General features: G+C 42.4%; 6 protein-coding genes across 8 annotated transcripts in view; 4 read left to right on the forward strand and 2 right to left on the reverse strand.

Annotated features, from left to right (window-relative positions):
* Positions 1-11,880: 11,880 nt before the first annotated feature.
* Positions 11,881-15,753, forward strand: LOC135515519 (uncharacterized protein C4orf54-like). Its single transcript, XM_064939139.1, is given in 3 exon segments — positions 11,881-12,606; positions 12,608-14,069; positions 14,072-15,753. Coding segments are annotated over 3 exon segments (3,870 nt in total).
* Positions 15,754-24,723: 8,970 nt separating this feature from the next.
* On the forward strand, positions 24,724-35,081 carry LOC135516349 (zinc finger protein 92 homolog). Its single transcript, XM_064940601.1, has 3 exons — positions 24,724-24,976; positions 27,227-27,670; positions 33,309-35,081. The coding sequence occupies exons 1-3, from the start codon at positions 24,814-24,816 to the stop codon at positions 34,598-34,600; spliced, it is 1,899 nt and encodes a 632-aa protein (XP_064796673.1). The 5' UTR covers positions 24,724-24,813; the 3' UTR covers positions 34,601-35,081.
* A 3,292-nt stretch (positions 35,082-38,373) lies between these two features.
* Positions 38,374-45,741, reverse strand: LOC135516350 (tapasin-related protein-like). Its single transcript, XM_064940602.1, has 7 exons — positions 45,596-45,741; positions 44,412-44,588; positions 42,685-42,960; positions 41,038-41,370; positions 40,533-40,841; positions 40,230-40,298; positions 38,374-40,072 (listed from the first exon to the last, which is right to left on the reverse strand). Exons 1-7 carry the CDS (start codon positions 45,636-45,638, stop codon positions 40,047-40,049), a joined length of 1,233 nt encoding a protein of 410 aa, XP_064796674.1. The 5' UTR covers positions 45,639-45,741; the 3' UTR covers positions 38,374-40,046.
* A 9-nt stretch (positions 45,742-45,750) lies between these two features.
* Positions 45,751-52,505, forward strand: LOC135516352 (tRNA methyltransferase 10 homolog A-like). Its single transcript, XM_064940606.1, has 7 exons — positions 45,751-46,228; positions 48,775-48,940; positions 49,137-49,208; positions 49,323-49,397; positions 49,901-50,050; positions 50,466-50,571; positions 51,982-52,505. The coding sequence occupies exons 1-7, from the start codon at positions 46,056-46,058 to the stop codon at positions 52,170-52,172; spliced, it is 933 nt and encodes a 310-aa protein (XP_064796678.1). The 5' UTR covers positions 45,751-46,055; the 3' UTR covers positions 52,173-52,505.
* Positions 52,506-52,650: 145 nt separating this feature from the next.
* Positions 52,651-60,418, forward strand: spata6l (spermatogenesis associated 6-like). Of its 2 annotated transcripts, XM_064940604.1 has the most exons (11): positions 52,651-52,977; positions 53,448-53,585; positions 53,906-53,954; positions 54,239-54,280; positions 54,761-54,885; positions 55,127-55,222; positions 55,475-55,693; positions 58,588-58,841; positions 58,982-59,075; positions 59,684-59,782; positions 60,060-60,418. In XM_064940604.1, the coding sequence occupies exons 1-10, from the start codon at positions 52,930-52,932 to the stop codon at positions 59,753-59,755; spliced, it is 1,137 nt and encodes a 378-aa protein (XP_064796676.1). In that variant the 5' UTR covers positions 52,651-52,929; the 3' UTR covers positions 59,756-59,782; positions 60,060-60,418. The 2 variants fall into 2 exon arrangements, with proteins under 2 accessions (XP_064796676.1, XP_064796677.1); XM_064940605.1 differs by lacking the exon at positions 52,651-52,977 and having other exon boundaries at positions 53,518-53,585; positions 53,889-53,954.
* Positions 60,419-61,906: 1,488 nt separating this feature from the next.
* The window catches only part of LOC135516353 (excitatory amino acid transporter 3-like), an 18,796-nt gene continuing 17,590 nt past the window's right edge, over positions 61,907-63,112 (reverse strand). For both annotated transcript variants that reach the window (XM_064940607.1, XM_064940608.1), the window contains exon 12: positions 61,907-63,112. This exon is cut by the window's right edge and continues 456 nt beyond it. The gene's annotated coding sequence lies outside the window, so the exon portion shown is untranslated.

Here is a 63,112-nt window from a genome sequence, read left to right on the forward strand (position 1 = left end):
GGCTGGAACGGATCGAATGGAATGGTATCAAACACATGGAACCATGTTGGAACTATAGAACCATGATACCATTCCACTGAATCCATTCCTGACATTACCATGAGCCCGTTAATCAGGAAGTATATTGTGTGTCACATATACTTGGGCTAAGTAACCTGGACTCCGTTTCCCCATCATCCTGTGCAGGCAACAGACTTCCTGCTCCAGGTATTGGCTGCAGCGGTTTTCTCCTGGGGGCAACCACACCATGCCCCTCCACCTGGGCATCAGGGCCCAGTGGTGTCCATGGCAACTGGGGGTCGAAGCCGCCTCGGTCTACTTCACGTCATGTGCGTTAACGCCGCGTTGGTCGAGCAGTCGGTCTCACTATACCTGTTGGGATTACCCCACAAACTGAGTTAGCTATTGGCTAAGGAGCCCTGAAGGTTACAGTCACAGAAGGTAGGTAAGTGGCCCAGACTTCACATACTCTCGCAGCCCCAACTACAGACACCTTTGACAGGACTTAAGTGGAATATTAATGAGTAATGAAAATGTTTGGTTTATCATGTGTAATTACAAACGTTATATTTGCACATTATTGTCATTAATGCAAAACTAATTTCTAGGCAAGCAGACAAAGTATTTTCTCATCTCATTGACAAAGTAAAAATGGTGTGTTTCTGTGTTAGTTCATTGACTGGCTCTTCAACACCACAGAGGGTCCTGAAACTGGACTATCAGAGACCTCCATCAACACAGCCAAAGGTGAGACAAAGCACCACACAAAATAAAAAGTATTGTGACAAAAGGTATCCCACCCACTTTTGCCCCAAAAATGAACATTTTATTTTTGTTTACATTGTCCGCATATATGCAAATGTTTTGAACATTGACCATTCTTCTACTTGCTTCGTAACATTTAGTTCCAACCCATCCCTACAGCTGCCTTGCTGGCTCTGAATATGTGTATTGCGGGTGGTATACCAGGGCAGCAGCTGCATATGGGTGGAGCCTCAGAGGTGACCTGTGGGTTAGGGATGGAATTAGAGAGGGAGGAGAAGATGAACTCCCCCTCTCTGAGCTGTCCTGCTTAAGACAATCATATCTACAAATAATACAATTACTCCTAAAGTGATATATCCTACAAGAAGAAATCCATGTCATGTCCTTCTCATCTTCTTATTCCAGTTATCAAGCTGCAGTTCTCTCCCTCAGTGAATGCCACACTGTTCCATAAGCACCTAGAAATACAAAATGTTGACTCACAGTTGTTCCAGTGCTTGAAAGATTATTTTCAAACTCTTTTCAATACACAAACTAGACAAAGTGAAAGGTAAAATACAAGTCATGTACAGTATGTACCTTCTGTGATGCCTGAGACCATGCAGAGGGGGATAGACAGGGGGTATCGAGCCCACAGCATGGCAAAGGAATCAACAAGGGTAGGTAGACCTTACCGTGAAATGCTTACTTACGAGCCCTAAACCAACAATGCAGTTCAAAAATAGTTTACCAAATATTTACCAAATAAATACCAAATAAACTAAAGTCAAAAATAATAAAAAGTAACACAATAAAATAACAATAACGAGACTATATACATGGGGTACCGGTACCGAGTCAGTGTGCAGGGGTACAGGATAGTTGGGGTAATCTGTACATGTAAGTGGGGGTCAGGTGACTATGCATAGATAATAAACAGCGAGTAGCAGCAGTGTACAAAACAAATGGAGGGGGGCGTGTCAATGTAAATAGTCCGGTGGCCATTTGAAAGGATGCCCATCTTGTCAGGACCCGGTTACGAACCCGGGTCTCCGGAGTGAGAAACAGTCACTTAACCAACTGAGCCACGAATAGTCAGCAGAACCCAGAAGATGAGGCAGACACAGCAGTACTTGAGACGGTGTATTTAATAAAGTAAAAAGTGAAGTCCTTCAGGAAAACATGTAACTCCACAACCTCAAAAGGAATTCCACAAGAACAAGGTAATCCACAAGGTAATCCTCCAAGACAAAAAGGTAAATCCACAAGGTGGTAGGTAAAGCATAAAAAGCCTCAAAAAGATACTCAAAAATAAATAAACAAGAACAAAAAACAGAATTCCACAAGAGCGTCCACCGGGAACAACAAGAGTACACAGAATACTAGGGCTGGGTGCTAACATACAAACACAGAGCAAAGAACTGAGGGAAACTAAGGGTTTAAATACAATCAGGGGAAACGAGGCACAGGTGCAAATAATAATGGGGATCAAGGGAAAGCAAAAGGTCAAAAAGCACAATGGGGGCATCTAGTGACCAAAAACCGGAACAACCCTGGCCAAATCCTGACACATCTAACACAGGAGTGCATGGGGGGTATCTGCAAATGTCAGACACAACCAAACTTAACCCTTTAAGCACCCCCTAGGGTGGGAGACATTTTTGTTTCAGCCCAGCACTTACACACCTTATTTTGCTAATCTAGAGCTAGGTGAATAGTTTAATCAGGTGTTAATGCTGGGCTAGGACATAAATGTGCAACCCTTACTTTTATACAATATGTCTTAGTTCCGATTACATAACTTATCTAGAACGTTCCACAGGTAAAACTGGTTTCCTCTGGAACTCCTCTTGACTGATTATCACCACGAACAGTAGGATGTTTCTCTCCATAACATGGACAAGGAAACTACTGAGTCTACTTTTGAGTTCTTTGATTTTGGCATGAACTATTACCACAGGAGTCAGTGGGGACATACTGAGCTTTCCGATCTGACAAAGAGCATCACTTATCTCCATTTGTTGCTCGCACAATCACATACAGTCACATACAGACCAATCAGACATGAATTGCTCTATCCTAACCTGTCCAATTTTACCAGATTGGTGAACTGAACATCTTCAATTATTGGATGAAGGTTACACTTTGTAGTATTTGAACAGGGCCCAAAATGCAAAGAGACAGAACACAATATTAGGCTTGGGAGAGGCACACACTTGAACAAACCGTGGCAGAAGGCGTCCCTTCTCGATCTCATCAGCGATATGGAAGAGCGCCAGCATGGACAGCATCTGGCATAGACTCATCACAACCTCTACAGCATTGAACGTGTCAGCTCAACCTGGTCTCAGAGCATTTTATTTTATTCTGTATGTAAAACCGAGAAACTCCATTTAGTATGATATGTTATGTTTCATATGGTATGTATTAATCTGTGGATGTCCATCACCCATTTTGTTTGATATGTTACCAATTACAATTCACGCACCGTACTTAAAAAAAGTCTCCATCAAAATCCATCAGTTTAAGTTTCAGATATCTGTTTTTTTGCATTGGATGCGTCTCAATCCACCTCATCCGCTGTGTCGCACTTCTGTTTGGGCTACAAATGAATGGAAAAGGGGAGACTCTCACAAATATGATGGTGTTCTCTGTTTTGCTCTACGACCTCCACAAGTGTCACAGGACTTGCCTGAAGGTAACTGGTTTAAGATGAATGGAGGTAGTTTAGTGCCTACCCCAAAAAAGGGGTTAAAAATGTGTAAAAAAAAATATATATATATTGTACCAGTCAAAAGCTTGGACACACCTGCTGATTCAATGATTTTTTGTTGTTGTACTATTTTCTACATTGTCGAGCTATGAAATCAAACTACAAAATAACACATATGCAATCATGTGGTAACCAAAAAGGTTATATTTTAGATTCTTCAAAGTAGCCACCCTTTGCCTTGATGACAGCTTTGCACACTCTTGGCATTCTCTCAACCAGCTTCATGAGGTAGTCACCTGGAATGCATTTTAGTTAACAGGTGTTCCTTGTTAAAGGTTAATTTGTGGAATTTCTTTCCTTCTTAATGCGTTTGATCCAATCAGTTGTCTTGTGACAAGGTAGGGGTGGTATACAGAACATAGCCCTATTTGGTAAAAGACCAAGTCCATATTATGGGAAGAATAGCTCAAATATGCAAAGTGAAACAACAATCCATCATTACTTTACTCTAAAGAATGAATACAAACTATACAAAATGTAACATACTGTACTTAATGGAGCGTCTCCGATTTACATACAGAATAATACGAAATTCTCTGAGACCAGGTTGCAACTCTGTATGGATAAACATAGGTCAATGTGTCAATTCAGTGTGTTCAGTCAGTGGTGTTATTGCATGCAATGGAAGAGTGAGCAGACCCATGAATGGGCTAGATAGAAATGGGTGTGTCGATGTATGGGGGTGCAATAGCTTATGGAACTCGGCACTCCAGTTATGCATATTTTTGCTGGTGTGGGCCAGGGGTTTCAGTAGCAGATTTCTGACTGTCTGTCAGATGTGGAGTTAATGCCCTCTAGTGGTTGATTTTGTCCATGAGGTATTCAAATGCAGGTCTTGGGGGTTTTAAACCTTACTCTACAATCTGGTTTTCAACCTTATCCTGTAAACCAGTGGTTCCCAACCAGGGGTTCTAAGACCCCTGGGGGTACTTGGCCTATCCACAGGGGGTACTTGAGAAGACTCATGAGACAGTAGGCCTACTGGTAAAATGCACACGAGAGGGTACTTCATGGGTAAAATTCAGTTGATGCTACAGTAACCGAAAAACACTGGCACTGCCGTACACCACCCTGTCTGACTTGATTTGAAGTACTTGAGGTAAAACCATAAACAGTTTTGGTATTTGTTTGGTATTATAAGGATAGCTCATGAAAACATCTCCACAAAGTCAACTTTGGGCTCATAGTGTAGTATGGAATGAATCCATGTGAATAACATGTTGTGCCTCTCCCGCCGTGGGTGTAACAGAAGCTATGCAGCGTGACATAGGGTCTGGCCTATAGCTGCAGCCTGCCACTCTGGTACCTCAGGATCGGGGTGAGAACAGCACCCACAGGGTCCAATCAGGGTGGGGTAGGGGTGGTAATGGTGGGGTTAAGCGTGTGTTAAAACAGAAACACTGGAGCGACCCTGGATGCCTTGCATGGCGTAGACTATTGATGACAGCTCACTATATCTTGCGTTGCATTTTTGAAAGATACATGCACTTTATTACTGCATAAAAGGGGCATCGGGCAATTTGTATTCTTCGGATCACACTCTCATTGACGAGGCTTTAGATTCCCATCATACAAGAAGGTCAAAGTGACACCGGAGAAGTACTCAAGTCCATTCCAAGTTTGCAGTTTTTAGATGCCGGTGTCTCTGTCTGTCCTTGCTCTACCACAGTGTGGTATGAAGAAACGGCTTGTTGAAGGGGACGTTAGGACGCCCTCCACACAATTCCAAACAAAACGACTTCATGTCAATATCACTGCCTAACATGTGATTGATTACTGGTTAGGCTATACTTTATCTTACACTTGACTATTTATTTACCTGATGTTCAATTTGAAAAAGTAGTAAGATAGATATTACATTATAAGTATGTAGTCATTACTATTTGATTTGTTTGTGATTCATTAAAATAAGAACTATTTAGCACCATTTGATAGCAGGTATATGTTAAAAACTGTCTTGAAGTCCTCAGACTAAATCAAATCAAATCTAATGTTATTTGTCACACGAATCCAGCAGGTGTAGACATTACAGTGAAATGCTTACTTACGAGCCCTTAACCAACAATGCAGTTTTAAGAAAATACCCCCCAAAAAGTAAGAGACGATAATAACAAATAATTAAAGAGCAGCAGTAAATAACAATAGAGGGGCTATATACAGGGGTACCGGTACAGAGTTAATGTCAATGTACGTGGGCACCAGTGTCGAGGTAATTGAGGTAATATGTACATGTAAATACAGTTATTAAAGTGACTATGCATAGATAATAACAGAGAGTAGCAGCAGCATTCTGGGGGGGAGGGGGGGGGGGGTGTTCAGGAGTCTTATGGCTTGACAGTAGAAGCTATTTAGGAGCCTCTTGGACCTAGACATGGAGCTCCGGTACCGCTTGCCATGCAGTAGTAGGGAGAACAGTCTATGACTAGGGTGGCTGGAGTCATTGACATTTTTTAGGGCCTTCCTCTGACACCGCCTGGTATAGATGTCCTGGATGGCATGAAGCTTGGCCCTGGTGATGTACTGGGCCGCACGCACTACCCTCTGTAGTGCCCTCTGTCGTGCCCTCTGTAGTGGACGTATAATGGTATTTTAGTAACTGTCAGTTTAGTTAATGATCTTAGAGACAGTATAAGGTCACCCAATCATCATATTCTTAGTAGAAAACAACCCTCCTCAAAACGGATTGATAGATAGACCAGGGTCTCATTACGACCACAGACTCCAGCCCTTAATATTGTTCTCTGTAGACAACCACAGGAGCTTGGTTGCTAACGGACAGCTCTTCAGAGAGCATCAGACCCCAAGGAGGCCTGGAAAAATACAAGCCAATGAGGTCAGTGTTGTCAGGGCAGGCGACTAAAGAGAGGCCCAGTGTCCGCTCAGATCTCCCAGCCAACCAAACCGCTACCAATGTTTTCCATTGCCTCCCAACTTAATCCTAGACTTAGAGGTATGTGGACTTTGTGAGATTGGATCAATCCATGGTAATTCAGGAAATTCATTGAAATTCCAATTCAAGAATGGAGAAATCCCATGTCGAAAATGCTGATTGAAGTAACTGTCAATCACCATTCTAGTCCAAAGGTTATTCTTATCACCCACACAACATAGGGTCCAGTAGCAGGTTCCATACCCCCATGCCAGGGGCCATATCAGATAACCTTTACACCTAGTATCTACCCTTTCTTTGGGAATCCCCTGTCCAGCTCCAGCCCTAACCCCATTGGCTGACTGGCTGATAAATACAAAGTAACAGATGGTGAAGCGGTCAGACTCCCACTGCCCCATTCACCAGGCCTCCTCTGGAGCCTTGCAGGCTGCCTTTATTAGCTATTAAGAAGATCTCTTGCCTTGACTCCAGATAGCTGCTAGATTTTACTGGGCATTTCACAAGACATCTTAGCTCTTGTACTGACCAATAGCAGAGCATAACCAGAGTATAGGTCCTAGAAATTGTCAAAGACTCCAGCCACCCTAGTCATAGACTGTTCTCTCTGCTACTGCACGGCAAGCGGTACCAGAGCACCAAGTCTAGGTCCAAGAGGCTTCTAAACAGCTTCTAACCCCAAGCCATAAGACTCCTGAATATCTAGTCAAATGGCTACCCAGACTATTTGCATTGCCCCCCCCCCCTCTTTTACATCGCTGCTCCTCTCTGTTGTTATCATCTATGCATAGTCACTTTAATAACTCTACCCACATGTACATATTACCTCAACTAACCGGTGCACCCGTACCGGTACCCCCCTGTATATAGTCTCGCTACTGTTATTTTACTGCTGCTCTTTAATTACTTTACTTTAGTTTCTTATTCTTATCCGTATATTTTTTTACAACATTTTTCATTTTTTATGTTTATTTCTATTTAAAAAAAATAAATTTAAATTAAATGTTTTTTATGTAACTACATTGCTGGTTAGAGGCTCGTAAGTAAGCATTTCACTGTAAGGTTGTATTCGGGGCATGTGGCTAAGAAAATTTGAATTGATGTGCTTTAACTAAATCCATTGGGGTGAATACAGTACTGTGCTGAATACCTTGAGGAAGTAAGTAATTGCTATAATAATCACCTTGGAAATGAAGTGAATACGCATTGTACAGTGAATATACAGTGTTTGCATGTGGTGGACATACATGTTATGGGTTTTGTGTAAAAAAAAGTTGCAAAGTAATAGATCATACCGAATCACTGATCCAGTGGAAGTCTGCAGTGTGTGTATTGGTGAGGGATTGGGCATGTGCAGCCAGGTCACCCGTGATACAAGTCAATATTAGACGTCCATCTATGTCTGAGTATGTTGGGAGATGACGTGGAAACCGGCCACTAGCTCTGTTACCTTCAAGTAGGTTTTGGTAAGCATCTGACTCTGATTCCAAAGGTTGCAAGTTCAAATATAGCGATTAAAAGTTGTTTTTTAGATTTTTGTTTTAAGCCTATCCCAAACCTTAACCCTTACCTTAGTCATTCGGAGTAAATGCCAAACCTTAAGATTTCTGAGTTAATGCCTAAATTTAACCCTAACCTTAAAAATTCTGAGTTCATGCCTTAACTTAACCTTAAACACTTTGAAATTTGACATTTGCAACAGCTTTGAAATTTGACATTTGAGAAACATGGACAAATGTCTAATTCTGACGTGAGACTGTGAGAGCGAGTTGGTGTGTGAGTGTGTGTATTCTTGTCATCCACCCGCAGAGGACTTGGAACCATTTACGATTCATGGCCGACATGATTTAACACCTGCTGTTTTGATACGGGCTCCAAAAGTAACTGTATCTACTCCTCAAGACTTGCACTGACCAGACCAACTGTCTAAAATAGCCCTCTAAATTGACCCTGTTTCAGTGGGAGAAGGAAGGTTTAGCCTTGGTCACAGCATGGAATGGTGTTTTTAAATGCAAGGGGTCCTCTTAGATAGACAGTGAGGTCTTGGTACTAGACAAAGAGACAAACAAGTGACAGATATACAGAAAGACAGGTAGGCAGACAGACAGAAATATACAGATGGATGAAACCATTTTGTTTATGCAACGGGGGCCCGGAGTTATTTGGATGCAAGTGGCCCTGACATAACTGAGTCTCAGCCCACTTTTTTTCTCGTTCCTGGGGGTCGGGTACCTCTCTGGTTACCTAGGCTGTGCTTAGACAGGCAGCCCAATTCTGATGATTTTCCATTAATTGGTCTTTTGACCAATCACAACAGATTTTTTTCACAACTGATCTGATTGGTCAAAAGACCAATTAGTGAAAAAAATATCAGAATTGGGCTGCCTGTGTCCACACAACCATAGATACCCTTTCTACATGACACTGTTGGCAGGCATTGCCCTGCGGAGCCATGGGGATTTTACAACATGGGCCTCCTTGTTGGATGCCTATCCTGACTCCTCAATGGCAACTTTGCTCTGATTGCTCATGGGCCTTTTCAATTGATAGTTATTTTCCTTTCCTTCTTCCCTTAAGGTTACCACTGATCAAACAGAATTGGAAAAAGAAGTGCATGTTTGCATTAAATCTATTATCCGGTTATGGGATGTAACAAAAGATGGCTTGTAACAGAACGTGAGTCATGGTGAGTCAGATCAGTAAGATTTGTGTCGTGCTGAGTACAGGATCTTAATTTGAGCCAGTTTGCTACAGCAGAAATGTAATCCTGCAGCAACAATAAATGAATTATTATGTGGATTATAGTGGACATTTTTTGTAGGGATTGATACATTTTATGTAAGGACAAATCAAGTCTGAAATTTGAAAGTGGGAAATTACAAATTTAGAAGCCTTTTTAAACCTTTGACACACTGCAAATTTGCATTTCCTGCTGTGGAAGGAAATTCTCATCAACAAAATAGTGATCAAATTAAGATCCTACATCTGCAGGGCGGCGGGCTGGTCGTGATATGACCAGTGCTGTAAGTCTTGGCAGGGGTGTGTCTCTCCAGTATGAGTCTGCAGATGTTGAATCTCAGAATGGAGTGTTGATCATTTCTGGTCGTCAACACTGTCTGTCACAGGGTGAACACGCACAGACGCACACACAGATGCATACACACACACAAACACACGGATGCATACACACACAGATGGATACACACACACACACACACACAGGGCACTATTAAATCTAAACCAGTCTCCGGGTCCAAAAAGTGAAAAATGGGCTCTTCCACATCAGGATACAGTACACAATACAGTACATCACTATCTACCATGTGGTAACATGTGATCAAACTATTTATGGAGCAGACCTACACACTCCACACAGTGTTCCAGGGTGAAGTTTCCCCTAGGTACAGATCTAGGATCACCTTCCCCTCCTCCAATCCTAACCTTAACCACATGGGGGAAATGCAAAACTGATCCAAGATCAGCTTCTAGTGGCGACATCACCCTACTCCCCATCATGCACTTTTATGAGACACTGATAACAGATTATCAGATTGATATGAACAAGAAAAACACATCAGTGTTTAGCGAGGCCAGTTGATACCATGGCCTGTGTGTACAATCAGGGGCACTGTGCCTATTTGCCCTGTGAGTAGCTGCTCACTAACAGCCCATAGCTCATACCTCGAGCCCTACAGAGCCATTACCAAACACATTAATAATCTAGAGAAATTGCATATAGCAATATTGGTGTATAATCGATAACTCTTGACTTTATTCTAAAGGACACTGTCATAATACTGTCAAGTCATAAACTCAGGGAGACTTACATATATGACTGTCATACATAAATAACTGCTTGTATCATGACTTACGTATATTTCCGTGTATGTGCAGCAGCTCTCATGACTGTTGATGTCCACATGTAATTATTATGAGTATTAAGATAAAGTCTTTATCATCAATACATTTGCTACTATCTTTAATTTCACTAGCTGAAAGAAAAGTTATTCTTGGCACTTTTTAAACGTTTTATTTATGACTTGGTCAACAAGACATAAAGTTTCGAGCAGGAAATGTATTTGCACCAAACAAGTGCCAATCAAATGTAGTCTAATTCTGAAATAGAAAGTAACCCTATAATAAAAAAATTCAGCATGTGATGCAAAGCGAATTATCTTCGATTCCGAGTGAGATACGGTATGCATAACAGTTAATATTGCGAGCTTATTTGCATGTGATTTGACGGAGGCGGTCCTAAGGAGTTGTCTACTACCATGGTTGTGCTAAAACAATTCTGAAAAGGTGGCTTTGAAGCAGAACACAGCAAAAATAGTTATGTTATTATGACAATCAGTACTTTAAAATTATATCTAACCCTAATTTGATACATTATGAGTCATATTACATATCAAGAGACATGTGTGTCTATGTATAACTTTACAAAATACGTTTATAAATGTGCTTTATGGAAAATAAGATTTTAAGTGTTACATTTCATGATTGAATACATTGCCTGTAATGACTGTCATTAGCCTCACGCAGTGCGATTATTTATCAACACAAATCACTAGGCCTATTCATTGACTCTGAAAGTAGAGAATAAAAAAATAGAGTAGGTTATTGGATAAGAGCGTCTGCCAAATGACTTAAATGTTAAATGATTGAGATGCAACCGTGTGTAAACACCATCGCCTGTGTGTATTGCAAAACATTAGTGTATTATTGTGGCATGTGCCTACAAGCAACACTCACAACATGACTATCCTATTCCCAGTGACACGCATCTCAATTATCATGTGGCTTAAACCACTGTGCGTGAAAGTGTGATAATACCCAGACACTTTTACAAGCATTTATATTAAGCTCAAAATAACTCCCATCACTTGTGGACGAGGCAGCTGATGATTTGTTTGCTGGGTGGAATGTATGTGGAGACAGTCTCCCTTGTCTGCCGTGTGAAACAAAACACGCCGCACATAACAACCGACGTTTAAAATAGCCGTTTTATAATTTCGTCACCATTTCTATGTTTGTGTTCTAGCATGTATTTTAAGAAGGGCAGAAATGGGTCCGTCTCCACACAGAATGCCACCTCTGTTCAACTCCCGTTCAGGCTTGGAGTTGGAGCAAACACATCCATTATAGTAGGCCTAGTTTAATGCGTTAATTTTGTCCACACTTGTAAAAGCGCACACCGGTTCGTAAATAGCTCGTCATTTTTAGATGCTTTGCTTACAATGGCTATGAGTTAGAATATTTGGAGTACCGGCGTGTCCAATGGCCTCCGAAGTGACAGTCCCGAGCGCAGCTGTCGGCCAGAGGCTAGCGCACAGCAATACCTCCACTAGGAGCCCGTGGTTGGTTCTCTGGACATCAGGGGGTGAAATATGAAATCCTGGGGACTTCTATCTCTATTGTTTATTTTCTATCCCATGCCAAATGTAAAATTGCCAGCATACAAGGTGTGCGTAATGCAATGGAAACAATGGACGCGTCCGAGAAGAATCTAACTCACCCAAAGGACACCGATGTGTTAAAAAAGCGCATACCCGATAGCAAGGATACCACTGGGACGCAAGATGAATCGAAGTACGTTGAATTGAACGATTTACTTGATTTGGATACAGACGGCACGAAAACTGTCAACGTTTCTGTCACCAGTGAAGGAAGCCAAATGGCGATTGACGCGGGCAACTGGGAGTCGAGCGCAGAAGAAGAAACTGCTAGATACGGAGACATGGCGAGTAAGATGACTGATCATATCAACAGTGACACATTTAATGAGGATATTGTCGCAAAGAAGTGTGCCAAGGGCTATCTATCCGGGTTTCTTAGAACTGCCTGCTGCTCCAAGGTTACTATTCTGAATGAAAACATTATGGCCAGCACCGAATCACAACGAGACGTTGGTAATGGAGCGCACACCCGAGATTTTACCCCAAAAGAGGAGGCAGAAAATACACCTGTTGATGAACAAAATGACAATGAAGATTTACAATCCACTGACATGTTAAGCGAGCAAAGTGAATCGGGTGATGACGTGAGCTTGGTGCTGTCCGGTGATTGTGATGATTGCGCGCCTTGCAGCAAGAAGGATGAGTCTCATTACATAACCTCGCACGAGATCCAGCTATCCGAGCTTTCAGATCACGATGTCGACTGTGATATCGAGCAGGGTTGGGATGATAACCAGGTCTACTCTTTTTGTCGATTATGCTGCTTTTGACGGTGATGGAACGACGGCAGGGAGAGAGGAGAGGGTGAAAAGCAATCAGGGTCTGGCTAATAGAGGACCAGCAGTCAGCACTAAGATGGAAAGTGATCTCGGTGACGGTGACAAGTGCGCCATCTTAGAGAATGGTCTGTCGAAGAACCAAAAGAATGTTGCAGGGCAGATCCACCTGTCAATCAAAACGACTTCCCAAATTATAAATAAGCCTAGCAACGTCCAAGAAAATCAAAATAATCTTTATTGTGAATTTACGGGGGAATTTGGACAGGGGCACAGTGGGATTATTACGATCACAGAAACATTAAATGTTTGTTGTAATGTCACATCCGGGATGTCTGGGAGTGAAAGGCGCTCAAAATGTGCAAAAAACGCAACAGGATCACGTTCCACAGATGAAGTTACCAACACATTGCCAAGCGGCCAGGGGAGTGAGAACAGGAAGCAACCATGTAATGCAGGGGAAACCATGGAAGACACACACAAGAAAGCAACATTAGCCTCGAGCCTTCTTAAAAATGTAATTTCTAAGAAAATGCAGTTTGAGCAGGAGCGTAAAATGGAGAGGGGGGAGATAAGCGAGCCCTATCACGCGCCATCTCCCTTTCTCAAACAAGAGCCCGAAATTACGCACAGGGAGAGGGATAGGACGACACAAAAGGAGTCTAAGGATTTTCAAAGGCAGAACTCGAAATCCTCAGAGGCGAGTTCTGACCTAACTATTGTTTGTGTGGATGAATTATGGGATTTAGTGGACACCAGCTCATGCGATGCCAAAGACGACTGTCGGAGACAAGACAGTTTCATTATTGCATCAGAAACTAATTTAGAGTCGACAAATGAAGTAGGAGTCGATACTAAAATAGGAGCATTCGAAGCGTCCAAAAGCACGCTGCTTCGAAGTCAAAATAGCGCATCCTGGAGGGACGGTGAGCTAGAGTTTCAAAAGGAACATAAAAACGATAAAACTCCAGAGGAGAAAGCGTCTTCGTCCACCGACAACCAGGGGGAAACGTACTTGTACACCGATCCAGGCAACAGTAAACTTACCAAAATGACACATTTGCTTGTGCCAAATATCCAACTACTACTATCCAATGAGATAGAAGTTTCAAAACCCCTGCCGACTATGAATTATTTAACACGCGCGCCCGTGGATCAAGGAGAGGAAGGTGTGAAGTTGCGCACCAACAACGTCGCGGATCATAGAAGTATTGTAACATCTACATCGCCGGAAATGAAAATCAGTTTACGGAGTGTAAAAGAAAACAAAGGCGACCCTTTCAACGTTGCAAAGCTGGTGCCTCCCAATATAGGCTGTAACTCAGTCAAACTGGTAAAGCCAGGAGACGAGTCCAGGTGCCAAGCTCTCGCTACGGCATTGAAGGGTGAGTCTTCCGAAAAAGTACCACACTTCATAGTCAGAGACATACGAGACCACAGGGTAAGCTGCAAACACCTATACACAAAGTTAGAGATGTGCGTAAATTGTTTAAAAGTTCTTATCACTTTGTGTCTTTGGATAATAACGTTACCGCCGGCGACTTTCACTCAGATCAGAAACTTTCCAAAAAGGGATCTTATAGAGACCCTTCGTCGCTTCCCCCCATCAAAATAAAGTATCAGTCTGTGAATACCAATAGCAATGTGAATGGGAAGCAATCTGTAAATCAAACAGAGAATTCTACATTTAAGCTCAACGAGGATTCATTTGAAGTTTTCAGGTCATCACCCCAGCAAGAGGCGGCCAAAAGCGGCACCCGACGATCGTCAGGGAGAGTGCCATTAGGCAATACAAAACAACTGAAAGGTGATTCGTCCGAATGCCCCATTGGACTTCTAATTGAAACCAGCCCAGCTTCTATAAGACATGAGAAAACACTGGACATCGGTGACAAGACAAAACCTGAGTCTAAATTGTCCAACCTGGCTGCATTCGAGAAATTACAGGATGCAGTCAAAACCATGGAGCAGTTGTATGTTTTTGATAGAAATGAGTGGAAGAGAAAATCCAAGCCACCCTCTATATTATCAGACAGTCATGCTCTCTCTCTCATATCCAGCAAGGAGGATGGGTCAGAGAAGGAGGGAGTGAATGTGGCCAATGAGGGGGCAAGGGAGAGGTTGAGAGAGAGGGAAAGGGCCAACAGTATGGAGGCAGACAGGCCCGTCCAGTTCGGCAGAGACTCTGCCGAGCCCGAAAACTGCCTCACTATCCCCGTCAAGTCTCACGACACCAGCGCCAAGCAAGCTGCCGTGTCTGCCGGCGGTGGCTATGAGAATACAGCCATTTATACCTTCGCCACCACGGGCGTCAAGACCCAGACCCAGACGGCCAGCCCACCTGGTCATGGTGGCGCCCGGAAGCAGGAAGAGACCCGACAGTCTCCACAGAAACGCTCCACCATCGTCATGGATACGAGAGCCCAGGACACGTTAACCGCCATGATCTACCACATGCCCATGGCTCAAAGCATGGCGTCTGCCCAACTTCAGATGCACTGCTTCTCCCCGGCCATGGCCCCACATGCCGTGCCCCACACTCAGAGAAAGATGCTCTTTGACCCCGGCACAGGGAACTACTACTTGGTGGACACCCCTGTCCAGCCGGCCTACTGCCGCCTCTTCGACCCTGAGACGGGACAGTACGTGGAAGTGTCCATCTCCCAGCAGCCCATGTCCCCCATGCCCCAAATGCCGCCCGTGCCCATTTCCATGCCCATCTCGCCCTTAGCCCTGAGCCCCAGATCCTACGGCCCCACCTACACGATCTACTCAGGGTTCATGCCCGCCATTCCCGGCATTCCCCCCCTGATCCCCACAAGGATGCAGTCGCAGCTCTCCATGCCGTCAGAGCAGGATGACTCCGGGGACAAAGGCGGTTCCTCCCAGCAAGACTACATGGGGAGTCCCTACTACATGGCCATGGGGTCTGGAAAGTCTCCCCAGGCTGGAGGCTCCAGTATGGGTCAGGTCCAGCAGCAGGGACAGCCAGGGGTCCAGGGGTTCTCCAATGGGAAGCAGCCGGTGATCAGCATCACCTCCCAGCAGGGGCCCTGCATCATCGCCCCGCCTTCCTTCGATGGGACCACCATGAGCTTTGTGGTGGAGCGTAGGTAAACGGCAGGACATGTCACATGATACAGAAGTGATTTTGTTTTTGTAGGCTATCGTAAACTGTACCCTGTTGTGCATGTGATTTTTAGGTTTTATTTGCTTCCCAGCAAAACTATTGATAGACCATAAAGGGAATATATATCATCGAACTGTTAAGCCAATAGTGTAGGCATGCCCCAGATAAATATGGAAGTGAACGTCAGTAGCATAATTGATAGCATAATTGACATATACAGTATGACAGTATAATTGACCATCTATATAACTTTCACACCACTGTATGTGTCCCTACACTATTGTGTAATGAATCCATATTGTTATTGGATATTGTCCCAGGTTACTTTTTGTGTCAGGTCTCAGGCTATTTTAAGAGAGGGTTGACGGGTGTTCGGAGTTGAGGAACACTGTTTTCCCACATCTCTTAGTATACAGTACTAGCTATTTACAGCAATAAAATAAAGGATTATATAAATTAATGAAGACCCGAGTTGGGCCAGGGTGGCATTGGTTGATGTTTGTTTGGGAAGGGGAAGAGGTATGGCAAAGCCAGTATAGCAAGGGGGGGGGGGTGAAAGGTTGGGGCAATGCAAGGCATTTATTGTGCTGATACAGGGGAGGCCAGCTGCTGCTGGAAATCAAGGCCCTTGGCTGTGGCGGTGCCAGGCTGCAACGGGGCCACCTTTTTATATGACACAGTCACATAGAAGGGAGGGAGTGGGAAGGGGACCAGCACCTCCGGCACTAAGCCATTACTGTGACGGTTTTCTTGTGGTGAAGGAGAGGCGGACCAAAACGCAGCGTGGTGGTTATTCATGTTTAATATATAAAGACACTATACATGAATAAACTAACAAAAAAAGAAACATGAAAACTCAAAACAGCCCTATCTGGTGCAAACACAGAGACAGGAACAATCACCCACAAACACACAGTGAAACCCAGGCTACCGAAGTATGATTCTCAATCAGAGACAACTAATGACACCTGCCTCTGATTGAGAACCATACTAGGCCGAAACATAGAAATACCCAAATCATAGAAAAACAAACATAGACTGCCCACCTCAACTCATGCCCTGACCATACTAAATAACGTGTCAGAACGTGACAATTACATAAACAAATCATGGGGAAATACCAGCGGGGAAGCAAGCACAGAAGACAGTTTGATTGGGACTTCCTCTACCCAACTAAAAATGTATATACCAAGTATATTCACCGTGGTTACGGTTATTGACCCACACATTGACTCAGTACCGGGACCCCCGAATAAAAGCCTTGTTATTGTTATTTTATTGTGTTACTTTTTAACTTTAGTTTATTTAGTAAATATTTTCTTAACTTAATTTTCTTAACTGCATTGTTGGTTGAGGGCTTGTAAGTATGCATTTCACGGTAAGGTCTCATATGCAGATAACATCTATGCTGGCTGGGTAGCATACAGGTTTTTAGCAAATGTTCGAAAAAGGCCACTTCACAAAATATATTGTGTCAAATCCAATGCTCTTCAGATCCGCTTCCATGCAAATACCTGTTGTATTTGGTGCATGTGACAAATGCAATTTGATTTGATTGATAAAACAAGGACTATCAATGTTATTTGCAGAACATGTTTGTGTTGTAATTTCTGTGGTTCATTTTTTGGGGGGGAAGGATATTTCCATACATACCACATTCATTTGTAGCAGTGAATAAGCATGAATGTGGCCTGTATGGCTTATTGACTGTTTTATGAATTCCTGTAGGTACCCTTAAAAGTGTTACTGTTTTTTATGTAGGAAACATGACACATTTCCAGTTTGCTAATCCTAATCTCCCATTACATTGTGTTCTGTGTCCCACACAGGAGTGACTTTTGATGTTTCCTGGTGTGTTCTGGATCGTCCAGGGCCTCTAATCCTATCGCCTGGACTTTATAGTTCATACATCCATCACGGTCATCACAGTCATCATGGTTATTAGTCATCTCAACAGACATAGAATTGTTATTGCCTCGCCCTTCTCTGAAGTAGGTTACCATCCCCTTCTTCTTATTTTAACACCTCTGTGCTAAACTTGGGAGCTTGGTTGACATTTTTAATTGTTAAACAATATCCACTGGTTAAAGGGATAATTTCGGAGTTTGGCAATGAGGCCCTTTATCTACTTTACCAGAATCAGATGAAGTCATAGATACCATTGTTATGTCTCTGTGTCCAGTAAGAAGGAAGTTGGAGGTAGTTTCGCGAACGAATGCTAACTAGCGTTAGCACAATGACTGGATGTCTATGGGTATCATCCTCTAACTTCCTTCATACTGGATACAAATCCCAAGGTATCCCTTTAATAAAAGCATATTTTTTTACCTAGTGCTGTGTATTTTGATTTTGATTTATATGATTTTGTGTCCTTTGTGATTTCATAGTGCAATACTCATGCAATGCAATATAACTACAATTGTATTTACAGGCATTTATGATAATCAATTTAATCTGGACATTGAATTAATAATAGTAATCATAAAAAAAACATGTATCTTCACGAGAGAAGCATAATTATAAAAACCATGCACCATTGGTCATTAAGAAGATTTGCCTTTCAAATCCATTTGTGTGGGATCGTCAGCATTTCTGTGGGATCCCCACCATCTTTATTCTAGCACAGCATTAACACTTCTGAGTAAACTAATCAAGGGTTGAGTTATTTTAGATTTTCTGTGGAAAAATTAGCACTCCCTGAAGGGTCCCTAGGAATGGATTGGGCAACATGTTGTAGACATTTTAACATTTTAGTAATTTAGCAGACACTCTTATCCAGAGCGATTTACATTAGTGAGTGCATACATTTTCTTCGTACTGGTCCCCTGTGGCAATCGAACCAACAGCCCTGGAGTTGCAAGTGCCATGCTCAACCAACTGAGTCACGCAGGACCATTAGCTCTTTCTCATTCTCCACAGTTGAGGTCTATGTTCTCTAAATGTATGACTTCCGGGAGGGTTTATGTTGTCCCATTTAGTTATTTAGCAAGTGCATGAGAGCACACTTGGACAGCACACTTGAACTCGGTCTTCAGAGTGCAATGTAGGAGAATAGGACAGGGCTTATGTATCTTTTTGTGTCTTTCTTGACCTTGATCTGAACCTGCACTTGGCTCCCTCCCTTCTCTCTGTCACGGTGCCACCTGCTGTTTGCTATCTCGCTGTTGGTGATTTTAGTACAGGATGATCTTTTGATATATATATTTTTTAACCTTTAGCCTACAATTTGTGCTGCCCCACGGAAATGTAATTAACAATACAATAATCCCTGTCAAATTTAAGCTAGAGATATGTTTTTTACATGGGCTGCGTCTCAATCCACCACATCCGCCGATATGGCTCTTCCGCATCTGCGGTGAAAGGTGGCAGAGCTAGAGCTGTGTTTGTCAGACCATGCGACATCCCGCAAATAGTTATTCTCACGGAAACGTCTGTAGCGTCCAAACAGTTTGGCCTACAAACTAAGATGAGACTCTCACGAACACAATGGTGTTCTCCGTTTTGCTGTGCGGCCCCCACAAGCATCACAGGACTCGCCTGAAGTCGGGACCGCCTCTTCTGACACCTTCTGGGTTTAACATCCAAACAGCTGGGTCTACACACTCTAGGACCCTCAGAAGACTCTTCTGAAGGTCCCCAGTACCAGTTAAAAAAATGAATGGAAGTGTCTATGGAGATAGTTTAGTGCCTAAAATAAGGGGATATTTTACCCCCCTTTTCGATCTTGTCACATCTCTGCAACTCCCCAACCGGCTCGGGAGGCGAAGGTTGAGTCATGATTTCTCTGAAACATGCCCCGCCAAACCGCACTTCTTAACACCTGCCCGCTTAACCCGGAAACCGCCGCACCGATGTGTCAGAGGAAACACAGTTCAACTAATGACCAGGGTCAGCCTGCAGGCGCCCGGCCTGCCACAAGGAGTTGCTAGAGCGCGATGAGCCAAGTAAAGCCTCCCCCCCCCGGCCAAATCCTCCCCTAACTCGGATGACGCTGGGCCAATTGTGCACCGCCCTATGGGACTCCCGATCACAGCCGGTTGTAATACAGGCCAGGATCGAACCCGGGTCTGTAGTTATGCCTCTAGCACTGCAATGCAGTGCCTTAGACCGCTGCACCACTCAGGAGGCCCGCTATAATTTTTCTATTGAAAATGAATGAGCCATTATCTTGAATACAAATTGTGCAATATCTGGTTTGGTTTGCTATACAGTACTTATACTGAAATGAGTATGTTGTTGCCTGTTTATTCTGAGTATGTTTATTACTGAAATGTCATTAAGTGTTGAGAATTTTGCCCTGTCACAATTAAGTGCTCTTAATATACAGTAGGTAAGAGGTGAATGTTTAGACATTTCATAAGAACACAAGGTATGCAGTGAGGAAAGTATTATCCATTTTTATGGTTTTTATAGTAACAGGGACAGAGCAATCTCACATTTATGAACTGAAGTGCTTTTTGGAAATATTTTCTTTCCAGACCCCTATACAGTATATGCAAGCATATTACTGTTCTATATTGATGTGTATAGCAAACCACATGCTTTCGGAACTGCTGGCCAGTCCATCTGTCTCCCTTTATGAGTATGTTTTGGGATTGCTATTTGATATTTCTTATGCAGGATAACCCACTGACACAATTTAGGGCTCTATTCAATCCGTATTGCGGAAGTTCAGCGTTACAGCGTGATTTAAATTGAAAGACAATGTTCCCACGTTAGAGAGAGACTGCATTCAATGTCGGCTCAATCAGAAATTACCTTTACGTTTCTATCGCGCAATCTGTAACGCTTCAGCAATCCAGATTGAATAGACCCCTTACTTTTATAATTTTACTTGTCTTCATATATTAAACATTGCTCTGTGAAAAAAAATACAATTGATTTGCAGCAGTGGAATGTTTCAGGGTTGTCTAGGGCTGGATGTTCAAATCAAATCAAATTGTATTTGTCACATACACATGGTTAGCAGATGTTAATGCGAGTGTAGCGAAATGCTTGTGCTTCCAGTTCCGACAATGCAGTAATAACCAACAAGTAATCTAACTAACAATTCCAAAACTACTGTCTTATACACAGTGTAAGGGGATAAAGAATATGTACATAAGGATATATGAATGAGTGATGGTACAGAGCAGCATAGGCAAGATACAGTAGATGGTATCGAGTACAGTATATACATATGAGATGAGTATGTAAACAAAGTGGCATAGTTAAAGTGGCTAGTGATACATGTATTACATAAGGATGCAGTAGATGATAGAGTACAGTATATACGTATACATATGAGATGAATAATGTAGGGTATGTAAACATTATATTAGGTAGCATTGTTTAAAGTGGCTAGTGATATATTTTACATCATTTCCCATCAATTCCCATAATTGAAGTGGACCTATTTGGGCGGTAAGCAAATTGGAGTGGGTCTAGGGTGTCAGGTAGGGTGGAGGTGATATGGTCCTTGACTAGTCTCTCAAAGCACTTCATGATGATGGAAGTGAGTGATACGGGGCGGTAGTCGTTTAGCTCAGTTACCTTAGCTTTCTTGGGAACAGGAACAATGGTGGCCCTCTTGAAGCATGTGGGAACAGCAGACTGGTATAGGGATTGATTGAATATGTCCGTAAACACACCAGCCAGCTGGTCTGCGCATGCTCTGAGGGAGCGGCTGGGGATGCCGTCTGGGCCTGCAGCCTTGCGAGGGTTAACACGTTTAAATGTTTTACTCACCTCGGCTGCAGTGAAGGAGAGACCGCATGTTTCCGTTGCAGGCCATGTCAGTGGCACTGTATTGTCCCCAAAGCGGGCAAAAAAGTTATTTAGTCTGCCTGGGAGCAAGACATCCTGGTCCGTGACTGAGCTGGATTTCTTCTTGTAGTCCGTGATTGACTGTAGACCCTGCCACATACCTCTTGTGTCTGAGCCGTTGAATTGAGATTCTACTTTGTCTCTATACTGACGCTTAGCTTGTTTGATAGCCTTACAGAGGGAATAGCTGCACTGTTTGTATTCGGTCATATTACCAGTCACCTTGCTCTGATTAATAGCAGTGGTTCGCGCTTTCAGTTTCACGCGAATGCTGCCATCAATCCACGGTTTCTGGTTAGGGAATGTTTTAATCGTTGCTATGGGAACGACATCTTCAACGCACGTTCTAATGAACTCGCACACCAAATCAGCGTATTCGTCAATGTTGTTGCCTGATGCAATACGAAACATGTCCCAGTCCACGTGATGGAAGCAGTCTTGGAGTGTGGTATCAGCTTGGTCGGACCAGCGTTGGACAGACCTCAGCGTGGGAGCTTCTTGTTTTAGTTTCTGTCTGTAGGCAGGGATCAGCAAAATGGAGTCATGGTCAGCTTTTTCAAAAGGGGGGCGGGGCAGGGCCTTATATGCGTCGCGGAAGTTAGAATAACAGTGATCCAAGGTTTTGCCAGCCCTGGTGGCGCAATCGATATGCTGATACATTTTAGGGAGTCTTGTTTTCAGATTAGCCTTGTTAAAATCCCCAGCTACAATGAATGCAGCCTCAGGATGTATGGATTCCAGTTTGCAAAGAGTCAAATAAAGTTTGTTCAGAGCCATCAATGTGTCTGCTTGGGGGGGAATATATACGGCTGTGATTATAATCGAAGAGAATTCTCTTGGTAGATAATGCGGTCTACATTTGATTGTGAGGAATTCTCAATCAGGTGAACAGAAGGATTTGAGTTCCTGTATGTTTCTGTGATCACACCACGTCTCGTTAGCCATAAGGCATACGCCCCCGCCCCTCTTCTTACCAGAAAGGTGTTTGTTTCTGTCGGCGTAACCCAGTACACTTTATAGGTTTTGTTGGATAAAGAAAAGGTGTCAAAATCTTTTGGAGGTGCCATTGTGAAGGGAAGTGTGTGTGCTAACAATTGGACAGAAGGACTAGAGAATGTTGAGGGTATGCACAAAGTCTAAAAATAATGGTTGAAAGAAAGAAGAAAAAAATAACATTTGTGTCTTTTAAATATGGAGATCTCCTTTCACCTGACCTTATGGACGTAGAACATGAGGGAAAAAGAAAAGATTCAGATGATTTGTTTTGTGAAGTAGCAAAGGAATATAATTGGCCTCTACTGGCCACAGGGAATGTAGATAACCAGTGTCAGTTAAAGAAAACAAACACAGCACAGAATACTTTATGGTGTAAAATATGTTGCTACTGCGAATGAATGTGTTTTTGCAAGCAAATATACATTTGGAAAGTTGTTCAATAAATTTGAAATAGTTTTCCAGAACTTGTTCTATTTTTCTTATTTCTTTATTTTATATACAGAACAGAACACATATGGTGTAGTGAGTTTGACTTTAAAGGGGGGGGTGGACATTTTTGTCTTTTGAGCAGGCATGACTGAAGCCAAAAGAGAGTTGTCTTGGGTGTGGTTTGATGTGGATGTTTATTGGTCGTGTAGTTGCCATTCAATCACGTCAAACAAGGGCAGTAGTGAGTAGTGACAGCGAGGTAAGCTAAGCTAGTTTTGCTATGGAGAGAAGTTTTGAAGTTGAGGACTTTTCCCCTCCTCCCTTACGAAAAAAGATTACAGTTAGAGTGCAGTATAACTGCAGTATGCTGCAAACACTGCGTCAAAATCAGCACAATTTTGCAGTGTTACTGCAGTTAGAGTATGTGCTGAAAACGCAAAAATCATCCATTTTTTTTTAGATTATCAAGATCCGGATATGGACCTCAGTCAAGAAATATCTGGAATCAATATAGCTTCCTATCTTGAATGTGCTGAAAAAACAGATATGCTATGTACAGTATACAGTTAGTATTTGTCAACATGAAGAGAGAAAATAGGATGTCACATACTGTATCTCAGGATATTGGACGAGGCCATAGGAAATGTCCATGTGTGAAATTGTATATGCAGTATGTCTAAAATACACATCTGGACTCTAAATATGTCAGGATGGTGTATTTCCACAAAACTCCAAATATGCCTTGGAAATGGTCTGTATTCTATAGAACAGGTATTCCCGAACCGGGCTACGTACATGCAATGCTGTCGGGGCTACGTCAAATAAATATGTGATTCACATTTAAAAAAAATATAAAAATTAAATCTTCGCATTTTCAAACAGTTCATTTATATTTTCCAACGGGGCTATACATTTGGGTGAGGTTTTTCTCTCGCCCGAGTAGCCTCGTTTCACCGCCAAAAATAAAATTAAACCATCTAAGTTGGTGTTCAGCGAAATAACAAGACAATGTCAAATACAGGTAGCCCTATCAAATAATTAACATCCAATCACATTAACCATTACTCGCGGGAATTCCACTAACAGTCCATATGTAGCCAAACGTAGCTGCTGCTCATTCCGTTTGCTCGAAAATCGATAAATGTTTGTTTTTTTAAGTAAGGCCCGCGTCCATAGAGACACATACCAGCAGTACTACACCTGCACCTGTCGATGACACAAGTTGTTCTGCTTCCACGAGCACATCCAATGCTAGCACCGGTAAGTATACATGTTGTTGTTAGCCCAGCTAGCACGGACACTTAACAGTTGTGAATCTGATGCAGCCGAAGAGCTACTGCCCGCTTACCCGGCCTGGCACAGCTCCAGGTATATGTCTGTTACGTTTATGGAGGGTCAATTAAGGAAGACATCCTCTTCTGGAAACCAGGACAACAGGACGAGATATTTCTTAAGTACTGGACAGCTTTGTGACATCAAATGGACTTTTGTGGTCAAGATGTGTCGGTATCTGTACTGATAGGGAGACATAGTGGAGTGGTAACGTGCGTGCAAGTAGTTGACAAGTACAATATGCTAAAAAAAACAGAAAGAGAGATTTCTTCTAATATTGTGATTGCATTATCTGGTTTAGTTTTAACTTGCCTGTCCCGTGCAGTAAAACTCCATCCACATGAAGCGCTGTGTTGTGTTAATAGGCTCGCCACACGCTGATACGAAGAGAAGAAGAAAATGCGGAAGTAAAAGCCATAGTTACGTTTCAACTCTCTTTGACGAAGGCATACTGGCTGAATTTCAAACTCGCAGTCAACTAAAACATGTCTAAACTACAGTCGTTTAGTGTGTTTTTAGATGATCGTTTATCGGCGGCCGCTCTTGAGATTTTCGGGGCAGTTGAGAAAACCGTAGTGGAGTACAAGGAAGAGAATGATCGTTTAAGAAGAATTCTGCTGATCACGCCGGAGATAAAACTATGTATAGGTTCGTATGTAGGTCTACTAGCTAGTTATAGTTCTAATAAATTAATACACTGTTTAGGCTAACGGTGACCATTATTCCATACATTTTTTAAAACAGTTATCTACTGTTACTTTTACCGTGAATGGAGAGAAAAAAAATGTCACGAAAATCTGATTGAAATAGCATAACGTTACATATATCTGCACTCAGTTATGACTAAAGGCTGAATTAGATCTAGCTGAGTACCTCACCTCCCCCCATAACATTTAACTATATAAATATAAAAAATGTATACAAAAACAAGACTCAGAAATATCAAAAAGAAGTAACAAAGACAGATAGAAACACATTGTAGTATATAAATACAAATATAAAAGAGAATCGAATTATTACCATATTACTAACAAAAACACACAAAGAAAACTAAATTGCACAAATCCTATCACACAAATGCACAAATAGAATAACACACTTATAAAGAAGAGAACCTGATTATTACACTATTGCACTTCAAACAAGAAACACACAAACTAAATTGCACAACTGCCATCTAAACCCGGACCTTTCTTGCCTTCCTTGATGCAGTGTAATCAATTACATCATCATAAGAAATCTGCCCAGCAATTGCATGGTTAATACTGATGACAGCAGGGCCACTAAGTTGTTCCTGTGACATGGTGGACCTCAGGTAGGATTTGTTGAGCTTTGAAACGCTCCTCCCAGTTTCAGGTATGGTCACTGGAAGAGTAAGACAAATTCTGAGACTGGTTTTATATTATTCTTAACGATTTCGCACAAACCAGAAAAAAATGCGTGTGACTGATTGTACTAATTGCATTAGTACTGTACAAAGTTAGAGTTGCGCTATTTGATAGATTCCCCCGTACCCCCTACCTCTGGCTTCCAGTGGGAAGACCTGAGCTCAACCTACCATGGCCCCCTTCCCAATCTCATACTTCTGAGTGGGAGACCTTCCCATACAGTAGACTGCCCAGCTCACAAACTAGAATCAGGTCGCCCACTAAGAGAAGGTTAATTGACCCACAGTCCCACACGGTGACATGATATCATTGACGTGACGTGCAAATGTCACCATTACAATTTTTTGTGTGCTGGAGCCCGGTGCCGTCCCGGGCGGCTGCCCATGTCGCCTACACCTAAATCCGCTACTGCTTAAACCCTTACCATGTAGCAATGTTTGTACTCTGTTGCATGCTTTTGTTTGATTTCTGAAATCCATACATTTTAATAAAAAGATAATCAAATAGACCCGACTGTTTCCTTGTTGAGATTGTATTGGCACATGTGCATTCGCACTGAGTTGGCATCTTAGAGCAACTGTCGGGGGTTGTATTTTAGGAAACAATCGTGGTTGTATCTAATTAACGTTTTATTAAAACGTATGGATTTCAGCAAACAAAGGAAGGAGCGCAACAGAGGACAAACATAGGTACACGGTAAGGGTTTAAGATACATTTTTGAAGTGTCGATGCATAGCGAGTCAGAGGTTAATTTAAAAAAACTCTAGTCTGCTCTCAACTCCTCAGGTACTCTGCAATATTAGATCATAGCTTCAGATTTGCAATGGTCGATATGCAATAATGTAATCTGATACTTCTTTAATGATTCATTGGAAGGCACTGCAGTGTCTTGTTAATGATGGGATTAGATTAAGCTATGGCCCTTCGTGACTAGGCGAAGCTGGTGAGGGAGGCGCACCCTGCTCAAATCAAACAGTAGTCTAATCTGTGCTGCCCGCTCATATTGTCAACAATGCAGCATAATGAATTGTTTAGAAACACCTTTCTATAAAATAAATGTCAAACTAGTTTTCATTGGGAAGGCAGGTAAAGCGTTTTTATCAAAATAAAACTTTAGCATGTGAAAACACATAATCCTACTCATTAAGCACCTATCAGAGTCCAAAGGATGTTCGTGTACAGCAGTGTTCTAGAATATCTCAGCGCACCTCACACAATTTCCAACCGTCACCACATTAATAAAATGAACAGGGGCCGCATAAGCGGAGTCGTGTTGGTTGGGACACAGTGGTGACAGAGCGGGACAGATATGTCACAATGGAGTACAATCGTGGCTTTGGACTCTGAATTGTGCATTTCTCCACATGCTCCTAAGTCACTTTTCTTTTGAGGCAACTTCACCTTAGGCCAGAGCGGGGCACCTGGTTCACGGCTGGGATGCAGCCCGGTTCCAAAAGGAATGCAATCACTTTATATAGATAACCTCTGCTCCTCCTCTCCTACCCTCCAGACTCCTTGCAGCCCTCTCTCACCATCTCTGAAGAGGCGATTTCCCCTGAGCAGCAGCACTGTGATCAGGAGTGGAGCCCCAGTCTGGGGCAGGAGGACCCAGAGCCCACACAGATTAAAGAGGAGCTCAGGACCAGTCAGGAGGAAGAGCAGCTTCGGCTCTATGATACCAACGACTCCATATTCACGCCTTCCTGTGTGAAAAGTGAATGTGATCAGGAGGACCCATATCAAGAAGCCATACTAGCTGAATACCCAACACTTAGTATACTGAAAATGTCTAAACTAAAGTTATTTAGTGTGTTTTTAAATGAGCGTTTAACGGCGTCTGCTGCTGTGGAGATTTTTGGCGCAGTTGAGAAAACGGTAGCTGAGTACCAGGAGGAGAATGATAGCCTACGGAGGCTGCTGCGGCTCACCCCAGAGATAAAATTATGTAGAATAGGTTTGTATGTAGATCTACCAATGTCTAGCTACAGTTCTTTCTAGTCAATTAATAAACTGTTTAGGCTTTCAGTGATTACAATTTCAAAAAAAGTTAGTAGTTTTTACTTTTGCCGTGAATGGATAAAAGTAGCACTGAAGTGCCAATGCTTTCCCTCGCTTGGACAGCAGCATCACACATTTTTCCATTGACGAATGTTGAATACAATTACATTTGTACTTACTTCCCGAAAGTCCTTTTGTTGCCCTTCTGATTCCAATGCTACATTGGAGTTATTCAAGGTCCCTCAGGGATTTTTCTGCCATTGCAAACCTTGGGCGTGCCTCCTAAGTGTCTTTTTTATGTTCTATTAAATCCAAACAGTGTCTTATTTCAAATATAATTAAAAAATCAGGATGGAAAATGCTAGGGAACAAGCTTTAAAACTGCAAAGAGTATGTGGAATTGCAGAAAATTTGCTTAGAAATGCACACATTTCTCTACATTTCTCTTAAAAAGGCCCTCTAAAATGTAGTCAGGCCAACCGGGCTCATTGCCACGCCCACCACCTAAGCCCCCTTTTTATCCAGAAACAACCCTGCCTTTTGATTAGCTGAGGATGATGATTTGATCAAGTGTGAAACGCTTTATCTAGAAAAAATTGATAATCGATTGCGATATGGTTTTGGAAACCTTGAACACTCAATTTAATAATAATCCGACATAACTTTACCACAGATTGGCTGTTTCTTGTGGAACACAGCTTTGAGGTGATATACAGTTGAAGTCGGAAGTTTACATACACTTAGGTTGGAGTCATTAAAACTAATTTTTCAACCACTCCGCAAATTTCTTGTTAACAAACTATAGTTTTGGCAAGTCGGTTAGGACATCTACTTTGTGCATGACACAAGTAATTTTTCCAACAATTGTTTACAGACAGATTATTTCACTTATAATTCACTGTATCACAAGTCCAGTGGGTCAGAAGTTTACATACACTAAGTTGACTGTGCCTTTAAACAGCTTGGAAAATTCCAGAAAAATGATGTCATGGCTTTAGAAGCTTCTGATAGGCTAATTGACATAATTTGTGTCAATTGGAGGTGTACCTGTGGATGTATTTCAAGGCCTACCTTCAAACTCGGTGCCTCTTTGCTTGACATCATGGGAAAATCTAAAGAAATGAACCAGACCTCCACAAGTTTGGTTCATCCTTGGGAGCAATTTCCAAACGTCTGAAGGTACCACATTCATCTGTACAAACAATAGTACGCAAGTATAAACACCATGGGACCGCGCAGCTGTCATACCGCTCAGAAAGGAGATACATTCTGTCTCCTAAAGCTGAATGTAGTTTGGTGCAAAAAGTGCAAATCAATCCCAGAACAACAGCAAAGGACCTTGTGAAGATGCTGGAGGAAATAGGTACAAAAGTATCTATATCCACAGTAAAATGAGCCCTATATCGACATAACTTGAAAGGCCGCTCAGCAAGGAAGAAGCCACTGCTCCAAAACCGCCATAAAAAAGCCAGACTACGGTTAGCAACTGCACATGGGGACAAAGATCGTACTTTTTGGAGAAATGTCCTCTGGTCTGATGAAACAAAAATATAACTGTTTGGTCATAATGACCATTGTTATGTTTGGAAGAAAAAGGGGGAGACTCGCAAGCCGAAGAACACCATCCCAACCGTGAAGCATGGGGATGGCAGCATCATGTTGTGGGGGTGCTTTGCTGCAGGAAGGACTGGTGCACTTCACAAAATAGATGGCATCATGAGGTAGGAAAATTATGTGGATATATTGAAGCAACATCTCAAAACATTAGTCAGGAAGTTAAAGCTTGGTCGCAAATGGGTCTTCCAAGTGGACATTGACCCCAAGCATACTTCCAAAGTTGTGGCAAAATGGCTTAAGGACAAAAAAGTCAAGGTATTGGAGTGGCCATCAAAAAGCCCTGACCTCAATCCTATAGAAAATCTGTGGGCAGAACTGAAAAGGCGCGTGCGAACAAGGAGGCCTACAAACCTGACTCTGTTACACCAGGTCTGTCAGGAGGAATGGACCAAAATTCACCCAACTTGTTGTGGGAAGCTTGTGGAAGGCTACCTGAAACATTTGACCCAAGTTAAACAATTTAAAGGCAATGCTACCAAATACTAATTGAGTGTATGTAAACTTATGACCCACTGGGAATGTGATGAAAGAAATAAAAGCTGATATAAATCATTCTCTCTACTATTATTCTGACATTCCACATACTTAAAATAAAGTGGTGATCCTAACTGACCTAAACAGGGAATTCTTACTAGGATTAAATGTCAGGTATTGTGAACAACTGAGTTTAAATGTATTTGGCTAAGGTGTATGTAAACTTCCGACTTCAACTGTATATATATATATTTATTTTTTTTATTAAAAAAATTGCCAACCCTTGTTTCCATTAGCTAAGGAAGCATCATAGTTCAGGTATATGTGCAATGGAAAACACCATCTTTTGTATTTGTTAAAATAATTTTTAGGTGATATGAAAGTAAAGTTTCTAAGGTTTCCAAAACCGTATTGACAGTGAGGACTGTTAATGGTCAGAGAGTGTTAGGACTTTCGTACACATTGGCTTCGGTGTGTTTCATAGTAGGCAATAGGAGTGAGAATCCAAGCCCTATGTGGCTTGTGTGAATGAAAGCAAATAGCTAGATATCTTCACTCAGACGTGTCTAAAGGCTGTATACAGTGCCTAGTGATGGTCTCCACACCCCATTCACAGTTTTCACCCTCTATGATATACAGTCGCTAGTGAAAGTCTTCACATTTTGCTGCCTTAAAATTAAATCAAAAAATGGATTACATTAGATTTTTTCCCTACTGATCTACACAACCTATTCCAAGGAAATTAAAGTATAGACAATTGTCAAAATTGTTGGAGGGTTTTCCTTTAACTTTTAACCAGGGCTTTCCTCATTTTAAATGTATTTTGATCCTGACAAAGTCCCCAGTCCCTGCCAGTGACACGCATACCCATAACATGATGCTGCCACCGCAACAGTTGAAAATACAGAGGATCAACAACATTGCATTCACTCCACATTACTGGCCTGTATGACAAAATTAATGTAAGAAAGCCTGTGTTAAAATCCACTCCAAATAATCCATTATTTTTGCAACAAGGCCGTTAAGTAATACTGTAAAAAAAAAACACAAAAAAACATAAAGAAATTTACTTTTTGGCCCAAATTAATAAGTACAGATTTGGTCAAATCACAGAGTGAAACACTCTATTTTCAAGTATTGTGGTGGGGTATGCTTGTTATGGGAATGCAAGTCATCGGCACAGACTGGGTAGTTTGTCAGAATCCAAATAAATATGAAAGGAGCAAAGCACAGTTAAAAAGTTAGAGAAAGACCCTCCGTAGTCTTCCCGAAAACCTAACCTAGAATAGAGATTTAAATTCTTCAGTGGGACAATTACACAAATTTGAATGCCAAAGACAACCGAATGGCTTTCCAAGAGGTGTTGAGCGTTCCTGAATGGTCCCGTCACAGTCCTGACTTAAATCTGCTTGAAAATCTGTCCATCAATGATTCCCAAACAAAATAGACAGAGCTTGAGCACTTTTTGACAGAAACAATAGATATATGTTGCCCTAAGAGTTGTGCAAAGTTGGTAGAATCGGATTCAAAATTATTCACAGCTGTAATGGCTGCCAAATGTGCTTCCACCAAGTATTAACTCTTCAATGTGAAGACATACACATCTTAATGTTTTATTAATTTGTAAAATGTTCTATAATCTTCTTTCATTTTGAAAATGTGGAGTAGGTTGTGTATATCGGTAGTAAAAACAAAAATTGAAACTAATCCCTTTTTGGATTTAATTTCGAGGCATCAACATTTGAAAATTGTGCAATGGGTGTGTAGACTTTCACTAGTGTCTGTATATCATAGGAATATACAGTACCAGTCAAAAGTATGGACACACCTTCTCATTCCAGGATTTTCTTTATTTTTACTATTTTCTACATTGTAGAATAATAGTGAAGACATCAAAACTATAAAATAAAACATGGAATCAAGTAGAAACTAAAGTGTTAAGCAAATCAAAATCTATTTTATATTTGAGATTCTTCAAATAGCCACCCTTTGCCTTGACAGCTTGGTACACTCTTGGCATTCTCTCAACCAGCTTCATGCGGTAATCACCTTGAAAGTATTTCAATTAACAGGTGTGCCTTGTTAAAAGTTCATTTGTGCAATTTCTTTCCTTAATCTGCGTTTGAGCCAATCAGTTGTGTTGTGACAAGGTAGGGGTGGAATACAGAAGATAGCCCTATTTGGTAAAAGACCAAGTCCATATTATGGCAAGAACAGCTCAAATAAGCAAAGAGAAATGACAGTCCATCATTACTTTAAGACATGAGGGCCCCCGAGTGGCGCAGAGGTCCGAGTGCTAGAGGTGTCACTACAGACATCCTGATTCGGAGTTCCATAGGGCGTCACACAATTGGCCCGGGTTTGGCCGGTGTAGGCCGTCATTGTAAATAAGAATTTGTTCTTAATTGACTTGCCTAGTTAAATAAAGGATACATTTAAAACATTGTTTTAAAGTGAAGGTCAGTCAATCTGGAACATTTCAAGAACTTTGAGTTTCTTCAAGTGCAGTCACAAAATCCATCAAGCACTATGATGAATCTGGCTCTCATGAGGACCACCACAGGAAAGGAAGACCCAGACTCACCTCTGCTGCAGACGATAAGTTCATTAAAGTGACCTGCCTCAGAAATTGCAGCCCAAATAAATGCTTCACAAAGTTCAAGTAACAGACACATCTCAACATCAACTGTTCAGAGGAGACTGAATCAGGCCTTCATGGTTGAATTGCTGCAAAGAAACCACTACTAAAGGACACCAATAAGAAGAAGATACATGCTTGGGCCAAGAAGCACGAGCAAAGGACATTAGACCGGTGTAAATCTGTCTTTTGGTCTGATTTGTCCAAATTTGAGATTTTTGGTTCCACCGCCGTGTCTTTGTGAGACGCAGAGTGGATGAACAGATGGTCTATGCATTTGTGGTTCCCACTGTGAAGCATGGAGGAGGAGGTGTGATGGTATGGATTGCTTTGCTGGTGACAATGTCTATGATTTATTTAGAATTCAAGGCACACTTAACCAGCATGGCTACCACAGCATTCTGCAGCGATATGCCATCCCATCTGGTTTACACAAAGTGGGACTATCATTTGTTTTTCAACAGGACAATGACCCAACACACCTCCAGGCTGTGCAAGAGCTATTTGAACAAGGAGAGTGATGGAGTGTTGCATCAGATGACCAGAATATGTCGGAACTCCTTCAAGACTGTTGGAAAAGCATTTCAGGTGAAGCTGATTGAGAGAATGCCAAGAGTGTGCAAAGCTGTCATCAAGGCAAAGGGTGGCTACTTTGAAGAATCTAAAATGTATTTGTTTAACACTTCTTTGGTTACTACATGATTCCATATGTGTTATTTCATAGTTTTGTTGTCTTCTATTATTCTACAAACCCTTCAATGAGTAGGTGTGTCCAAACTTTTGACTGGTACTGTGTATACTTCTAGTGTTCGATTTAATCCTGTGGTTTATAGATAATGTCTGCTCCTCCTCTCCTTCCCTCCAGACTCCCTCCAGTCCTCTCTTGCTGTCTCCGAAGAGGAGATTCCCTCTGAGCAGCAGCACTGTAAGCAGGAGTGGAGCCTCTGTCTGGGGCAGGAAGAACCAGAGCCCACACAGATTAAAGAGGAACAGGAGGAACTCAGGACCAGTCAAGAGGAAGAGCAGCTTCAATGGCTCTTTGATGCCGAAGACTCCATATTCACTCCTCCCTGTGTGAAAAGTGAATGTGATCAGGAGGACCCACATTGGTTCTTGACTCCTCCCCAAACCCAGACTGTGGAGAAAAGAGAGAGTGACTCTAAACCAGTGAATCTCAGACCTTTTGGCACTGTGACTTACCTAAAGGGTCTAGACACTTCCTGTGACACTCCAGATAATCAAAACAATGCCTCCAGCCACAACTCCGCCATCAGCAGCGACCGAGTCGGACTGAACAGCAGCCCACTATTGGTTCCCAGCTCACCATTGAATCCAAACCCATCAGTGGGGGAACACTGTTTGAAGCTCAGCACCACGTCTAGAAAAATTCACTGCTGCCGTGACTGTGGTGAAGCGTTTGCTCTGAAAGCTGACCTGCAGAGGCATGTGACTCTAGCCAAGAAAAGACTCAGTGAATGCCACTTCTGTAATAAATGTTATAACTCCATCTGTAAACTGAAGGCCCATGTCAGACTCTGTCACGGTGGGAAAACCTGCACCTGTCCTGTTTGTGGCAAGACCTTCAAATACAAAAAAGATCTGTCCAGGCACATGAGGATTCACACAGGAGAGAAATCATTCCACTGTGGTGACTGTGGGAAAAGCTTCAGTCAGAAGGGAGACCTAAATAAGCATATACGGACTCACACAGGAGAGAAACCATTTAGCTGTCGTGACTGTGGGAAAAGCTTCAGTCTCAAGGAGAACCTAACCAAGCATACACTGACTCACACAGGAGAGAAATATTTTAGCTGTGGTGACTGTGGGAAAAGCTTCAGTCAGAAGGGGGACCTAAGTAGGCACACACTGACTCACACAGAAGAGAAGCCATTCATCTGTGGTGACTGTGGGAAAAGCTTCCGTCGTAAGGATAACCTAACAGATCATGTTCGGAGTCACACAGGAGAGAAACCATTTAGCTGTGTTGACTGTGGGAAAAGCTTCAGTGCCAAGGGGAACCTAAACGTTCATAAATTGACTCATACAGGAGAGAAACAACATGGCTGCTCAGTCTGTGGTAAAAGATTCACTAAGAAGGCTTCTCTGCTGACACATGTGAAAAACATCCACAAAGCAAGAAGACAAGACAAAAAATGAACGAAGAAAGAAAATGAGGACATAGACACCGAGAGTAGATTTGTACAATAAATGCATTATGTGGGTGGAATACTGTATCAATACAGAATAAAACAATAAAAGTCCTGTGATTGTAGTGACTGCCCATTACTGCTTATCAATTATCAACCATTTATAGACATTACATATTTGTTTTTCATAAATGAATTGCAAGAAGCGGACAGTAAATCTTTATATACACACACCTCACCAAATGCATTACCATGTATTACAGTGATGTCAATCATTAGTTTACTTGTCTTATCTTTTGTGTTGTCCTGTCAAGCCATTGGGGCAAGATAAAGTTGTCAACTGGCCAGTGTAACTTGATTGGCGGCTATGGGTGCATACTCTTGCCTATGATTAGCCAACTTTATGGAGGAGTTGTCAGATTATGCGTCTGTCTGTCGGGCAGTGATGAAGTCAATGTCCTATTAATTTGATGTTGAAGTATTCTTTAAATAATTTACTAATAGTAGTACTATTATAACTAACAAGACTGAACTGTACCTAGTTCATCAGCAGGCAGTCCTTAACCGCGCTCTCCCTCTTGCACCAATCAAAGAGCTGCATGTCCACAAAGTTTCAAATCCCAATCATGAGCAGCATCTTGGGAAGAGACAGAGACAAATGTAATCTTAAAAAGCAGGCGTTTACTTTGAGACAACCGTGGGGGACATAAATCAATCAATGTCAGATCTTTGTTTCCACTGAATCTCCGTTTGGATATTTAGTAACAATAAGGTTGGGAAAATGTTAGCTAAATTGAGCTGAGTGCTAATGATCATCTGATCAGTACATTTTATACAAGTGAATTTGCTTTTCACTCACGTATTAGCCTGTCCTCCCAACAAAAAGCCTGTGATTTGTCTTGATAACCAATGTGATTTGGTTTCAATGAATCTCTGTCTGTATATTTGGTTAATTGAACTCTGGCCATACAAGTGGAGGTGGTATAGCTCATTTATTAGTTTTCTCATCTATCACTGATCAGAAACATTTGCCATGCAATAATGTAGCCTGAATCGTGTGTATTATTTATCTATTGACTCGTAGTAGCCTTGTAAGCATATACCAAGCATTTTATTTTGAAAGCCTTTTAATTCAGCTCTTTGGCATCAACTCAACTCGCCGTGTTTGGAGGAGGAATGCTGCCTATGACCCCAAGAACACCATCCCCACCGTCAAACATGGAGGTGGAAACATTATGCTTTGGGGGTGTTTTTCTGCTAAGGGGACGGGACAACTTCACCGCATCAAAGGGATGATGGACGGGGCCATGTACCGTCAAATCTTGGGTGAGAACCTCCTTCCCTCAGCCAGAGCATTGAAAATGGGTCGTGAATGGGTATTCCAGCATGACAATGACCCAAAACACACAGCCAAGGCAACAAAGGAGAAGCTCAATAAGAAGCACATTAAAGTCCTGGAGTGGCCGAGCCAGTCTCCAGACCTTAATCCCATAGAAAATCTGTGGAGGGAGCTGAAGGTTCAAGTTGCCAAACGTCAGCCTCGAAACCTTAATGACTTGGAGAAGACGTGCAAAGAGGAGTGGGACAAAATCCCTCCTGAGATGTGTGCAAATCTGGTGGCCAACTACAAGAAACGTCTGACCTCTGTGATTGCCAACGAGTTTTGCCACCAAGTACTAAATCATGTTTTACAGAGGGGTCAAATACTTATTTCCCTCATTAAAATGCAAATCAATTTATAACATTTTTGACATGTGTTTTTCTGGATTTTTTTGTTGTTATTCTGTCTCTCACTGTTCAAATAAACCTACCATTAAAATTATAGACTGATCATTTCTTTGTCAGTGGGCAAACGTACAAGATCAGCAGGGGATCAAATACTTTTTTCACTCACTGTATACTGTGTGTATGCTGTGTAGACTCGCTATGTGTAACTTAGGAAATGGCAGTCGGCATCAACGATACACATGTAGAGCCAGCCAAACACAAGGCATTGAAGAAACACAGAAAATCAACGATCAAATCGATTACATAACTGTCCATGTTAACCTAGCCTTCCTGCTCAAATAGTCAAATTTGTCCAAATAATATTCACTTACTGTAAGAAATTAGCTAGCTCACGTGCAAATGGGTGCTAATTAACTCTATGCTAACATCGGTGCAGTAGTTGGTTATATACAAATATACCACTGCACTGGTATGACATGAATATTAAAGTACATTATGCCTTATTTTATTTTTTAAATTTAGTTTATTGCAAAAATAATAATATTACACATCAATACAGGGACAATCCTGTGAATACAATGGAAAAAAATGAAATAATAGAACACCAGGCAACCCCCCCCCCCCGAAGAAAGAATAATTCAGGACATCATTCATGTGACAAGGCAATGAGACATTAATAAACATGACTTTGAATCAGTTATCCTACTTTTTAAGTTTCACAAGTTTGAGGGTTTATAAAATTGTTTAAAAAAAAATCACCTTTACTTAACAAGGTAGGCTAGTTGAGAATAAGTTCTCATTTACAACTGCGACCTGGCCAAGATAAAGCAAGGCAGTGCGACACAAACAGTGTCGTAACAGAGTTACACATGGAATAAACAAACAAACACAATAGAAAAATAGTTAAATGAAAAAAAAGACAAAAATAAGGAATTTTTCCACCCCATTTACATTTGTGAATATAATATTTGGCCAAGAGAATAATAATGTTAATAAAATAGTTGTGATCGGAATAACAAGGATAAGCATAATGCCATTTAACATCAAAGTTAAACAGTTGAAGTCGGAAGTTTACATACACTGTCATTAAAACTCATTTTTCAACCACTCACACAAATTTCTTGTTAACAAACTATATTTTGCAAGTTGATTAGGACAGCTTGGAAAATTCCAGGAAATAATACCATGGCTTTAGAAGCTTCTGATAGGCTAATTGACATCATTTGAGTTAATTGGATGACTGTGTATGTATTTCAAGGCCGACCTTCAAACTCAGTGCCTCTTGTCGTAGCAGAATCAGTATTAGTTAGGTAACATTGACAAATAAGATGTTTTATCTACTTTCATAAATATGCTTATGTGGTAAAAGTCACTTGGGGCCCAGAGAGGGGAGAGGTCAGGGTTGTCTTCATATGTGAAGGTATCTGTTAAACCATGTGAAGGGCTCCACAATGTCTGTACACCAGTCACTCCCTACTTTTCCCATTGGGGGGCGGAGTATGGCAGTGTCTGGAACCATTGTATGTCCCCTCTGATGTCAAAACTTGTCTTTCATAGTATATGACCTAGTGGCTCACTCCTCTCAGGGAGCTTGTCCAGGGGTGGGTTGTATTTGAGATGGGAGTATCTAGAATTGACAATTGATATATGTCATTGGATGAGGTAATGTTTTGGTAATATGAAGTACCAAGAACGAGAAGTAGAACCTTGTCTTAGAGAGCAAACTGAACAATAATTTATAGCTAATGCTGTCTGGTGTCGTGTCTTTATTATCATTAAATTGAAGACTTAGTTTTTATCAAAGATTCCTGTAATTAGTATTACGCTATTAAACTGAATAATCATGTAACTGTAATTAACTAGGAAGTCGGGCACCAAGGAAAGTATTCAGATTACAAAGTTATAATTTCCCAATATAACCTTTCAGATATTTTCATATCTGATCAATAGTCTTCTGATTAATGATTTATTTATTTTAACTCACATTAGTCTCATTCCAAACGTCGTAAATTGTTGGTTATCTGCACAAACCCAGTCTTCACTATGAGTCATCCATACATCAATTGTCTTAATTTATTTATTACTAAGTAATTCACAGAAATGCATAAACAAACAAACATGGTAAATGTGGTTACATGAAATTATAGGAAAATGTGCTCTAGTGGGCTGAACCGGCATGGCGGCTTGTTAGACAAAGGAGAAGTGGGGGTCGACTAAGAAGTCACTACAGAGTTAATAATTATAACAATTAAAATGCTAATCCTTTACACATGAACACTCACTCTTTCGGGAACAATTGCAATGAATCAATATATTTATGCTCAGTGTGTCGTCTTGATCGCTGGTGAAAAGTCTTTATTTTGTAGAATTGTCCGTCTCTCTCCCTCTGTCTTGGTTAGAGGGGATAGTTCAAAGTGACATTCGTTATAGATGGATGTTTCGGCGGTTGTCGTTCTTCGCGTTCAATGATACCGAATTCCTAGCTGCAGACTAGTAATTAATATCAAAGACTTGTTCTCATTCTGTCGGTATCGATAGTCTAAGAGTTTAACCACGTGGTATGGTTAAAAGATTCAGCAATGGTCTGCAACCTTTAGCCATCTCATAATTGAGGTAAGCTCGGTCTGGGGATAATTTCTCAAAGTTGGGTATTATTCAGAATGGCAGAAAAGGGCTGTCCCAGGATGTCTGACCCTAACTAGGCTCAGGAGCGGTCCTCTGATTTAGTTCAAATCCAATTCCCTTTTTGAGTTTTCCTTCTTTAAACAGTCCAAAATCACATTGTAAAATTGTGTAAACAGTATCATACTCACTCATTCATCTTATACAACAATTCGATGTAAACCTTATATCTGGGGCTATTATATAAACAGTGTTATGTTAATGTGGCCACACCGTCTCCCATGAGCTTCCCAAGTTGTGACAAACGGACCAGTTCGTAGCTGGATTCTTCACCGATCTTTTACACTTTCTCCGGAACATGAAATTTGTTCGTACCTCAAGTTCTGTGAGGTGGAAGGATTTCCTTTGTCTCCATGAAAAACTACTCTCTATAACTGTGTGCCCATGAGGTCTTCTCAATAATTTACGACCTCTGACCACAGCAGCCTAGATGAAGGAGGCAAGGGGGAGGCAGGGAGAGGGGGATGGGCTTGCTATACCCAAAGAGGCCAACGTCATGACACTGGCTATGGGATACTCCTCTCTCAAGTAAAAGTCTTCCGTTGTGCAGTTTTCCTAAGACCTGTGGTTCATCATTGTGAGTTGAGAGGGGTGGATCTTTGGTATAAAAGATCTCAGTTGCCATTATGTTGACAATCTCAGAATTCATTTATAGGCACTGAATTGACCTGAGAGTCAAAGGGCTATGGTGAAGCTCATATTATTAAAAGATTAAGTTTAAAGTATAACTCTGACTTGTGTGTGGTTTGTAAACTCTCCTTTCACTTAGTAATACAGGAAATTACCACGACACTATTTGCTTGACATTATGATAAAGTCAAAAGAAATCAGCCTCAGAAAAAGACCTCCATTTTTTTTGTAGACCTCCACATGTCTGGTTCATCCTTGGGAGCAATTTCCAAATGCCTGAAGGTACCATAGGATCACTCAACCGTCATGCCTCTCAGGAAGCTTACCAGAAACATTTGACCCACTGAGCAGCAAAAGGGGGACAAGGAGGTGGAGACTTTGTTTCGTCTTTCTTTTATCGTCTTTGTACTGTCTTGTTAAAAATAACGCCGTCTTGTTACTGCTGTGAAAGAAAATAATTTGTCCTCACAGTTAATCAACACTAATTCATTGAACAAGTTTACAGGTTAAAGAAACCAAAAGGATATTTTATAATTTGAGTGAACTATCAGTCATTCTAGCAGTGACTCAATGATTATGTCCACAGAGTAGAAACTCACCTATGAAAATTATTACAAAAATCAGGCATACCAGTCCAGGCAAAGTCAGATGAATCCAAGTCCAACAGCCTGATAAGATTCATCACAGGTTAAATATAATATAGTATTACATTCACACAGAGGATCTACTCCTAACATTTGAACAGAAATGTCCTGTAAAAACCTGCTCTGTTTAAGTCATCTGTAGGTGTCTTCTAACTAGGCTGTTTTCTGACCATCTTTTGCTTTTACTTATTTTGCATCACTTTGTGACTGGTGCTGATGTATAGGACTTTATACATTGGATTGATTGATTGATCTCACCTGGGCCGATAATGCTCTTGTAGATGTACAGACCTTGCAGGGAGACGTGTGACACTCTACAGGAATATATTGCGCACCCCGAGTCCTGAGGGGAGGGCCGCAGCCGGACGAAGGCTGCCACAGAGTGAGTATTGTCATGATGTTGGAGGTGACTAGAGTGCAAGATGTTCCCCAGCTTCTCAGGCCGTTGACCACTGCTCGTCTCCTTGAAAAGGTCAATCTCCACATCCAGGGGGTAAAAGCCATTAGCCTCACACACTATGCTGGGGATCTGCTCCTCCTTTGTGATCAAGGAAACATCAGGAGGCTCTGAGGGAGGAGAAGAGAACACAAAAGACGGGCATCTAGTGTCTGCCATGCACGCGCGTGATTATTTAAAGTTGCACTTCCTCATGTCATTAAGACATTTTCAATGATTTCAATTCACTTCCTGATTTGACTGAATTGAAAACTAAATTGACCCCAACACAGTGAGCTGCCTCCCTCATACCCCCAGAGGTCTCACCTATGATGTGCAGAGCGATGTCCACACTCCCGTTGAGTGGGGGTACGCGGACGGAACACACGTACGTCCCCTCACTGCTCACCTTGGTGATGGGCACAGTCAGGGAGGCATCCCCCCCGGCAATGCCCTTCACTGCCACCCCGCTGCCCTCTGTCTGACCTGAGCGGCTGGAGTAGCTGAACAGCTTGGTCCGGCGCCCTCCGCGCCGCTGAAAATGCCACTCGACTGTAAGCTGAGGGACCTTGTGGTCCACGGCAAACTGACAGTGCAGGGTCGTCTCTTTCTGCAGGCCCACCCGCACGGATGGAGAGCGGGTCATAAGCACCATCACAGCTACATAACGACAGGCCACAGGGAGAGTGTGAGGAAGGTAAGGGCAATAGAGGAGAGGTACACAGACAGATCTTATGTTGGACCACTGCCATACATACCTGTATAAAATCATAAGAGTATATGTTAAAGTGTATGCTGTATTTGTATTTACACTGCTCAATAAATAAAGGGAACACTTAAACAACACAATGTAACTCCAAGTCAATCACACTTCTGTGAAATCAAACTGTCCACTTAGGAAGCAACACTGATTGACAATAAATTTCACATGCTGTTGTGCAAATGGAATAGACAACAGGTGTCTAGTGTCCAGAGCATGGTGGCATGACCAGGAGACAGGCCAGTACATCAGGAGACGTGGAGGAGGCCGTAGGAGGGCAACAACCCAGCAGCAGGACCGCTACCTCCGCCTTTGTGCAAGGAGGAGCACTGCCAGAGCCCTGCAAAATGACCTCCAGCAGGCCACAAATGTGACAGACGTGACAGAGTCTGGAGACGCCGTGGAGAACGTTCTGCTGCTTGCAACATCCTCCAGCATGACCGGTTTGGCGGTGGGTCAATCATAGTGTGGGGTGGCATTTCTTTGGGGGGCTGCACAGCCCTCCATGTGCTTGCAAGAGGTAGCCTGACTGCCATTAGGTACCGAGATGAGATCCTCAGACCCCTTGTGAGACCATATGCTGGTGCGGTTGGCCCTGGATTCCTCCTAATGCAAGACAATGCTAGACCTCGTGTGGCTGGAGTGTGTCAGCAGTTCCTGCAAGAGGAAGGCATTGATGCTATGGACAGGCCGGTCCGTTCCTCAGACCTGAATCCAATTGAGCACATCTGGAACATCATGTCTCGCTCCATCCACCGATGCCACGTTGCACCACAGACTGTCCAGGAGTTGGCGGATACTTTAGTCCAGGTCTGGGAGGAGATCCCTCAGGACACCATCCGCCACCTCATCAGGAGCATGCCCAGGTGTTGTAGGGAGGTCATACAGGCACGTGGAGGCCACACACACTTCTGAGCCTCATTTTGACTTGTTTTAAGGACATTACATCAAAGTTGGATCAGCCTGTAGTGTGGTTTTCCACTTTCATTTTGAGTGTGATTCCAGATCCAGACCTCCATGGGTTGATACATTTGATTTCCATTGATAATTTTATGTGATTTTGTTGTCAGCACATTCAACTATGTAAAGAAAAAAGTATTTAACAAGAATATTTAATTCATTCAGATCTAGGATGTGTTATTTTAGTGTTCCCTTTATTTTTTTGAGCAGTGTATGTCCACAATACAAAAGAAATCCATTGGTCTGCACCATACCTGAGGCGCTTATTTTTTCTTTAACTCCGATGGTGAGCCAGCTGAAGAAGTCTGGCTGGTGGGCCGACATGGTCGTGGCCGGGGTGACTCTGAGGAAGGTGGTGATGTTGAAGAGGCCTGCGGTGTGCCGCAGTGTGCAGGTGAACCAGATGTCGTGCCCCGTTCCTCCCAGGCTTGGCCAGCGCACACGGCTCATTCCTTTGCTGTACCTGTGGATGTCACACTGCAGTCGATCCACCGGACCCTCCACAAACTTCCTCATATCCACCTTAGATGCTGGGGAAGATACATCTGGGTTAGAATTCCAACAAACACAAGTAGCAGAAAAACAATGACTTTGTATCAAAGTTGTTTCTCTTACTCAGAGTTGTTGTGGTAGAAAATGTGTGGATAATCCCAGAGCCCTACACTCTTTGAAAAAGGGATCCAAAAGGGTTATTTGGCCGATAAAGCCAACGATAAAGGCTTTCGCTCCTTTTCCCCCCGCTGTTGGCATTAGGTGCAATTGATTCAGACGACCTGCACACCGGGTAAGCAACATGTTCCCATTTTGAACCCTTTAATGTCACACCGGGTATGTGTGTCTAAATCGAGTGTGCCTACTGCGCTGGCCAATTCTTTGACAGTGTCTCTGTGGTCATGGTTTTAAATGTTTAATTCAGCACTGTCACTGTTTTTAATCAACACTATTACATAACAAACTATTCTCTGTACTTCCACTCATGCTACAATGTATGAGTAGCCAAGTGTATCCATAGCCCTGCGTTTTTACTATTATTAGCAGCTCACGTGTTTATTTTAATATCGAGGAATATTTCACATTCTCTTGTCAAAGGAAGGACAGAAATTTGTGCATGAGGCAGATGTGGTGCTACTCCAGTTGCCATTGGTTGGAAGACGGTGTCCCGCCGCTCTGTTCAGTCTCACCGGAGGCCTCTCCTTAAACTAATGGCGTGTTCATAAAAACTGGAAACTCAGAAATGTCAGATTTCAGTGTGTTCAAGACAACTGGGAAGTCGGGGAAAAAAAGTGATCCTACTGGGAAAAAATAGTTTTGAAAGGTCATCTAACTCGGAATTCAAGTTGGAACCTCGGGCATCTTTCATGAGCTCCGACTTTCCGACCTTGAAGATCACTGACGTCTAGATTTGACCCCCCCCCCAATCAGTCCAGTAAAATAAAAAGCTAATTATTTACATTTATGCTACGCAAGTGCTACAACGACTGATCTATTGTGTTATCAAAGCTTGAGTTTTGAAATATAATATGGTCTAAGAATAACAATAGTGGCAGGCCAGGCATAGAGCTAATATGCTGTGATCACGTATATTAGTCCTACAGCCCAAACATAATGCCTACAGAACAGTTTATAGGTTAATGTTATTTTGTTTAAAATAAAAAAATAAAAATCAGAGCAGTGATCTTGACTCCTCATAAAAGATTTGTGAACACTGCCATAGGACTAGGAGAACCCTTTTTGGTTCCAGATACAACTCTTTTGGCTTCTGTGTAGAACCCTTTGGGGAAAGGGTTCTAACTGGAACCAAAAAGGGTTCTTCAAAGGGTTATCCTATAGGGAAAGACACAGAAAAAAGGTGCTAAGAGTGTATAAACCATACCAATCGCTCTGGATAAACCCTAATGCAAAACACACAGCGTAATAGGTGGGTAAAGTAATGACAAAATAAACATAGTATTTGAGTTTAGGCTCCACGGATCTGACTCACCCGCAACAAGGAATGTGATTGAGTCAGACAACAAAGCGCTGTTCCCCGAGTTGTCAAACTGCAACACGGCATCTCTGTAGCTGTTATTACTTTCAATGTGTCCCTCAGCATTTGTCCATACATACTCATCTGTCAGTCGACAGCGCAGCCATTGCACCTGTAGGAATCCTAGCACACCTGGGAAGAATATAGAATGGTGCTGAGCGATTAAACGACATTTCATTTCGGTTGTTTTTTGTATGGTTAGTAAACAGGTAGGCCTAATTTACTAATTTACCGACGTTGGATTAATTACTTGAAATCCATTTAGATTTTTTGTTCAGCGCAGAAACGTAGTAATTAACCATAAAAAAAACATAATTCATTGCGGCAGTTTATTCCTGCTCAAACGGATCAGAGAGGAGAGAGGCGAAGCGAGAGGTTTCACTCTCGGCAAAATCTGTCCAAAATAAACCCAATAGGTTTCTACCTAGCTTGTCGCATGCCTTCCCTTCTTTGGGACAACGCCTCCCATTGTTAGGGCGGAGACATGAGCGTCTCGTCATTATTATTATAATCATGTTACTATATAATGATCTTTGGACGTAAGGTTAGCGATACACACAGACTGTCTGAAAGAGGAATGTACACAACACAACGATGAGAAGGACAGAGACAGTTCGTGAAAGTATGATTTATCTACTTTGAAGAACTAGTCAAATGATTTCTTTAGACAACTCTGCAGCATAATTAGGCAGACTAGCTAAATAGGATAACTACGGTATGGGGAGGACATGATAGATGGCCTGGCTGGGTGACTGTTACTGTCTGAGCAGAGTTGATTACTTTAAGGAATGACAAATAATAGGGTCACCAAAGAAAAACTGAGTAATATACACAAAATAAATACGGTATTATTTCATAGTCATTTCCTATTTTGCTATTGATGCCTACCCAATGTTTTGGCAATTGAATGTTCATTATTTTAATTTAAATGCTCTATTTTATAATGCATTTTATGTTTTTTTTAAATCGAAAACCATGATACATTTTTTTAAATAATCAACAAACCGACCTAAAAAAACAAACAGTAATCGCTCAACACTAATAGGGAGGTTGTGAACCGCCACAACAGGGATGAAAGATAGCATAAAGGGTAAACAGAAAATAATAATATTAATAACACAATATATGTTCTAATTTACCTGCATATGGAATTAAACAAAGGAGAACAGTGAAGATTTTCATGTTGTTCAATATCTCCTCTCTCGTTGCAACTGAAACAAGTTAAACTAGTTTTAGAAGTTTTACTTTCATTTCTACCACCATAGTGTGCATAGCATAGACAGATTGAACCTAGATCTTTGGCTAGCGGCAGAGCGTCATAAATTGTGCGACTTTGCGGAAGACGGTGAGGATACACTGTAGAACAACGGAAAAAGGTATATGTGGAATGGCCAGACTGACAGGGAACATTTAGCCAATGTATTATGTTTTTATACGGTAGTTAAAAAGATAAAACCATTAGTTAGCAAATGTGTGTGTGAATTATTATATGCATGTGGTTGGTAAGCTTTACTTTCCCAGTAGTACGTGCATTTGAACACTAGCTAGCTAGTAGGAGCGACAACCAGGCTGTTTGCAACAGAAGTAAAAACACGACCAATGTCCAGCGAATATTTAACACCGTCAAATGAGAAGAATGATGTTGCCAGTGCCACTGAGAATAAGGATGGACAGAGCAGTGCTAATAATGGAGAAACCGAGACTCTTTCAAAAAAACAGAGGAAGAAGCTTATGAGGCACCAGAAATGGGAGGAGGAGAGGAACCTTCGTAAGTAAGTAGCTAACTAGGTATACGTTACTGTTTTAAGTGTTAAGTAATGTTTTCAATAAAAACTTCCCCTGATGCATTCACTTAGGCTACTTCTTTGTGATTATGTACATAGTGACCAATTATTGACTTAACAGTAAAACATCATCATACTGCTTACAAAAATGAACAACAACAGAATTCAACTCTACATAGATTGCCACTATTGACTTATGGCAAGTTGTGCCTTGAAGCATGCTCACATGTTACATTTTTAATGTTGTTTTTCGTAAGCAGGAAGTGCCTAGTTGTGTATGATCATGTCGTATTGAAATTATCACAGAAATTTGCATCCTGTTGCACAAACTCCATAATGTTCTGGGACACTAAAAGTCCATGGTGAATAAGAGCACCTCCTCCCAGCTGCCCACTGCACTGAGGCTAGGAAACACTGTAACCACTGATAAATCCACGATAATTGAGAAATTCAATAAGCATTTTTCTACGGCAGGCCATGCTTTCCACCTGGCTACAACTACCCCGGTCAACAGATCTGCACCACCCACAGCAACTTGCCCAAGCCTCCCCCATTTCTCCTTCACCCAAATCCAGATAGCTGATGTTTTGAAAGAGCTGCAAAATCTTTACCCCTACAAATCAGCTGGGCTAGACAATCTGAACCCTTTCTTTCTAAGATTATCTGCTGCAATTGTTGCAACCCCCTGTTCAACCTCTTGTATCATCTGAGATTCCCAAAGATTGGAAAGCTGCCGTGGTCATCCCCCTCTTCAAAGGGGGAGACGCTCTAGACCAAAGGTGTTACAGACCTTTATCTATCCTACCCTGTTCTTCTAAGGTTTTTGAAAGCCAAGTTAACAAACAGATCACCGACCATTTCGAATCCCATGGTAACTTCTCTGCTATGCAATCGGGTTTCTGAGCTGGTCATGGGTGCACCTCAGCCACGCTCAGCCACGCTCAAGGTCCTAAACGATATCATAACCGCCATCGATAATAGACAATACTGTGCAGCTGTATTCATCAACCTGGCCAAGGCTTTCGGCTCTGTCAATCACCATATTCTTATCGGCAGACTCAACAGCCTTGGTTTCTCAAATGACTGCCTCCCCTGGTTCACCAACTATTTCTCAGAGTTCAGTGTGTCAAATCAGAGGGCCTGTTGTCCGGACCTCTGGCAGTCTCTATGGGGGTGCCACAGGATTCAATTCTCGGGCCGACTCTTCTCTCTGTATACATCAATGATGTCGCTCTTGTTGCTGGTGATCCTCTGATCCACCTCTACGCAGACTACACCATTCTGAATACTTCTTTGGACACTGTGTTAACTAACCTCCAGACGAGCTTCAATGCCATACAACTCTCATTCCGTGGCCTCCAACTGCTCTTAAATGCAAGTAAAACTAAATGCATGCTCTTCAACCGATCACTGCCCACACCTGCCCGCCTGTCCAGCATCACTACTCTGGACGGTTTTGACTTAGAATATGTGGACAATTACAAATACCTAGGTGTCTGGTTAGACTGTAAACTCTCCTTCCAGACTCCCATTAAGCATCTCCAATCCAACATTTACAAATAGGTTTCCTATTTCTTAACAAAGAATCCTTCACTCATGCTGCCATACATACCCTCTTAAAACTGACCATCCTACCGATCCTTGACTTCGGCGATGTCATTTACAAAATGGCCTCCAACACTCTACTCAGCAAATTGGATGCAGTCTATCAGTGCCATCTGTTTTGTCACCAAAGCCTCATTCTATCCACAACTGCGACTTGTATGCTCTCTTTGGCTGGCCCTCGCTTCATATTCATTGCCAAACCCACTGGCTCCAGGTCATCTATAAGTCTATGCTAGGTAAAGCTCCACCTTATCTCAGCTCACTGGTCACCATAGCATCCCCCACCCGTAGCATGCGCTCCAGCAGCTTTATATTTCACTGGTCACCCCCAAAGCCAATTCCTGCCTTTCCTTCCAGTTCTCTGCTGCCAATGACTGGAATGAATTGTAAAAATCACTGAAGCTGGAGAATCATATCTCCCTCACTAACTTTAAGCACCATCTGTCAGAGCAGCTCACAGATCATTGCACCTGTACATAACCCATCTGTAAATTGACCATCCATCTACCTCATCCCCACATTGTCCCCCCCTCTTTGCACCCCAGTATCTCTACTTGCACATTCCTCTTCTGCACATCTATCACTCCAGTGCTTAATTTCTAAATTATAAGTAGTTCGCCACTACGGCCTATTTATTGCCTTACCTCCCTAATCTCACTTCATTTGCACACATTGTGTGTATATATATATATATATATATTTTTTTTTTTCTATTGTGTTATTGACTGTACTTTTTGTTTATTCCATGTGTAAAGCTGTTTGTGTCGCACTGCTTTGCTTTATCTTGGCCGGGTCGCAGTTGTAAATGAGAATTTGTTCTCAACTGGCCTGCCTGGGTAAATAAAGGTGAAATAAAAATAGTCTGATCTTTTATAGTGTCATGAAATCCTTCCATTTGAATAACTTTTTGTTTTTGATGTGCTACCCAGGCAGAAGCGAAAGGAGAAGAGGCAGAAGAGGAGCCTTGATAGGAAGAACCAGGGGGAGGAGGGAGGGGAGTTTGTGGGCCGGAAGCGTTTGAGGAAAGAGGTGACACCCAGTAGCCCCCTGAGACTGGTGATAGACTGCAGCTTCGACAACCTCATGATGTTTAAGGTAGGCTGTCAGGGCCCCTGTGGTCAGTAGGGCACAATTTTGTGGAATGTCCTGATAGAAAAATCTTATGTAGAACAGACATTAATCTCAGACATGTAAAGAATCATGACATTTCTGTTTGTCTGCAACGTTCCATGTAAATACAAGAAAGGCACAGTATTGAATCCTGCGTTTATGTATTGTCTCCCCTGTGTAGGATGTTAGGAAGCTCCATAAACAAATCCAGAGATGTTATTCAGTTAACCGACGAGCGGCGCACCCTGTTCAGGTCAGTCTACCTGCCCCACAGGACATTGCCATCATCGTCATCCCCTGCAGCATCAACCTCCACTGAAATCAAGTGATTCAAGACTCAAGTGGTGTATTTTCTCTCTTCTCCTAGTTTTATTTAACCAGCCTTGGTGGACAGCTGAAGCAAAACATGGATAAGACTGATGAAGGATGGGTTAACTGGAAGGTGAGTGTACAAAGTCTGTTAGTTTGAATACGCAGACAGGCAATGCATGTTGAAATGACCAAGGGAAATGCAGAGCGGTGTGTTTTTCACAGGTACGCTGCGCGTGATGCACTGCGTTTGCGTATATACCGATAGCGAGTAATGTAATCCTCAATGTCAAGTGAGAGTTTCCATATTTAAACTTCTGGTGAAAGGTAGGCAAGAATCTTGTCTAGTGGGACCACATATCTAGTCTGTGTTTTGAGCTGGGTGCAACTGAATGCATTCACAAGTCAACGCCTCTCCCAAACACATTCCATCAGATGCCAACCCATTATATTTGGGGGGCAATTTAACCCATTTGAATATCCCACTACTGAGGGATGTAATCTGGTTATTAAAGAGACCTGTATAACTGGAGGAAGAGTAAGGTGTCATTTGGCCGTAGGACTTCTATAGGTGAAGAGGGAAAGACTGCAAATTACATCAACACCTGGTACCTTCTGTGTGTGTGTCCGGGGCAGGATATAACGGTCAAATCAGAGGCGTACCATGAGGTGGTGGTCAAGGAGGAGCTGGTGTACTTGACCTCTGACTCTCCCAATGTGCTGACAGAGCTGGATGAAACCAAGGCCTATGTCATCGGAGGCCTGGTGGACCACAACCACCACAAGGTCTGTACCACAATTACCTAGAATATTTAGAAGACATGTTCGATTGCCACAGGACACCAAAAATATAAATATTTTTATTTTACTAGGCAAGTCAGTTAAGAACAAATTCTTATTTTCAATGATGGCCTAGGAACAGTGGGTTAACTGCCTGTTCAGGGGCAGAACAACAGATTTGTACCTTGTCAGCTCAAGGATTCGAACTTGTAACCTTTCGGTTACTAGTCCAACACTCTAAGCACTAGGCTACCCTGCCAATCTAACAGATTGGGTGTGTTGACCAGGAAGTCAAGACGTCCAGTTCCAAATCGCCCCTCTACCCCTAGACACTTTGCGTAGATCTGAGACCATTAAATGGAGCCCTCTTCAGGTCCCATGTTTCTCAGTTGTTGGACTGACCTTTAACCTTGTCCTATAGGGCATCACCTTTAAACGGGCTCAGGAGCTGGGGATTGACCACGCACAGCTCCCACTGAACAGCTTTGTCAAGATGAATAGCCGCAAAGTGCTGGCGGTCAACCACGGTGAGAAACTATCCTAATGATTTACCCGTCAAGATATGACACCAACTCCATTTACTGTGGCCTAGTCATGTGGTATTGACCCTTATGAAATGATTTTTTACAGAGCATTAGTGGTCCACTACATGACCAAAAGTATGTGGACACCTGCTCATCAAACATCTCATTCCAAAATCATGGACAATAATAAGTTGGTCCCCCCTTTTGCTGCGATAACAGCCTCCACACGTCTGGGAAGGCTTTCCACCAGATGTTGAAACATTGCTGCAGAGGCTTTCTTCCATTCAGCCACAATCGCATTTGTGAGGTCAAGCACTGATGTTGGGCGATAAGGTCGGGCAAGTAGTCTACTTTCCTATTCATCCCAAAGGTGTTCGATGGGGTTGAGGTCAGGGCTCTGCGCAGGCCAGTCAAATTCTTCCACACCGTTCTAAAACCATTTCTGTAAGGACCTCGCTCTCTGCATGGGGGTATTGTCATGCTGAAACAGGAAAGGGCCTTCCCCAAACTGTTGCCACCAAGTTGGAAGTACAGAATCATCTGGAATATCAGTGTATTCTGTAGCTTTAAGATTTCCCTTCACTGGAACTAAGGGGCCTAGCCCAAACCACGAAGGACAGCCCCAGAGCATTATTCCTCCTCCACCAAACTTTACAGTTGGCAAAAATGCATTCAGGCAGGTGGCGTTCTCCTGGCATCTGCCAAAGCATGATTGTGGGACTGCCAGATGGTGAAGCGTGATTTATCACTCCAGAGAACACATTTCCAGTGCTCCAGAGTTCAACGGAGGCGAGTCTTTACACCACTCCAGCCGACTCTTGGCATTGCGCATGGTGAAATTAGGCTTGTGTGTGGCTGTTCGGCCATGGAAACCCATTTCATAAAGCTCCCAACAAACCGTTCTTGTGCCAACGTTGCTTCCAGAGGAAGTTTGGAACTCGGTAGTGAGTGTTGCAACTGAGGACAGAGGATTTTTACCCGCTACGCGATTCAGCACTCAGTGGTCCCATTCTTTGAGCTTGTATGGCCTACCATTTCGCGGCTGAGCCGTTGTTGCTCTTTTACGTTTCCACTTTACAGTAACAGCGCTTAAAGTTGACCAGGTCGTCTCTAGCAGGGCAAAACATTTTATGAAACTGACTTGTTGGAAAGTTGGCATCCTATGACGGTGCCATGTTGAAAGTCAGAGCTTTTCAATAAGGCCATTCTACTGCCAATGTTTGTCTATGGTGATTGTATAGCTGTGTGCTCGATTTTATACACGTCAATAACGGGTGTGGCTGAAATGGCCAAATCCACTTATTTGAAAGGGTGTCCACATACTTCTGTATATGAAGTTTATGTGATAGAATGAATGTGCTCAGGATTTATTTTTATTTATGAATTTATAAGTGTTTGTGTTCCCTGGCACAGTGTTTGAGATCATACTGGTGTACCTGGAGAAAGGGAACTGGCAGGAAGCCTTCTTCACTGTCTTGCCTCTAAGGAAAGGGGCCATTCCCCTGGGCCAGGAGGGCATCGCCACGGAGGATGAGGAGGAATCTGACAGAGACGCAGAGACGGTCACACCGAACACAACGGGCAACGAACAGGACCAACAGTAGAACGTACAGGGATGACAGGACACACTGCAGTCGGAAGACGCCCCTAAATATGAGTGCAGCATAGCTGTGTCCTAATACGAATTATCGATTGCAAAATGGTTGATTTAGTGAGTTTTGTATTTATTTTGCCGAATTACAGATCTTTTTTTTTTTTTTAGTCAATGTTTTAATAATATAACATTTCTGTTTTCAGCTTTATTTAATGGAAGATATTGGAGTGCTTATATTAAGTGAACAAGTCGTACATATCTGCAGTTCTATGTTCTACCTTCAGACCTATTCTTGATGCTCTGCAGCAAGCCTTGTTTCATTAAAATGTAAAAAAAAAAAAAAATACTGACACAGCAGACTGGTATTACTGGAATAAAAATATTCTCCATATGTAAAAATGACTATTACAAAGGTCAGTCCCTGGATGGGAGACCAGATGCTGCTGGAAGTGGTGTTGGAGGGCCAGTAGGAGGCACTCTTTCCTCTGGTCTAAAAAAAATATCCCAATCTAAAATAAGGGTTAAAATAAAAGTAAGAAAGGGTTCAAATAAAATATTTGGTAATTCTACAGGAGAATCACTGCTCTACTAGTATACAGTAGTGCCTACTACCCTCTTGTGGCCAAGGAAAGATAACGCACCTAAAATAATTTGGTTAAAACCGGAAGTTTCAGACGCCATGGAAACACACGACGCTGACCTGTGCTGCTAAATGAATAGCTAGCTAGCATCAAACGAATAGCTTCACCATCAAACTGTTGAAATTAATGTCTCGGAAAGCAATGAAAGTGGTAGTTGACTTACAGTTTAGAGCGGTAAGACATTTTTGTTAATGCAACCAGCTAGCGACCTGCTTCCCAGGTAGTAGTTTACTTGTGGAGCGTCGTGTACAGTGGTGCATATAAATCTTGAGACTTAACTCAACTGTCTCTGTTCAAACACATGCATATCTAGCTAACTTTAGTATGTAAGCTTTCATGCAAAATATATACATAACATTAATTACATTCGGTGATATATTTGTGGGATCCACCCATTGTTTGATTTTGCCAGGCTATATAATTTTGATTTGCAGTTATTATGTAGCCTCGAGTGTATTGATACTACTGCCTATGCTATGAGGCCAGAGCTTTAATGGCACAACAGATGGTCATCATCGGAGAATTGTTGGTTCAAGCCACCATTTGGATCTTGCTTTGCAATCGCTACATGAAACATGGTGAACGCGTATTTGCAAAGCCGGTGTTGTTCATGACACCATAACCAGTTATTCATTACATTTCAGGTATCATGCCCTGGTGTGCATTTGCCAGCCAAGGATGACATCTACCTCAGTGTGTGCTTCATGAGCCAATACCGCAAGTCTGTGTGTCTCCCCCCTGTCTTCCCTCTCCTGTTTCGAGAGAAGATGAGATTTGAGAAAGTGGGTTAATGTGACGCGTCTTTTCCTGGTGATTCCAAACCAAGTATGGCCTAACCCCTCTCCTGACGAGCTATCGGGAGTGCAGGCTTTTGTTCTACCCCAGCTCTTGCAAAGTATAAACTAATCAGCTTTTCATCTGGGGGCTTGATTTGTTGACTTAGAGCAGGGCAGGAACAAAAGCCTAAATTCCCTGTAGCTCTCTTGGATGCCAGGAGGTTGACACCATGCAGCGGTTCTATAAACTAGTAACAGATCAATTCTAAAATGGGAATGAACAAGATTTTCTAAATGAGATTTGTTCAGTTTCTGTTCACATTCAGGTGTTCCACTATGCTGTTGACCCAGGAGATGTTGCAGAGATGCTGGAATGTATGTTATATTTGATATACCTGTTGGCCAGTGGAGGCTGGTGGGGGGAGCTATAGGAGGATGGGCTGATTGTAATGGCTGGAATGGAATAAATGGAACAGTATCAAACAGAAACCACGTTTGACTCTGTTCCATTAATTTCATTCCAGCCATTACGATGAGCCCGTCCTCCTATAGCTCCTTCCACCAGCCTCCACTGCTGTAGGCCTATTTGATTAATTTTGCTACTACAATGTTGTATGCTCATATTCAACGACTGTGTGTTTGCTTATTCCCCCCCCCAGATGAAACGGTCAAAGTTGAATTGGTACAGTTGATCCCCCCAGGTGCAGTAATCTTCAAAATGTTTAGAAATGACTTCGGTCAAAATTTGTAAGCTAAGTGTTTAACATGATACAGACACAGTCTAATACAGTGGTCCCCACCCCAGTCATCATGTACCCCCAACAGTACAGAAAACAGTACAGAAAAAAAACAGATAATTTGTCAACTAATCATCAGGCCCTCAATGAGTTAATTCAGGTGTTTTTTGTCCGGGGCTACAACAAAAATGTGTGCGGTTCGGGGTACTACAGGACCGGAGTTGGGAAGCACTGCCTAATACACCATAAGCAAGTAGATCATATCATAATATGCCATGTAGCAGCTGCTTGTTATCCAAAACAACTTGAAGTACATTGGGCGCATACATTTTAGTATACGTGACCCCTGCAAGAAAATTACCCCATGATCTTTGCGGTGTGTTCTTACTAACTAACTGAGCCACACAGGACTGCAGTGATTGACCTCTGTGTGCTTTGCTGCAGTGGGGGAGGCCCTGGCCTGCTTTGAGGAAGATGCCAGACGCTTCCTATTTCCAGAGCCCAAATTGGTTCCATCCTTCTCTGGAGTGGACAGAGAGGTTCTCATGACACGCTCCATTAGCTTCCCTGTAAGTAGGAGAGAGCTTACACCATCACTATGGAGAACCAGGCTGTAGTCCTGTTTCAGTGAGATGTATGAGACGGCGATGGTTCACTAGACACTGATTGATAGGTCCGATTAGGACAATACAGAGGCAGCGTACCTGCACAGAGAGGATACAATTTACGTTGATGCATTAAACTGCTCTTCAAACTAGTGATTTGGGCCAGTATCCATTCAAATGATCCACTCGCTCTCATCTTTCCCAGGGCATTGCTCCAAGGTTAGAGTTCTCCACCAGAACAACCATCAGTGAGTGCTCTGCGAACGCAGAGGTCAACAGCACCCATCTCAGGTTTCCAATGGTAATGCTTTCAGTCATTAGCACTCTCCATAGACTTCCACTTAATGTTAACGTTTCTCTATTAGCCTGTTCCCAGATCTTTTTGTGCTTTCGTAACTCCTATGGTCACCATGATATGGGACCAGGCTAACCCATTGTAGGCCAATGTGCAGGACTTTTTTTCAACCACTTATTCCCATTGGACCAAGGGCCAAGATTGAGAAACACTGAGCATATGGAATAATACTTTGCTCATTCACTCATTCGATCACAGAGGACAGTGGTGCCAAAGAAACGCACTAAAAGGTCCCGAAAGGTACACCGGAGAGGAGATTGGGACGGTGCCTGGCGGGCACCAGTGATGCCCAGATCACGCTCCCTCTCCCCGTGCAAAGCCAGCCAGATGGACGGTTGTCATGGAAACATGGGGCGGCTGGCACAGCTCAGTTTGGGTTCCAGCTGGGATATAGATGAGGAGTTTTTACCCCGTCATGTAAGTATATTTTACATCTAGTGGTGTGAGCTGTCATGGTGACAAATGACAGTACGACATCTGCTATGTCATGACAGCGAGTCAGCAACAAGTTCATACATAGTTGTATTTTGTGTGTGTGTGTGTCAAATCAAATTGTATTAGTCACATGCGCCGAATACAACAGATGTAGACCTTAAGTGAAATGCTTACTTACGAGCCCCTAACCAACAATGTAGTTAAAAAAAAATAGGGATAAGAATAAGAAATCAAAGTGACAAGTAATTAAAGAGCAGCGGTAAAATAACAATAGCGAGACTATATACCGGGTACCGGTACAGAGTCAATGTGCGGGTCCACCGGTTAGTTGAGGTAATATGTACATATAAGTAGAGTTATTAAAGTGTCTATGCATAGATGACAACAGAGTGGCAGTGGTGTAAAAGAGGGGGGCAATGTAAATAGTCTGGGTAGCCATTTGACTAGATGTTCAGGAGTCTTATGGCTTGGGGGTAGAAGCTGTTTTTAGAAGCTTGTTGGACCTAGACTCGGCTCTCCGGTACCACTTTCCATGCAGTAGCAGAGATAAGTCTATGAATAGAATGGCTGGAGTCTTTGACAATTTTTAGGGCCTTCCTCTGACACCGCCTGGTACAGAGGTCCTGGATGGCAGGAAGCTTGACCCCGGTGATGTACTGGGCTGTATGCACTACTCTCTGTAGTGTCTTGGAGGCTGAGTAGTTGCCATACCAGGCAGTGATGCAACCAGTCAGGATGCTCGCGATGGTGCAGCTGTAGAACCTTTTGAGGATCTGAGGACCCATGCCAAATCTTTTCAGTCTCCTGAGGAGGAATAGGTTTTGTCGTGCCCCCTTCACGACTCAACCTGTTCCACTACAGCCCGTCAATGAGAATGGGTGCATGCTCGGTCCACAATCATCTCCTTTGTCTTGATTGCGTTGAGGGAGAAGGTTGTTGTCCTGGCACCACACGGCCAGGTCTCTGACCTCCTATAGGCTGTCTTGTTGTTGATCAGGCCTACCACTATTGTGTCATCGGCAAACTTAATGGTGTTGGCGTCGTGCCTGGCTGTGCAGTCATGAGTGAACAAGGAGTACAGGAGGGGCCCCTGTGTTGAGGAGTTATTATTTTTATTTATTTTACCTTTATTTAACGAGGCAAGTCAGTTAAGAACAAGGAACAGTGGGTTAACTGCCTGTTCAGGGGCAGAACGACAGATTTGTACCTTGTCAGCTCGGGGATTTGAACTTGCAACCTTCCGGTTACTAGTCCAACGCTCTAACCACATTTCAGGCTTCAAACATAAAGATATAAAACTGTATTTTTTTGTGAAGAATCAACAACAAGTGGGACACAATCATGAAGTGGAACGACATTTATTGGATATTTCAAACTTTTTTAAGACTCCATCAGGTTGTCTTCCAGAATGGTCCTGTATTTGGCTCCATCCATCTTCCCATCAATTTTAACTATCTTCCCTGTCCCTGCTGAAGAAAAGCAGGCCCAAACCATGATGCTGCCACCACCATGTTTGACAGTGGGTATGGTGTATTCAGGGTGATGAGCTGTGTTGCTTTTATGCCAAACATAACGTTTTGCATTGTTGCCAAAAAGTTCAATTTTGGTTTCATCTGACCAGAGCACCTTCCACATGTTTGGTGTGTCTCCCAGGTGGCTCGTGGCAAACTTTAACACTTTTTATGGATATCTTTAAGAGATGGCTTTCTTGCCACTCTTCCATAAAGGCCAGATTTGTGCAATATACGACTGATTGTTGTCCTATGGACAGAGTCTCCCACCTCAGCTGTAGATCTCTGCAGTTCATCCAGAGTGATCATGGGCCTCTTGGCTGCATCTCTGATCAGTCTTCTCCTTGTATGAGCTGAAAGTTTAGAGGGACGGCCAGGTCTTGGTAGATTTGCAGTGGTCTGATACTCCTTCCATTTCAATTTTATTGCTTGCACAGTGCTCCTTGGGATGTTTACAGCTTGGGAAATCTTTTTGTATCCAAATCCGGCTTTAAACTTCTTCACAACAGTATCTCGGACCTGCCTGATGTGTTCCTTGTTCTTCATGATGCTCTCTGCGCTTTTAACAGACCTCTGAGTATCACAGTGCAGGTGCATTTATACGGAGACTTGATTACACACAGGTGGATTGTATTTATCATCATTAGTCATTTAGGTCAACATTGGATCATTCAGAGATCCTCACTGAACTTCTGGAGAGAGTTTGCTGCACTGAAAGTAAAGGGGCTGAATCATTTTGCACGCCCAATTTTTCAGTTTTTGATTTGTTAAAAAAGTTTGAAATATCCATTAAATGTCGTTCCACTTCATGATTGTGTCCCACTTGTGGTTGATTCTTCACAAAAAAATACAGTTTTATATCTTTATGTTTGAAGCCTGAAATGTGGCAAAAGGTCGCAAAGTTCAAGGGGGCCGAATACTTTCGCAAGGCACTGTGTGTGTGTGTGTGTGTGTGTGTGTGTGTGTGTGTGTGTGTGTGTATTAATGTATGTCATTATAGACAGCAGTTGGCAGAGAACAGCACTCTGTTATTTGAACTGAAGAATATTCCCAGGTGTGGTTTTATCTTCGACCCTACCCAGTCATGTGGCAATGATTCCCTGTACTGGGCATAACATCATTGAGATGATGACATTCACATTCAGTGGTGCAACTTTGTTGATGAAGGAAATAGGACATTGAACTCATCTCATCAATCCATCCACCTTTGGACACTAGCTCTAAATAAAACCAACCATTCATTCCGTTTGGAAAATGATAGGATCATTTCAGGCTTTGGACTCCCAACTGAATCAAATAGTTTTTATTTTATTTTACTGTTGTTTTTTTACCCCCTGCTTTGCTCTACTCTTCTCCTGTCCTTAGAAAAGCGATCCCTTGCTTGGGACTGGACACTCCCCTACACCCCACCTCTCCCCTGTCATGGCCAGACCCACCCTGATCAACGACTCCTCTCCTCGTCTCCCACAGTCCCTGTCCTCTGACACAGACAATCTCCTGGACTACCCACCAGGTCCAAGCCAACGGTGTTCACTGGTTAACATAGGGAGATCCTCTATCGCTACACCCAGCCATTCCATGCTTTGGCACTCCTACAGGGAAAGCTCGAGACAAAATGGGTATGTCGAGCTTACATGAATGATCTTGATGTAAGCTCTTGGCTCCTATAAGGAGCGTAATGCCATTAACAAATGTCCTCCATCTCAGTTGGTTCAGGCCTGACCCTGTCCTGATCCTTGTCTCTTATCTCTATGGACAGGTCACGCCCCAGCTCCCAGGGCATGTGGGAGGAGGTCCAACACCGCGTCCGAGGACTCCTTACCACCCCTAGAGCGGTGCACAGACTCGCCCATGTGAGTAAGACACGTCGCGTTCATCTGCAGTGGGTGCGTTGGAAACCATAACAACAATCACACCACAAATTTAACCTTGACAAGATTGAACAGTAACTTAAATTGACCAGTTACTGCCGTTTCCTGTCAGCTTCATCGAGCTTGCCTGGCACAATGGAAGCAATAGAAATAGTTGTAAAATGGCCAACCCCGCCCAGCTTCCTCTCCAGACAGACTAGAACGAAAGCTAAAAGTAGAGCCTAGTATTTGAACCCAGGGCTGCAGTCATGCCTGATCCCTACACTTTGTTTGGAAGCTAATGTTTTGACCATGTTATAACTTGCCTCATCCTCGGCTCACATCACCCTCATTCCAAAATAATTTTAGTATTAGCAATTCCCTAAAAGTTTTGTGACGTGTCTGGCTGCCGTAGATAGGGGAATAGACCAGATAGAAATGCAGAATCGGTCCATAGGGAACTGGAACTCCAGCAGAATGACAGAAAGTCATATTCAGACTCCACTGCTCCCTCTCCCCCTGACCCTCCTCTCTCTCTCTATCTCTCGCTCTCTCGCTCTCGTGTTGTGTATGTGTGAGAACTCAGTGCTAATGTATTGGTTGGTCCTCAGGGGGCCACAGACTCCGAGATAGACGAGGTGCTAGCCCGGAGGTCCATCTCCCCTAACCGATGCCCACCCTAGGGAGTCAGTGGGGAACGGCCTGGGAAGGTAAGAGGGAATAGTCAGATAGCCTCGCTGCACTGGCGTGTCACACTGTATTCAAACAAATCTCTTCTTCTTCCGAACATGAATTACCATGACAGTATGTGCATCACAATTATGATAACACAGTAGGATCCCCGGTCTTGATCTGCATTGGTATTGATCAATATTTGAATACCTTTACATTTCTGTACTGAATGACAGTAGAAGGCCCGTCTAGAAATATTTCAATCAAAGTTGACGTTCCAGGGATTTTGATTGGATTTACCTGCCTTATTTCCAGGGGTGCCGTTCACTCAACAACTTGAAGCTTTATCTTCTATACAACCAGTGAAGAAGCCAAAGTGTCCTGTTCATTTCGGCATTGATTTCATACGATAATGATGTCATAATTCACTCTGTGTGTGTTACGGTTGGCTGAAATTAAGTATTAAGGCGTACGGTGGCTATTGAAGAGAAGTGATTGACCAGAATTCAAAGCATCTCATTATATTAACGCTAATGTTATTAGTCATTTTGTATGTTTATTTATGGTATTGAATTGAGGCAGAAACCATAGAAATGTATGTCATTATAGTCGTGTTCTGTGGACATGGTCATTTTGTGTGAATAAATCGTTTTGTGTAATCTAACAAAAAGAAATCATGAATTTCTCACCCTATATTGAATGTACAGTATTTGAAAATATAAGTTATGGTACAGTAACATCATATTGTTACTCTTGGGTATGTTCAGGAGAGTGAAACCTGCAGATAGAACTGTAACGTGTAGAGCGGACTGGGTTGCCTATTCTCCATGACAAAGAAGAATATCTGCTCGACACAATGTATATCTATCTGAACGTTGTCATGTCGCACCTTCCTGAATGAGCCTCTGGCCTCTAGCCAGCAAACGGGCTGACTTTGTGGAGTCCTCGGGTGCGTCGGTGGAACGACATTAAAGGGGAATTATGGGTAGGTCGATAGTGCTCTTTGTGCTCTAACATCACTCAGGGGAAATAGCCGGTTAGGTGATTATATATTACTGCACTGACTGCCTACTTCAGGAACATTCTGTTCCATCACTGTGCCTTTCTAAGCTATGACCGTTCTATAGCTGGTCTAGAGGATCCAAAACCGCAACCTGTGGTATAATACAGTGACTGCAGTATTTCAAATGGTTTGCTAAGTCGTTCTTGTAGATAAAAACAAGGTTGTACAGTAACCAAAGGATGCACATCCAATGGTCAGATGCTGGACAGGGAGAAACAAGTAAATGAAAGCAGGAATGTCCACAACTCTAATTCTGCATTCTCAACCATTTCCAAAACTACTCAAAAAGAGAAACGCCCAAGTTATATTTTTCTTTATTAGCTTAAATCTAGTACATGTTGATTCATATACTGAAGTCATGTGAACTGTACACACTTTAGCCATTGATTGTTGATCTCATCATAATGTGCTTTTGAAATGTACAGAAGAACCGGATTCACAAGCTTTATTTTGAGCCACATCTGATCAATCAAATGTTAGTTACATCGCCCTTGACTTGCTTTCCTATACTCAATAACTCACCAAGTTGAGAGATGTTCTATAATAACGTTGTCTACTACCTCAAATTAGGCCTGTATGCCTCTGTTATAGAACAAAAACAAGTCGTAGAGGTCAGATTGCAATGAGCTGTAAAATGAAGAGGCAATTTCAATAATCCCATGCCTCAAGGGATGAAAAAAATGTTATATTAAGGCTCATTTCTCTCAAGTTTACCCTTTATTTAACAAGGCAAGTCAGTTAAGAACAAATTCTTATTTACAATGACGGCCTACCGGGGGACAGTGCGTTAACTGCCTTGTCTAGGGGCAGAATGAGAGATTTTTTACCTGGTCAGCTCGGGGATTCAATTCAGCAAACTTTCGGTTACTGGCCCAACGCTCTAACCACTTGGCTACCTGCTGGCCCAGAGTAAGGCTACACAAAATTATTACATAATGAGCTGTTTGGAAGCTTTGTATCTAACTAAGGTTTCATGGTTGATGTCGGAAGATGTACTAACTGCATTTAATTGAATTCCTGGATTCTACTGCTGGGTCTTCCAAAACATTGCCTCAGAGGCCCCACAATTCTTTGTTTCTCTGACAAACAAACATGAAGCTTTTAAAGTTAGCATTCGTTATCAGAAAGCCTTTATTGTCAAGACCATCCTTATTAAAAAGTCATCCACCTCTTTAGCAATTCATTAAGAAAATATTTCACAGTATTCAATTAAATTCATAACTCAAACCTCGTTAGTGTGCCCATCAACTCTACTTTCTTAAAGGCTATTGGTCACTTGAAAAAGATGTTCAGCAGGTCTATGTACATCACAAGTTTCCCACTGTATTTATTTGTAATATTGCTTCATGCAATAAAATTACATGGATGAATGATATAAAGTTAATGAATAAGATGTTTGGCACATATTGTAAAGCTTAAGAACATTAACTTTCACCAACAAATATACTTGACTATGTAAAGAACAATCTCAGCTAAAGCGCCACACATACAAACCAATTCTATATATGTATTTTAGTAACTTTTTTTCTGCTTTCAGGCCCACGGGAAGGGGTGGTACGGGGGTCTCTGGATGTTGTTGGGGGATGGGGGGGACTGATGGGAGGCATGCTTTCTTCGGGAGGAGGGCTAGATGGGATGGGAGGCATGCTTTATTCGGGAGGAGGGCTAGATGGGGTGGGAGGCATGGTTTCTGAGTGGGGAGGGAAAATGCGGGCAGGTGGGTGGAGACTAAGGGGGGAATGGGTTGGAGTTGTCCGTGTATGGATTTCTTTGATTGTTTTTTTGTATCTGACCCCCCCCCCGAACAAAAATGGACAAAAAGAAAAGTCACACAAAAATAATTTGCTTCTGAAGAGCAACAAAGTCTGTTTGAATCTTTGCAATATACAGTGTATTGAACATCAAGAATATAGTTCTTCTTCCATGCTCTTTTTCACAATACATATACACAGCTCAGTCCGGCGATATATTATTTCAGTTACCCACACGCGCTGTAGGTATGAATTTCAAAAGCTCTGGCTCTTGTAGTCTCCTTTGCTCCCTCTATGTAAAAACAATAGCAAAAGTATTGATTCATTCAAAAGTGAATGTGTACATTGTCGGCACTATGTCAACATAACAATGGAAGCTCTTTTGGTAAAAGAGAGCATGGGTTCATCCCTAAGGACACCTCATTCTCTACATAGGCCCTGGTCTAAAGTAGTGCACTAGTTAAGCAATAGGGTGTCATTTCAGATACAGCCCAGCTCATTTTAAGGGCTGCTGAGGATTTCCACTTGTGGTTAAACATACTGATCATCGGGGA

This window comes from Oncorhynchus masou, chromosome 27, assembly GCF_036934945.1.
Source record: "Oncorhynchus masou masou isolate Uvic2021 chromosome 27, UVic_Omas_1.1, whole genome shotgun sequence".
NCBI lineage: Eukaryota > Metazoa > Chordata > Actinopteri > Salmoniformes > Salmonidae > Oncorhynchus > Oncorhynchus masou.

What these genes read in the sequence shown, in the direction of transcription:
- LOC135516349 (XM_064940601.1), top strand. Translation starts at nt 24,814, where the DNA reads ATGTCTAAACTACAGTCGTTTAGTGTGTTTTTAGATGATCGTTTATCG. An exon ending in GGAGATAAAACTATGTATAG is followed by an intron (nt 24,977 to 27,226) that starts GTTCGTATGTAG and finishes CCTACCCTCCAG; the next exon opens with ACTCCTTGCAGCCCTCTCTC. An exon ending in GATAAAATTATGTAGAATAG is followed by an intron (nt 27,671 to 33,308) that starts GTTTGTATGTAG and finishes CCTTCCCTCCAG; the next exon opens with ACTCCCTCCAGTCCTCTCTT.
- LOC135516350 (XM_064940602.1), bottom strand. Translation starts at nt 45,638, where the DNA reads ATGAAAATCTTCACTGTTCTCCTTTGTTTAATTCCATATGCAG. An exon ending in AGAAAAAATAAGCGCCTCAG is followed by an intron (nt 41,371 to 42,684) that starts GTATGGTGCAGA and finishes GTCGTTATGTAG; the next exon opens with CTGTGATGGTGCTTATGACC. An exon ending in CATCGCTCTGCACATCATAG is followed by an intron (nt 40,842 to 41,037) that starts GTGAGACCTCTG and finishes CTCCTCCCTCAG; the next exon opens with AGCCTCCTGATGTTTCCTTG.
- LOC135516352 (XM_064940606.1), top strand. Translation starts at nt 46,056, where the DNA reads ATGTCCAGCGAATATTTAACACCGTCAAATGAGAAGAATGATGTTGCC. An exon ending in GAGGAGAGGAACCTTCGTAA is followed by an intron (nt 46,229 to 48,774) that starts GTAAGTAGCTAA and finishes TGTGCTACCCAG; the next exon opens with GCAGAAGCGAAAGGAGAAGA. An exon ending in ACAACCTCATGATGTTTAAG is followed by an intron (nt 48,941 to 49,136) that starts GTAGGCTGTCAG and finishes TCCCCTGTGTAG; the next exon opens with GATGTTAGGAAGCTCCATAA.
- spata6l (XM_064940604.1), top strand. Translation starts at nt 52,930, where the DNA reads ATGTCTCGGAAAGCAATGAAAGTGGTAGTTGACTTACAGTTTAGAGCG. An exon ending in AGAAGATGAGATTTGAGAAA is followed by an intron (nt 53,586 to 53,905) that starts GTGGGTTAATGT and finishes GTTCACATTCAG; the next exon opens with GTGTTCCACTATGCTGTTGA. An exon ending in TGTTGCAGAGATGCTGGAAT is followed by an intron (nt 53,955 to 54,238) that starts GTATGTTATATT and finishes TCCCCCCCCCAG; the next exon opens with ATGAAACGGTCAAAGTTGAA.